The sequence below is a fragment of the Zingiber officinale genome, chromosome 3A (genome assembly GCF_018446385.1).
Source record: "Zingiber officinale cultivar Zhangliang chromosome 3A, Zo_v1.1, whole genome shotgun sequence".
In the NCBI taxonomy this organism is placed as follows: Eukaryota; Viridiplantae; Streptophyta; class Magnoliopsida; order Zingiberales; family Zingiberaceae; genus Zingiber; species Zingiber officinale.
This window is the reverse complement of record NC_055990.1, coordinates 79,031,529-79,103,617: the sequence shown is the minus strand read 5'-3', so window position 1 is coordinate 79,103,617 and position 72,089 is coordinate 79,031,529. Positions and strand designations below refer to the sequence as shown.

General features: G+C 37.8%; 2 long non-coding RNA genes across 2 annotated transcripts; both read left to right on the top strand.

The window, feature by feature from the left end:
* Positions 1-49,657: 49,657 nt before the first annotated feature.
* LOC122053858 lies at positions 49,658-51,169 on the top strand. Its single transcript, XR_006132406.1, has 4 exons — positions 49,658-50,127; positions 50,210-50,317; positions 50,384-50,477; positions 50,570-51,169. It is a non-coding gene; the product is annotated as an uncharacterized LOC122053858 (long non-coding RNA).
* Positions 51,170-56,507: 5,338 nt separating this feature from the next.
* Positions 56,508-58,289, top strand: LOC122053857. Its single transcript, XR_006132405.1, has 5 exons — positions 56,508-57,195; positions 57,278-57,385; positions 57,452-57,545; positions 57,638-57,714; positions 58,236-58,289. It is a non-coding gene; the product is annotated as an uncharacterized LOC122053857 (long non-coding RNA).
* Positions 58,290-72,089: the final 13,800 nt, after the last annotated feature.

The window sequence follows — 72,089 nt, the reverse complement described above, 5'->3', positions numbered from 1 at the left end:
ATCTACATTATAAAATTGAGAACCCCAGAAAGTTTGTTATGTAAACCAAAATACAGTATAAATATTTGACAAAGGATTAAGGTTAATCATTTTTTATATTTGACAAAGGATTAAGTTATTGGTTTGTATTTGATGTTGGTGCATCAAGTGTGCAGTTTAGTCATGCCGATTAGATTTGGTAAATGGACTCATAGACAGATATCTCCAAATCAAGTGCAATCAAGTATAAGCAGCATGTATTCAATTTAACTGAATATTATTATTGTCAAATGCAATAAGATGAACTCATGTATATACCTATTCATAGATATGATCTTGTATGCATTCGGCTATCTCAGAGCGCACTTCATCAATTTCTTCTTGAGAGTACTCCGCTTTTGTGAACTGTGAACACACATAAATTATATGATCTTAAAGAACAAAATATAATTAATTGGAAAAAAATAATAACTAAATAACTTCTAATTATTTGAGATGATAAAGATAATATTACTATCGATGGTAGTGTATCCCCCTCGATCATTGCATTTTCTTCAATAATTTGTCTCATAAATCTCATCGCGTAATAACCTCATTGTTTTGCATCTGGCTGCCTAGGAGCCTACATTAAAGGAAATTGATATTGTTAATGATAAATATACACATACCTTGATTGATTGAAATAGAAGTACTCATACCTTGATTACTTCCCATTGTACATGCTTTCTTCCTTTCCTTCCATTGTTCGAATTAAACAATCTTAACGCCCTTCATATATACATTCAACATAGTTGATATATAAGTGTTTTATGACTAAATTAAATACATAATAAAGAGTATATATAAACTCACATTTCCACAACAAATTTCCAATCTTCATCACGAATGCAATGACTTAAAGAATCCAACAAGTAAACAATCTCCTTATGAGGTTTAATGACAGTCAAATTCCAATGAAAACTACACACAAATACAAAATTAGTGCAAACAATTCACTAAAATAGTCAATTGAAAATGATATTAAAGATGTTCATTACCCATTGCAACTTGGCACCAAAACTAATTGATTAATTGATGTACCACTCATCCTATTTGCTAAAAAACTCGCCCTCTGGTTCAACCGTTCAGTTTTACCTATTTTGTCTTGTGTGGTTTTTTGAAAGTTTGGGATGCTGTGCGGATTTACAAATCTGAATTTATCAATCTTTTTTTCTTTTACCAACTTTTTATAAAGATGCCTGCCATTTGAAATAAAAAAAATCAGAACTACATTAGATATTAAATACTGATCTAATAAAGTATGTGCTTCTTATATACTAAATTTAAAAAAGACCAAACAAATTTTAAGGTAAATCGAAGACTTACCATATGTAAACAACCACACAATTTCCTGAAATTGGCTCCAAGTGATACAAAGCACTAATGTCCTCAAGATGCAAGTTCAGTTCATAATCATCTTGAAATACCTCATGATCTAAAGAAATTGACAATTTCCTTCCATTATCAAGAGCACGCTTACAATAACAATACACCATGCGCAATGATCTTGGCACACTTGATGACAAAGTCTGGTTATTTTCTACATGTGCCATTTTCTTCATTTGACGCTTCTAATAATTGTAATTGTAAACTTTTTAGATAGGTGCAATACTAAATAGTTTCACAGATATTTACTTTGAAATATTATCTTAGATGTACCTTTTGTCGTAGCATCAGCAGGTGTTTTGGCCAAGCCACATGGGTTCCAACAGCATCACCAATAGTTTCACATTCATTGGGAATCGGAACTGGCAAACATGCTGATTTCTGCATTACTTCATCGATGGATACACGCATACAATTCTTGGGTAACGGAACACCATGGAGAGAGTGATTAACTCCAATGACCTCCACAACTGTACCATATGCAACAATGTCTGTGCTAGAATCCAATGTCAAAATAACTGATTTACCCTAAAAGATAAATAGTTGTGTCATTGAATTATACTAACTCTTTATTTTAATAATAAATATAACCACAACTTATATACCTGTAAAGCAACTTCTTTATCCACAACTTGCATTTCAACATCATTGAACTCTTCATAACTAGGGAAAGTCTTATCGGTGTTCAGTTTATTGTCATTTTGTTGAGGTAACTTTACCGGGCAACTTCCTTTGTCATCAATGTCACTGCCCCATGCACCCTTTTTGTAGACAATTGCTTCAAGTTTTTGAATGCGTGTATCTTGTTCTTGAATTAATTTTCTAGCCTCCACCAACTCTCTCTTTTGCTCAATCATTAGCTCTCTATCAACATTGTCAGTCTTCCATCTACTAACATTAAAGAACAATGATGGAGTGATATGACCTCCAACAGCCCTCACACGTCCACTATGTTCTCTTGAATTGAGTGCTTTGGTAAGAATATCTTCTTTTGTCCCATTAATTTCGAGTGTACCCTCACGCTTCTGTTGTATATAATCATCCTGTCATCCAAATAAAAAAAAATTACTTTAAAAGTTTCATTGAAATACAATAATTGAATTTTACTCATAGCTTCTCACAATCTTGTCTATTGTTTGTTTCAACTCTTGGCCATCAAATTTCCCTTCTTTATTAACCCTTCCTTTCTTCCAAATAATAGCTCTATTGATTTCATCATCGTCACATAATTCATTTGCCTAAGAACAAGAATAATTGAATGATATATGTTAAATAAGAATGATTATTAAATGCTAAACAAAACCGTTATACGAATTTTATAAGAAAAATATACTTACTATTTCTTCAGCATATCGTGCATATCCTTTACGAGCAAGGCGATGGGGGTATATGTTCTTCTTTCTTTTCTCCTTCTGTTGTTCACTTAGTTTCTAGTCAAGTGAAACATTCCACATATCAAATTTACTAATTCATCATTTACCTTAATATCTACTTATTTTGAAAGAACAAAAGACTAAACTTACAATAAAGTCGTCAGACATGCGAGTCCTGACAAAAGAAATCCAATCATCTCTTGCAAGACCATAGCCACTAGGTGGTTCATCCAACTCTTCGAGTTTGTCAAGCTTCTTCGAAATGAATGTCTGAGTGAGATGGGATTTAAACTGACGCCACTTATTACTTGCTGAATTCAAACATCCCTTCTTCCAACTTGGGGGAACATCATATGTCAGCTATAAAACACAATTGGGAATACAATAAACTGATTAGTACCTATATTCATCATTGACACCATAAGCAAACACAATTTCTGGAAATTATTCTAGCATTGAAACAACACACACATTCATTAAGTTTAAGGCATTCTCATCATTGAGTGTTTTGGAGATCTGAAATTGGCAGATTTCAAGCAGTTTCTTGCTAGCCAAGGCGTCCAGGTATTCTTTTTCCAGGTTATCATCTGGTTTGATGATTATTAGTGGCCTATTCTGTTTGATTTTAGATAAGACAAACAACTCATACCGAAATCGGATATTACCAAAAAAAAAGTTGACCAGTAAAGTATACCCGCCTCATGCATCTTCTCGTCTGGCCCATTGACAGAAGAGTACTACAAGATACGCAAGTATCTTTATTCGCAGTTCTACTTGTTGTAGAGTTCAAATAAAAGAAAAAAAAAATCTTTCTGTAGAATTAATTGTTTAAGATAATTTAACAATTTCTTTGATCTTCTGTTTGGCCAGACGAGAACAGATTCTGTAACTGGATAGAAAAACATCCATCTATAAACACTCAGAGGGAATGAGCAAAATTTGCTTAGCAGTTAAGGCAATACATGAGATTTTCATTAGAAAACTATTAGGGAGAGACGAATCTCCTGGAATTATGTTACTTATCTTCTAAGCATAGAACCAAGTTTCCATTATCATCTTTCAGGTGCATTCCAACAAGCCATCCAAGACTGAATGAAAGAACCAGTTATCGAAGGAGCTAGGTATGACTGCTGGCGATGAACTTAGGTTCGAGTTCTGCCTTGGTCAAAAAGAGTTGGGGAAAAAGAACAATCTGTAGTTGTATCAATGCTAATGCAGAAACAAAGTTAGCAGAACTAAGTACAAATGAAAACCCCACTGATATAGAAAAAGAACCTACTGAGGGATCTAAAGCTGAAATAGAACAAGGAGAATCACGAACAACAAAAGGACAACCTACTGAAGCATATGAAGCTGAAAGAAAGGAAGCAGAACCTTGTGAAATTTAAGAACCTTCAACTGAACTATCTAAACCTGAAATGAATGCAGCAGAGCAACTTGAAATAGAAAACCAATCTTTAACTTGTATATATAAAAATCATACTGTTGAATGCTGGAGTAGCAAGAACAGTAGGGAATTCATACTGTTTTACTATCTTTAACTCATCTTTTCATGCATGCCATGATATGACAATTAAATTTTGCAACATGATAATTGACCAGAATTTCTTTAACTTACTTATATTAACTGATTCCCATATCAATTCTTTAACTTCATTTGGAACTTGTTTCCACGTTTTGTAAGATATCTTGACCTTTTCTCGAGCAAGCAAGCCAATGTAACTTTGCATTGCAATAGCAGCTTCTCCTACTGGCTATCCAAGTTTATTAAATCTTACCTCCTTTCAAATTCCTTGAACCCTTTGTTTAGTAAGCTTATCCAGATGGGTACGACCTCGAGATGTTCCTGTTGTTTCAGTGTCTATAGATTCCAGCATTGTCTCAACCTGTAAACCGTTGTTAGTGGATGTAGATGCAGTTTTTTCTTTGCCCTTCCCAATCGTTGCAGGTTGTCATATTTCTTGCTTGAAGCATGAATTGTGTCATCACCAGCAGATTTGATTTTAAGCTTTCCAAAGGATGCCATAGGATGCCATAGAGCTCAAATTTAATCTATTGATAAAAAAGTGAAACAACATATCAATATTTAAAAAAAATACAAAATAAGAAATTCACCTACAAAAGAAAATCAACATACATAGATAAAAATTCGAAATACCATAATGTGCACAAAATCATATTCAAAAACAAGATACATATCAATATTGTCTACAAACATATCTTCAAAAGAAAAATATAATTGGTTAAACATTTTCAACCCAAGTCCCATCACAATCTTCATGAATGCATTGGGGTTCATTGTCATCTACTCCGTAAGCATCCATTGATGGTAACTCTCTGGTAAAAGATTGATAGTGGACTATAGTGTCTTCCAATTCATCCCCATTTGCGTATTCAAATGACTCTCTAGTAGGAGTTGCAAGTACAATACTCCATACAGGATCTTCAGGATCTTCAATATAAAATACTTGCTTCGCTTGACTTCCCAAGATAAAAGAATCTGATTTGAATCCAATTCATTTCAAATTTACCAATGTGAAACCAAGATCATCTACTTTTATACCATTATTATTCTCCACCCAATTACATTTGAACATTGGAATTTGAAATTTGTGGTAATCAAGTAACCATATTTCTTCAATAACTCCATAAAAAATCATGTCCGACACAATTGGATTTTTATCCTTTGCACTGGCAACTTGCATTGTCTTTGCGACTAAGCTTACTCCAGAATTTTGAGCAACTCGTACATCATCACGTTCTTTCGTAGCATAAGTAATCCCATCAATCAAATAACTAGAATACTTTAACACTTTCTTGCTAGGTCCACGCGCTATCCACTTTAATCTTTCAGATATTTGAAGGGTCGAATGGTCAACCGCACGTTCAACCTATAGTTAACAATATAATAAAATTTAAATTTTTGCGTAAGATACCAAGAGTTGTATGTATGCTAATACATAGTAGTTTTGGAACGTACAATATCATGCAACCAGTTAATAAATGTTCGGTTATGCTCATCTTGTAGCCACTTTTTGGACTTAGCTTTTTGAGGAAATCTTGCTCTCAACTCCACCATGTGTGCCCTAATAGAATTATTTTAAATAAATAAACCAATAGAATGAATTCAAATTGCATAAAAGTATTGATAAGTTAGAGAACATACTCTATATAAGGATCAATCTCATCATCATTCGTCAATATGTAACGATGTGCTTGTTGCAACTCATCATGCCTAGCGGAGTGCACTATTGCACCCGATAAAGGCTTAGTACGTTATACTTTGTGATGACTTGATGGTATCCCAATTGAGTGGACATTAGATAGATAGTCTGAGCAAAATTCGACAGCCTCTTCAGCAATATAATATTCGGCTATACACCCTTCAGGCCGATTGTGATTGCGCACATAACCTTTCAAAATCTTCATGTATCTTTCAAATGGGTACATGTGTCTATACCAAATGGGTCCGCAAAATTTGACCTCTCGCACGAGATGAACAGTTAAATGAATAATTATATCAAAAAATGAAGGAGGGAAATACTTTTCAAGCAAACACAATATCATTACAATCTCTCTTTGCAAGTCATCCATCTTTAAAACGTCTATTACTTTACTATATAACACATTGAAGAAGAAACACAACCGAGTGATAGTATCTCTGACATGTTTTGGCAAGACACCACGAATAACCACTGGAAGCAATTGTTGTATTAAAGTGTGATAGTCATGTGACTTAAAGCCAACAAGTTTCAAATCCTTCATCGACACAAGGTTTTTAACATTAGATGAGTAACCTTCAGGGACCTTTATTCCTGACAAAGAATTGCAAATACTTCTTTTCTCAGCTTTACTTAGAGTGTAACAGGCAGCTGGCAGAAACGTTCTTTTCTCCCCAATCCATGGTGTCAGTTCAGTTCTTAAATTCATTTCCATAAGGTCTAATCTTGCTGCGACTCCATCCTTTGTTTTTCCTGGAATATCAAATAATGTACCGATGAGACTTTCACAAACATTTTTTTCAATGTGCATCACATCAAGAACATGTCGAACATGTAGCTCTTTCCAATATTCAAGTTCAAAGAATATTGATTTCTTTTTCCAACATGTTTCTCCATCATTCCTCTTTGATGTGTTGGAGTGTATACTGAAAGCCTAAGCTTTGTAAACATTCATTATGAATAAAGAATCACATTTGGTCAAATTGTCTACATTTGTTTGTAGTTGTTCAATTAATTTATATTGTAGATAACATAGCATGTGGTGTCATATGCAGAAGATAATGTTATCAGTACCTTATAAATTATAAACAGTAGCTCACGACCAAAATCGAAAGGAACAAACCATTAGAACGTCGTAGTATAATTAGGTATCAGTTTATCTTGACTGTATAATTACACTAGTACACTTAGAGTGTATTGAGTAGGACCATTTGAGGTCGTTTCTTTTATACTGATTTTATAAAGAAACAAAGACCTCGGTTATTATGGAAGTGTGTGCTCTTAATCCTAATATAATAACAAGCACATATATTTGATATTTATTTCTTTAATTTATCAATGGGTGAGATTTAGTTCGATGAATCAATAAGCCCGATAAGTTGGGAAAGGGTATCACTTATAGTGTGTGTTGTTGATTATAGAAGGAAACTGTGTCCTAGAGATACTAGGTTGAGAATGTCCCCAAGAGGAGCTCATAAGGATTGTCATGTTAAACCCTGCAGGTGGACTTAGTCCGACATGACGATAAGGTTGAGTGGTACTACTCTTGGACTTAGATATTAATTAAATGAGTTGTCAGTAACTCACTTAATTAGTGGACATTCGATATCTTAAACACAGGGAGACTAACACACTCATAATAAGAAGGAGCCCAAAAATGTAATTTGGGATTGGTGCGGTAGTTCAATGATAGTTCTCTAGTGGAATGAATTATCATTGATAAAATTAAGTTGTGTGTTCGGGGCGAACACGGGATGCTTAATTTTATCGGGAGACCAAAACCAATTCCTCCTCTCGGTCCCTATCGTAGCCTCTTATTTGTAGAGTTCTATACCCACCTTCTATTCCCACCCAATAGGGGCCGGCCAAGCTAGCTTGGGAACAAGCTAGGGCTGGCCTAGGTATGAATTTGGGTGGTCGGCCCTAGCTTGAATCCAAGCTAGTGGGGGCCGGCCAAATTAAATTAAAAAGAAATTTAATTTTAATTTTATTATGTGGAAGATATAATTTAAAGAGAATTAAAAATAAAATATCTCTCTTGTAAAAAATCTACAAAAGATTAAAGAAAGAGATTAGATCTCTTTCCTTATTTGTAGATTGGAGAGATGTTTTATTTTCTCTTTAAAAATTATTCACATGTTGATAAAATTAAAATTATAGAAATTTCCTTTTATTAACCATGAAGAGATTTTTAATGAGAAATTTTATTTTTTAAAATTTCCGGAAACAAATTAGGAAGTTTTAATTTGTTGATTGAAACTCTCCTAATTTGCTCTTTTGATTGTGGCCGGCCATCACAAGTTGATTGGGAAATTTTATTTTATTTTTCTCAATTAATTCATGTCAAGGAAAATTGAGGAAATTTTATTGTAATTAAATTTCCTAATTTGCCTAGGTCAAGGAATATAAAAGAAGGGGTGAGGGTGCCTTCATGAGATACAACCTCTATTATTTTCTCTCCCTCTTTTGTTCCTTGGTGTGGCCGGCCATCCTCTCCCTCTCTTCCTCTTGTGGTGGCCGAACCTCTCTCCCTTCCTTGGAGCTCTTGTGGTGGCCGGATACTACTTGGAGAAGAAGAAGAAGAAGGAGAGAAAGCTTGCATCTCTTGGAGCTTGGTTAGTATTTTGGTTTTCTTCTTTGGTGAAGTTCTTCCTTTGTGGCCGAACCTTGCTTGGAGGAGAAGAAGGTGGTTGGTGGTTTCTGTAACACCCCTAGAAAGCCTAGATAAAGTAAGGGCAATGAGAGTACGAATGTAATAAAAAGAATGTGTAGATAGTCTACGTTGAATGTTACGATGGGAAGGATTTAGATGATTAAAACTTTATGAAAGAAAATAAAGTTGAGAATATAAATCATCTATGCATGATTTATAATGGATGGAATTAATGTAGACAAAAGGAAGAAATATGAGATAATATATACATGTATGAAATATTTATGCATAATGCATAATATTGTAATATATGAATTATTATGTACAAAAGAAAATAAAATGTTAGAAGAGAGATTGAACCTTGGATCTCTTGTAAGGAACATGTATAGGATATCAAAGGGGATAGGAGAATTATTGATAAGAAGAGAAAGGACTAAGTAGTTAAGAATAAGAAAGGATTCTTTTTACTTAAAAGGAAAAGGAAGTAAAAAGAAGTAAAAATATACATAACCAAGTTTTGATCCTTGGTTCTCTTGTGGATGCATGCATATGTTAACCAAGTGTGATAGGAGAACATATTGTAAGAGGAGAGATAGGAATTTTAATTAAAGGAAAGAAAAGAGAGAAATTAAAGGAAAGAAAAGAGAGAACTCAAGAAGCATTTCTCTAGAATATTCTTATCATTAAAGAGGAGAAATAAATAAGGAGGATGAATCAAGTCAATTTTTCCTCCCCTCATTTTAGTATAAATAGGCATGGAGGGGTGACTTCAACTTCATCCTCAACTCATTCTCCTCCTCTCCTCCATTGGTGCTGAGAACTCACTCTCTCCCTCTTTTCTTCTTCTTGTTGCCGAGCAACACAAGAGGAAGAAACCTCTTCTTCCTCCTCACTCTCTCCCTCTTTTCTTTCTTGTTGTTGCCGAGCAACACAAGAGGAAGAAGTCTCTTCTTCCTCCCCCTCTCCACCAAAAGACCTAGCTTCCTCCATTGGTGCCGAGCAAAGCAAGCAAGAAGAAGAAAGGTCCACAAGCAAGTTCTCAACTCTAGGAAACTTAAGCAAAGAAGGTAAGCTTCCCCTCACCTGCGGTACAAGGCTTTCATGTGATTTTCGGATTCTTTTTCTATGCCTTGAAAGAAAGTTTTCCCCTATGTTTGTATACATATATGATGCATGATCAGAGGTGTATGTAACCCTAGAATTTCAATCAAAAATATTGTAAATAGGTTAGGAAAATTATTGTCTAACCAAACTAGTGCAAGTTTCCCTCTATGAAATGCTAAGGACCTTCCTATGGTTTTCTTGCTTGGAAGTTGATTGGAACCAAAAGAACCCCACTCTCATGTTTCGGCCAAGAAAGAATTTAGGGTTAGGAGGACCTTGAATTTAAAATAACTATGCTTATATGACATGATATAAAGTTCTTAAGAGTTGTATACTTGTATGTTGAAAGAAACTCATGAACCTTACTCTTAATATTTCGGCCATGGTAAGGTGATAGTTTAGAGAAGCTTAAACAAAATTCTAATATGCTCAATGACCTCTGTGATATTATGTTATGAAAGACGATTAATGCTCTCATGTTTAATTGGAATGTAGAAAATTAGTTACATGATTTATGACATGTAAGATCACAAGAGTCCTAGCTTGTTTATGATCCAACCTTGTGTATGATGTTCTTAGTAAATCTTGCTATGAAATTTACTTAGGTTTCCCATGCTTTAGGCCACTTAAAGGAAGTTTATATTCTATGAATTTCGGCCAAGTAAGGTTTAAAGGACCTAGAGGCCTTGGAAATGAAACCTAAGGGGTTAAAAGTACTTCTTATGAAAACTTGATAATGTGTGAATGTGATACATGTTTGTATGACCTAAATGAATCATTATGTGTTCGGCCATGAAGGGATAGATGCCCTAGAAACCCTAGAACAAAATTAAATATGTCTATGCCATGTTGTATGAAAATGATATGATAATAAGTTAGAATGCATGATTGCTTTAGTTACGAAATGATATGCATAATGAAGTTATATTATGAAATATGCCATGATGTGTTATAGCATAGAAAATGCTATACATAATGAAAAGAAATGAAGTTATGTTATGATATGTGATAGCATAGAAGATGCTATACATAATGAAAAGAAATGAAAAGAATAAATGCATGAAAGATTGTTAAGGACATGATATGATAGTTATGCATGATAAGTTATTTTATGGTTTGTACCAAGGGTGGGCTCCGTAAACGCCCCGGGGTCGATGGAGTAAGACTCGGGCCTCGTCAGTAATGGGCCTTTGAGTGCCCTAGGTCGATGGAGTAAGACTCGGGCCTAGTATGTATGCATGGTAGGGCTCAAGACTTGCTACCTTGGACCTACGCATTATGTATGTGGTACAAACCGAGATCCCAAATGATGATGATATTAATTTCAAGTACTATTAAGTATAAGTTACGAAATGATATGCATAATGAAGTTATATTATGAAATATGCCATGATGTGTTATAGCATAGAAAATGCTATACATAATGAAAAGAAATGAAGCTATGTTATGATATGTGATAGCATAGAAGATGTTATACATAATGAAAAGAAATGAAAAGAATAAATGCATGAAAGATTGTTAAGGACATGATATGATAGTTATGCATGATAAGTTATTTTTATGGTTTGTACCAAGGGTGGGCTCCGTAAACGCCCCGGGGTCGATGGAGTAAGACTCGGGCCTCGTCAGTAATGGGCCTTTGAGTGCCCTAGGTCGATGGAGTAAGACTCGGGCCTAGTATGTATGCATGGTAGGGCTCAAGACTTGCTTCCTTGGACCTACGCATTATGTATGTGGTACAAACCGGGATCCCAAATGATGATGATATTAATTTCAAGTACTATTAAGTATAAGTTACGAAATGATATGCATAATGAAGTTATATTATGAAATATGCCATGATGTGTTATAGCATAGAAAATGCTATACATAATGAAAAGAAATGAAGCTATGTTATGATATGTGATAGCATAGAAGATGCTATACATAATGAAAAGAAATGAAAAGAATGAATGCATGAAAGATTGTTAAGGACATGATATGATAGTTATGCATGATAAGTTATTTTTATGGTTTGTACCAAGGGTGGGCTCCGTAAACGCCCCGGGGTCGATGGAGTAAGACTCGGGCCTCGTCAGTAATGGGCCTTTGAGTGCCCTAGGTCGATGGAGTAAGACTCGGGCCTAGTATGTATGCATGGTAGGGCTCAAGACTTGCTACCTTGGACCTACGCATTATTTATGTGGTACAAACCGGGATCCCAAATGATGATGATATTAATTTCAAGTACTATTAAGTATAAGTTTTCAAATTCACGATGCATTGCCTACGTTCATATGTGCTTGAATTATATGATGATATGATATAATGTCATGTGATATTATGATATGAATACGATGCCCTTGTATGTCTCATGCTTGTGATTTATTTGTTTTATGATATGATATTCATGCTTCTATGAAATGATATGTGAATAAGAAATATGCATGATATGTTTGAATAGAATGATATGTTATGTTATGATTAGTTGAGACGATGATATGTTGATCCATTCTTGATATACGATGATTCTCGGTCTTAGTGAGTAGGAAAGGAACTTACTGAGCCATGAGTGCTCATAGCTTACTTTCCTTGCACCGCAGATAAAAGAGAAAGCTGGATGTACAACGGAGCAGCAGGAGGAGCAGATAGTGATGTGTGTGGTGATGGCTCGGCAAGAACGATTCGGACAAATTAATATTTTTAGTTATATGATCAATATATGCACATTCGAACTAATCAGAATATGTGATATCATGCTTAATAAATTAAATTCTTTAAAGTTTTTATTCTTCCGCTGTTATAACTAAAGCATGTACGTAAGTAGAATAAGAACGTAGCGCCACCTTTGGTTGGGTAAGAAGGGTGGGTTTTTACAGTTTCTCATCTCGGTAGATCGTTGCCCACACAACGTCCGAGGTTAGAAGAGGAATACGGTAGAAGATCAAGAGGTTTTTCTACAAGGTATAACTAGTAATTTTTATTTCCGCATCATGCTAGTTATTTATGGAAATAATACCAAATACAAGAGGCTTACGTTCTAGAATTTCGAATATGTTTTTCGATATTGTGTTCTTTTATTTTTTCTTTTCCTTGTGATTTGATTGTTCTCTTTTGGTAAACCTAAAGTTATTTTAGGAAATTAAATATTAGCTTTCTATAAAAGGTCTTGTCTAGTCGGTGGTGGTTGCTCCCATATCCAAGAAGGCCATGTGCCTCGCCACGTCAGTACTGGGAACCAATTATGGAAATTAATATTTAATGGAATTAATAACATAAGGAGACTTGGGTCGAACGTGTAAAGTTCCGCAGGAGATCCAAGTCAAAACCTAAAAGAACAAATAGATTAAGTTTTGGATCAAACGTGTTAAGTTCCGCAGGCGATCCAAAATTTAATTTAAAAGAACACATGGTAGCTAGGAAAAGGTTCAGACCTTTTTTTTTACAGTGGAACCTATAGGTTTTCCGAGTAGCAACCAACAATTGGTATCGAGCTAGGGTTTGCCTCTGTGTATTTGGTATTTAGTTTAATTATGCACATGTCATACATAATTTAGGCAAGTTAATAGTAGGATGTGCTAACTTTGTGGATCGGATCCAACTATTATGGCTTTTAGTTATTATGTGTGATTGGACCCTGGACATGTCAAGGGCATTTTTATGTGTGCATAATTGTATTCAAATACACAGGAGTGTATTTAGTTTTATTAGGATTTTATTTTGATCTAGATACATGTACATTCCTTTTATGGAATATAGGATCAAAATGTAAAATTCTATTTATGTCATGGATCGAATCTTGCAAAGCGTGGAACCTTCTAAGGACCAGAGGCGCAGTGGAACAAGGAGCAAGATAGACCCGGTGGCGGTGGCCAAATATGGCAGCAGCTTGGGATGACAACACACGGATGACAACTAGAGATAAAAGCCATAATAGTTGAAAATTAGTTTCTCTATTGCTTTTATATTATGCTGTGTGTGCATGTTAGTTTACAAGTAAAGTAGGCTAGCATAGTTAAATTCCTCATTTATAAATAACTAAGTGGGAGAGGGATTTTTAAATAAATCCCATGGTCTCCATTACTGGTTTGTAAGTGATGCAAACAAGCTTGCGCGTTGGCTCTGAGTGCCTTCCTCCATAACGGATGAGCTTGTTTGTGGATCACTAGAACAGACTTCCATTTTTGGATGACTATAGGAAGTTAATTAAGAGCGTGTGATCTTCCCCCAACGGAAGGGGCATAATCTTATTAATGGACTTAGTGTCAAGTAATGGTATACACTTAGACACATCTAATAGTATCCTCCCCAACGGAGTCACTGCTATTATTTGTGTGACCAAATGATACCAACTATTAATTTTATTTGTCAAAAAGTTAGGTTGACAAGATAATAAAATTAATGGGTTAAAACCCTCCTTTTACAAATGTTGATTTTGTATCCACACTAACGTGGCATACAAAATTCACGGTGTTATGAGGTGTTGGTTAATTTAAAATAGTATTGTTTGAGGAATCAATATTATTCTAAATTTAGAGTTCTGACCAAAAGTTATTTGTGATTCTTAGGATGTCTTTCAACCCACTGTCCATCATACTTCAACAGAATAGACTTACTGGACCAAACTACATAGATTGGAAAAGAAACATGGACATTGTTCTTACTGCTGAAAGCTATAAATATGTATTGACTGAGCAGTGCCCTGATGCACCTACTGGTGAATCTACCCAAGAGGAGATTGAATATCATAGGAAATGGGTAAAAACAGATGAGATGGCGCGGTGTTACATTTTGGCTTCAATGTCAAATGTATTGCAACATCAGCATCAAGATTTACCAACAGCCTATGATATTATGAACAATCTCAAAGAACTCTTTGGTCATCAGGATAGGGCTTCTAGGCAAGAAGCCATGAGAAAGATAATGACAGCCACCATGCAAGAGGGTACTCCTGTAAGGGATCATATCCTAAAGATGATGGCTTATCTGAACGAGATACAGATCCTTGGAGGAGAAATTGATGGGGAAACCCAGATCGATATGATCCTCCAAACGCTACCTAGAAGTTTTGAGCGGTTCCGCTATGAATAAGAGGGTTTATTCATTAGCGGAACTACTGACAGAACTTCAAGCAACAGAAGGATTATTTCGTCACAATGCTCAAATTCACTATGCTGAAAATGGTTCTACTTCTAAACCAAAAGGAAAGAAGAAGAAGAAACAAGCTGGTTCAGCAAAGAAAGTGAATAAATCTCAGAGTACGGGATTTAAAGCTGGAATGAAGAAGCCGAAGGGCAAGTGCTTCATCTGTAAGCAGGCAGGACATTGGAAGGCGGACTGTCCTCGTAGGAACCAAAACAAAGGTATATCTCATACTCTAGTTGTTGAAACATATTTAGCGTTGTTATCTACCAGCACCTGGTGTGTAGATAAGGGAGCCACTGATCATGTCTGCAATTCCTTGCAGGGGTTCCAGGAAACCCGACGACTATCTGAAGGAGAAATTACCGTCTACATGGGCAATGCTACTAAGGTGGCAGCTGTTGCAGTGGGAGACGTCTACTTATCTTTTAGTAGAAATAGAAATTTGATTTTATGAAATTGTCTTTATGTACCCAGTTTTAGAAAGAATTTAATTTCAGTTTCAAAACTGTTTTTAGATGGATATTCAGTTTCTTTCAGTAACGATGTAGTTATTAAAAGAAATAAAGTGATTATCTGTTCTGGTGCATTAGTTGGCAATTTGTATACTTTAAATCCAATTTCTTCCACAAAGCAAAACATTGAAATTTATAACTCATCTTCTAACTCTAATAAGAGAAAAGAACCTTCGGAAATGAACCAAGCATATCTTTGGCATCTAAGGCTTGGTCATATTAACTTAAGTAGGATTCAGAGGCTTATAGCCGATGGACTTTTGAGTTCATTTGAGTTGGAAAATTTTCCAACTTGTGAATCTTGCTTGGAAGGTAAAATGACCAAGAGGCCATTCAAGGCCAAGGGGTATAGAGCCAAAGAAGTGTTAGAATTGGTTCACTCTGATTTGTGTGGTCCTATGTCTGTCCAGGCAAGAGGTGGTTTTGAATATTTTGTCTCTTTCATAGACGATTATTCAAGATATGGATACATTTACCTAATGCGCCGCAAGTCCGAGTGCTTTGATAAGTTCAAAGAATACAAGGCTGAGGTGGAACTAGGTAAAAGTATCAAGACACTACGGTCAGATCGTGGTGGCGAATACCTCTTAGGAGAGTTTAGGAATTACTTATCAGAGGCCGGGATTCAATCCCAATTGTCTGCACCTGGAACACCCCAACAGAATGGTGTAGCAGAACGAAGGAATAGGACTCTTATGGAGATGGTTAGATCAATGATGAGTTATTCAGAATTACCAAATTCGTTTTGGGGATATGCCCTGGAAACAGCAGTATACGTTATGAACTTAGTACCTTCTAAATCAGTTTCTTCTACTCCCATAGAATTGTGGAATGGGCGAAAGCCCAGTCTAAGACATTCAGATTTGGGGTAGTCCAGCACATGTGCTGAAACCAGATGCTGATAAGTTAGAATCCCGTACAGAAGTTCGCGTGTTTGTAGGATATCCCAAAGGAACGAAAGGTGGTTTATTTTATAGTCCTAAAGACCAGAATGTCATTGTTAGCACTAATGCCCAGTTTTTAGAAGAAGACTATATAATGGATCACAAGCCCAGTAGCAAAGTTGTTTTAGAAGAACTTAGAGAGGACACGTCTACTTCAGTACCAACAGTACAAGATGAAGTACCACAAGAGACTGCAACACGTGTCACACATGATACACAACCACAGACAGTGCCTCGTCGTAGTGGGAGGGTTGTAAGGCAACCGGAAGATTCATGTTTTGGGAGAGTCTTGGATTTGATCCCGGGTAAACATGAACCTGATCCCTGACATATATGATCCAAGACACAGATGCAGCATCTTGGCAAAAGGCGATGAATTCAAATAGAGTCAATGTACTCTAATAAGGTCTGGGAGCTTGTAGAACCACCGATGGTGTAAAAGCCGTTGGATGTAAGTGGATCTACAAAAGGAAAAGAGGGACAGGAAGGTAGAAACCTTCAAAGCTAGGCTTGTTGCGAAAGGGTACACTCGGAAAGAGGGAATCAATTATGAGGAAACCTTTTCACGGTAGCCATGCTTAAGTCTATCCGGATACTCTTATCCATTGCTGCTCATATGGATTATGAGATTTGGCAAATGGATGTCAAGACAACTTTCCTTAATGGAAGTCTTGAAGAGAACATCCATATGAAGCAACCGAAGGGTTCATTGAAAAGGCAAAGAGCATCTAGTGTGCAAGCTCAATCGGTCCATTTATGGACTGAAGCAAGCTTCAAGATCTTGGAACATCCGGTTTAATGAAGTAATCCAGTCATATGGATTTATTCAAAGTCCGGATGAGTCTTGTGTATATAAGAAGTGTAACGGAAACGTGGTGGTATTTCTTGTACTATACGTAGATGATATTTTGTTAATTGGCAACAATGTCAAGGTATTATCAGACGTAAGGGTATGGTTGTCCAAACAATTTGATATGAAGGACTTAGGAGATTGTGCACACATTCTTGGGATCAAAGTTATAAGGGATCGTAAGAAAAGAATGTTGTGTCTGTCCCAAGCTTCATATATAGATACAATCCTTGTTCGTTTTAGCATGCAAGATTCCAAGAAAGGTTTCTTACCTTTTAGACATGGGGTAGCTCTATCTAAAGAGATGTCTCCAAAGACGTCGAAAGAGATAGAGGACATGAAAGCAGTTCCTTTTGCTTCGACTGTAGGAAGCCTAATGTATGCAATGCTATGTACGAGACCTGATATTTGTTTTGCCGTGGGCATGGTCAGCAGATATCAGAGTAACCCTGGACAAGGACATTGGATTGGTAAAGCATATATTGAAGTACCGAGAAGGACTAGAGATTATATGCTAGTTTACCAAGCAGACGATCTGCTCCCTGTGGGTTACACGGATTCAGATGATAACAATAAGTCTACATCGGGCTATGTGTTTACTTTAGGAGGTGGAGCCATTTCATGGAGGAGTGTTAGCAGAAATGCGTTTCGGACTCAACCATGGAAGCTGGGCAGCTAAAGAAGCAGTATGGCTCAGGAACTTTCTAATGGACTTAGATGTGATTCTGGTTTGCCCAAAATCATCACAATTTATTGTGATAATAGCGGTGCAGTTGCAAACTCGAAGGAACCACGAGCTCATAAGGCAAGTAAACATATAGAGCGCAAGTACCACCTGATACGAGATATCGTGAAGCGAGGAGAAGTTGTCATCGCCAAGATTGCATCAGCGGATAACCTGGCAGATCCTTTCACTAAGGCCCTTCCGGCGAAAGCTTTCGATCGGCATGTGGAGGGAATGGGAATCAGATGTATGGTAGAAGATATGGCAGCTTAGTCATTAGTATAAGTGGGAGATTGTTGGAGTGTATACTGAAAGCCTAAGCTTTGTAAACATTCATTATGAATAAAGAATCACATTTGGTCAAATTGTCTACATTTGTTTGTAGTTGTTCAATTAATTTATATTGTAGATAACATAGCATGTGGTGTCATATGCAGAAGATAATGTTATCAGTACCTTATAAATTATAAACAGTAGCTCACGACCAAAATGGAAAGGAACAAACCATTAGAAGGTCGTAGTGTAATTAGGTATTAGTTTATCTTGACTGTATAATTACACTAGTACACTTAGAGTGTATTGAGTAGGACCAGTTGAGGTCGATTCTTTTATACTGATTTTATAAAGACTTCGGTTATTATGGAAGTGTGTGCTCTTAATCCTAATATAATAACAAGCACATATATTTGATATTTATTTCTTTAATTTATCAATGGGTGAGATTTAGTTCGATGAATCAATAAGCTCGATAAGTTGGGAAATGGTATCACTTATAGTGTGTGTTGTTGATTATAGAAGAAAACTGTGTCCTAGAGATACTAGGTTGAGAATGTTCCCAAGAGGAGCTCATAAAGATTGTCATGTTAAACCCTGCAGGTGGACTTAGTCCGACATGACGATAAAGTTGAGTGGTACTACTCTTGGACTAAGATATTAATTAAATGAGTTGTCAGTAACTCACTTAATTAGTGGACATTCGATATCTTAAACACAGGGAGACTAACACACTCATAATAAGAAGGAGCCCAAAAATGTAATTTGGGATTGGTGCGGTAGTTCAATGATAGTTCTCTAGTGGAATGAATTATCATTGATAAAATTAAGTTGTGTGTTCGGGGCGAACACGGGATGCTTAATTTTATCGGGAGACCAAAACCAATTCCTCCTCTCGGTCCCTATCGTAGCCTCTTATTTGTAGAGTTCTATACTCACCTATACCCACTTTCTATTCCCACCCAATTGGGGCCGGCCAAGCTAGCTTGGGAACAAGCTAGGGCCGGCCTAGGTATGAATTTGGGTGGCCGGCCCTAGCTTGAACCCAAGCTAGTGGGGGCCGGCCAAATTAAATTAAAAAAGAAATTTAATTTTAATTTTTATTATGTGGAAGATATAATTTAAAGAGAATTAAAATTAAAATATCTCTCTTGTAAAAGATCTACAAAAGATTAAAGAAAGAGATTAGATCTCTTTCCTTATTTGTAGATTGGAGAGATGTTTTATTTTCTCTTTAAAAATTATTCACATGTTGATAAAATTAAAATTATATAAATTTCCTTTTATTAACCATGAAGAGATTTTTATAGAGAAATTTTATTTTTTAAAATTTCCGGAAACAAATTAGGAAGTTTTAATTTGTTGATTGAAACTCTCCTAATTTGCTCTTTTGATTGTGGCCGGCCATCACAAGTTGATTGGGAAATTTTATTTTTTTTTCTCAATTAATTCATGTCAAGGAAAATTGAGGAAATTTTATTGTAATTAAATTTCCTAATTTGCTTAGGTCAAGGAATATAAAAGAAGGGGTGAGGTGCCTTCATGAGATACAACCTCTATTATTTTCTCTCCCTCTTTTGTTCCTTGGTGTGGCCGGCCATCCTCTCCCTCTCTTCCTCTTGTGGTGGCCGAACCTCTCTCCCTTCCTTGGAGCTCTTGTGGTGGCCGGATACTACTTGGAGAAGAAGAAGAAGAAGGAGAGAAAGCTAGCATCTCTTGGAGCTTGGTTAGTATTTTGGTTTTCTTCTTTGGTGAAGTTCTTCCTTTGTGGCCGAACCTTGCTTGGAGGAGAAGAAGGTGGTTGGTGGTTTCTCATCTCGGTAGATCGTTGCCCACACAACGTCCGAGGTTAGAAGAGGAATACGGTAGAAGATCAAGAGGTTTTTCTACAAGGTATAACTAGTAATTTTTATTTCCGCATCATGCTAGTTATTTATGGAAATAATACCAAATACAAGAGGCTTACGTTCTAGAATTTCGAATATGTTTTTCGATATTGTGTTCTTTTATTTTTTCTTTTCCTTGTGATTTGATTGTTCTCTTTTGGTTAACCTAAAGTTATTTTAGGAAATTAAATATTAGCTTTCTATAAAAGGTTTTGTCTAGTCGGTGGTGGTTGCTCCCATATCCAAGAAGGCCATGTGCCTCGCCACGTCAGTACTGGGAACCAATTATGGAAATTAATATTTAATGGAATTAATAACTTAAGGAGACTTAGGTCGAACGTGTAAAGTTCCGCAGGAGATCCAAGTCAAAACCTAAAAGAACAAATAGATTAAGTTTTGGATCAAACGTGTTAAGTTCCGCAGGCGATCCAAAATTTAATTTAAAAGAACACATGGTAGCTAGGAAAAGGTTCAGACCTTTGTACAAAATTTTTTGTACAGTGGAACCTATAGGTTTTCCGAGTAGCAACCAACATGATGATAGCTTTCCGCTAATTTTTCCCAACTGATAATTAATTCTTTCAACTCTTTCCAAAACTTCATGGCCACTCAATGGCTTTGGTGCAAGGTTAAATTCTTGATTCCCATTAAATGCCTTCTTTTGCCTTCAATAAGGATGACATAAAGGTAGAAACCTTCTATGGCCTGTATATGACATTTTTCTACAATGCTTCAACCTTGTTGAATAAGTTTTTTCTACACAATTAGGGCATGCATGATATCCCTTCACAACACATCCTGACATGTTCCCATATGCAGGAAAATCATTGATTGTCCATAGCAGAACAACTTTAAGAGAGAAACTTTCTTCTCGATATGCATCATATGTTTCGACACCTTTATCCCATAAACATTTTAAATCATCAATCAGAGGTGCTAAGTAAACATCAATATCATTTCCTGGTTGTCTAGGACCAGATATCAACAAAGTGAGCATAATAAATTTTCTCTTCATACACAACCATGGTGGAAGGTTGTATGTGATCATTAAAACTGGCCAACAACTATATGTAGAACTTAACAAACTGTGGGGATTAATCATGTATGCTGATATAGCCAATCTCAGATTTCTGGGCTTAGAAGCAAAATCAGGCCACATGCGATCAACTAATTTCCAAGAAGGTGCGTCAGCTGGATGACATAAGTATCCATCATGAATTCTTTTATCAGTATGCCCGGTTAACTCCTTGGATATCGCCTTATTCCGAAACATTCTTTGAAATCTTGGCATGGGTGGGAAATACCACAAGACCTTTGCAGGAACTCCTTTTTTTATCTTGGATTTGTTGCTCAACTTCCACCTTGATGTCCCGCAAGTAGGGCAATTGGCAAAATCTTCGTACTCCTTCCGGTATAAGATACAATCATTAGGACAAGCATGAATTTTCACGTAATCCATCCCTAATGCACGTAAGCTTTTCTTTGCGTCATACAAAGATAAAGGTAATTTATTGTCATTTGGAAGCATCTCTCCTAACAAAATAAGTAAATCGGTAAAACTTTTATCACTCCAACTATATTTTTCCTTCAAGTTAAATAATTTCGCAACTGCAGATAACTTTGTGAATTTTGTGCATCCAGGATATAAACATTTCTCGGCATCTTCAAGTAGCTTATTGAACTCGCTTGGATTCTCAGCATAACTATCATATACAGCTTGCACCATATCTACAGGCTCCTCGGCAAAATATTTGTATTCATCTTGTCCCACGCGATCATTACTGTTCATTGAGTTTTCTATCATAGTTCTTTCCCCATGCCATATCCATGTATGATATGTCAAATCTATACCATTACAATACAAATGTGCCCTTATAGTTTCAACATTTTTCTTCTTTATGTTACCACATCTTGCACATGGGCAAGGTATTGCATTAGGATCGTTAGCATTTTCCAGTGCAAATTGCAAGAAAGACTCTACTCCAATATCATATTCACTAGATAGTCTATCCTTTGACATCCATTCTTTGTCCATTCTTGTTATAAGTACTAATCAGCTAGAAATGAGATAACACCTACCTTCAAAACAATTGTATAGTATACAACAAGATCTTAACACAATGAACAAGAAACATAAGATATTCTTAGCATACAATCTATACAATCAAGTAACTAAATTATTAAAATAAGTGAATCTGCTAATAAGAGAAAAACTATCTATGGATGTGAAGAAAGGGAAGGGTTTAGTGCAAAAACGTGAAGGGTTCAAAACCACCTTAGATGAAAAAATATTTGAAATAAACTATAACGTGAACTCTAGCTCAAAGATAGGACTATTAATGAATACCAAAAGCAGATTAAAAATTTGTCAAGCAAGCAAGCATATTGAAAAACTTGAGGCAACTATTGTTTCATTGAAGAATAAAGAAACAGGAAGCTAGTCTGCAGGCAACTATGAGAAACTTGAGGTAACAATTTGTCAATTAACATTCAATATATGGTGAAATCCTCTAATATTCAGCATATTGAGAAACTACAAGAGGAAGCTATTCTACAAGCTAGGAGGTTGTCTAGTGCCACTGAAACTATTACATAGATTGCTTGACACTTTTAATTTTCCAATATCATACTGATCTTATTTTACATTCATAGATGACCAAAATCTTGTGCCTATCATATTTGAATAACATCTAGTGTAGGTATATAAGAGCAAATCATTGACAAGAAAAACAAGCTCATGACACATCTTGAAATAAAAGAAGATAATGGAAATTCAGTGGAAACCTTGAAGGAAGCTAGGCAGGAACCATGCTCAAATAAAGAGTCATCCATGTCTCAGAAATTTGTATATGGGCTGGTAGTTGATAAAGATGTAACGCCCACGAATTTTTATAAATACATGAGTATTATTCTCATTAAGAGCATGGAAATAAATAAAAAGAATAAGAGAAAAAGAAGAGTAAGAAACAAAATAAAAATAAGAGGTAAGCGGTGGAGGCCAAGGATTGAACCTTGAACCTCCCACCAATAATGGAGAAAGATTAATGGCATGATCACCACTAGGATAGAGAGTAACATATGCATAGGAAGGAATAAAAATGTTAGTTAAAGGAGAGAAGAAAAAAAATAAAGCAAAGAGCAAGAGAAAACCAAATTGCTCACCTCTTCTTCCTCTTGGTTAAGAGAAGGAACAAGAAGAAGGCAAGTTGTCTTCCTCACCCTTCCCTCTCCTCATTTTCATGGGAATCAAGAGAGGAGTAATGGATGAATTAAGGGAAAGATTAATGAAGGCATAAATTCCTCTCATGATGAATAAATAGAAAAATGAGAAGTAAATCTCTCATTTTCCTCATTCTTCCCCCTCCTTCCTCCTTTTCTTTTCTTCACCGAGACTAGGAGATCCTCCCACTCTTTGATCCGAGCACTAAGTCAAGTTCTTCTCCAAGGAAGCTAATTTCCAAGAAGAAATCTTCAAGTTCTAGCCCTCCCAAGCAAAGGAAATCAAAGGAGGCACAAGAAGAAGAACCTTCTTCCTTCCTTAACAACTAGAACACTTTCCTCCTTAAGAAAAACCACAAGCGAAAGGATGTAAGTTCCCCTCACCTGTGGTACAATAGCTATGTGATTGTTATGTAAAAATATTGCTTAAAAACCTAGGGTTGTTTCATGAGGGTTTCGGCCAAACAAAAAGAAAGAGTTTAAAGAACCTTGAAAACCAACTAAGATATGTTCATGATGTTGCTTATGTTATGTACCTTATGGTAGGAGGGTTAAACTAATATTTTCATGCTAGAATGTTTGGTTAGAACATAAATTTATGAACTTAGATTTTCGGCATAGAAGGAACAAAAGAACTAGAAGAGCTCTAAACCTAAACCAAGCATGTTCCCTTGTTCTTATGATGTGTACCTCATGATAAATGGTGTTGTTAATGTTTTTCCCCCTTGTATGTCAACTTAAACTTGATTCCATATTCATGTACATTCGGCCATGATAGAGTTGAGGGCCTAGAAGGGCTTTAACCTAAAAATTTAAGCATGCTATGATTCTCATAGGACAAGATATGAAGCTAATATGACATGCCATGATCTTAGGTTAAGTTGAACAATATTTCTTATGTTATGATGATTCGGCCATTTTAAGACTTGAACCCTAGGAAAGTTTAAAGCAAGTCTAAGATACTTATGATCTACTTGATGAAGAGATATGAAATAAATTAATGTTCACATGTTGCTTGAAACTTGAATCCTTTTTCTTTAGCATTCGGCCACAATTATTTTTAAGACCTAGGATGCTTAAATTTCTAAACTAAGTGGTCCATGTTATTCTTTGAAATGAATGCTAGGAAAGTTCTTATGGTCTTCATGCTAATATGCCACTAGAAACTTAATTCCCATGCTTACAAGATTCGGCCACATTAGGTTAAAAGGCTTGAGAAGCTTGAAACTTAGACTAAAAGTACTTATGGTGATTCTCATGATATGTATTGATATGTTAGTATGAAGATCAACCTTTTCATGTTGCTTGTAACCTAGAAACATGTTGCTAGGGTTTCGGCCATGTTAGGGTTAAAGGCTTAGAGAACTTAGAACATAAATCAAATATGCTCAAGTGGTTGCTTATGGAATATGATATGAAAATTGTTAGGGTTGTTCATGCTTGTATGTTGTTAATAACCCAAAAGGAGGCTTAATGAGTTTCGGCCAGGTTATGAAAAGAGACCTAGAAATCTTGGAACCTATACCTAACATGCTTAAGATGCCTCTTATGTCATAAGAAATGATAGATGTTTAGGGTTCACATGTTCTTTTGTTGCTTGATAACCTAAACCATCTCTACATGTTTCGGCCACCACTTGTTACTAGGGTTAGAGACCTAATTGTGTTCTTCCATGAACTTCACATGCAATGCTTTATGATATGTGGAGAGTATGACATGCTGTGATGTTCATTTATATGTGTTAGGTCCTATTCATGACATGCTGTGTGTTTGATTTCATGATATGTTATGTGCTCATTTTCATGATATGCTGTGTGCTAAATTTCATAATATGCTATGTGCTTATTTTATGATATGCTGTGTACTTGATTTCATGATATATGCTGTATGCTCAATCTCATGATATGCTATGTGCTCAAATTCATGATATGCTATGTGCCTAAACTCATGATATGTTATGTGCTCAAATTCATGATATGCTGTGTGCTTAAACTCATGATAGGTTGTATTCTTAATTATGCATGTGTTCATGATATGTTGTGTGCTCAAAATCATGATATGTTGTGTGCTCAAATATACATGCTTTAAGCTATGCCTAAAAGAGTTGCTTCCCTATAAGTGGGATCAAGAGCACTCTTCATGATATGAATATGGCATGAGTCATATGGACTATGTAAATATGACATGCTATTTTACTTTTAAGGCTTATACCAAGGGTGGGCTCCATAAGCGCCTCGGGTCGATGGACTAAGAAACGGGCCTCGTTAGGGATGGGCTCCTAAGTGCCCCTAGGTCGATGGACTAAGAAACGGGCCTAGTATATGCCTTGTAGGGTTCAAGACTTGCTACCTTGGACCTACTAGGACGCGCGTATTTATGTATGTGGTACAAGCCGGGATCCCCTCTTATGTTGAGATTATGTTTAAGTATCTATACTATATGTTTTAACAAGACATGATGCATGTTTTAAAAGTTCACCTTGCATATACTTTTTGAATATGCTATGATGAGTATGATGTTCATGATATGATATGCCATGCTACCTTGTGTTTATGCCATGATTATGCCATGATATCTATGATTGTGCTCATGATACGTATGATGATCATGTATGATATGCTATGATACTTTATGCTTTGATATATGCTTTGTGATGCATGTTTTAAAAGTTCACCTTGCATATACTTTTTGAATATGCCATGATGAGTATGATGTTCATGTTATGATATGCCATGCTACCTTGTGTTTATGCCATGATTATGCCATGATATCTATGATTGTGCTCATGATACTTATGATGATCATGTATGATATGCTATGATACTTTATGCTTTGATATATGCTTTGTTATTGTTGACATGCTATACGGATTTTGTGAGTAGGAAAGGAAACTTACTAAGCCATGAGTGCTCACAGCTTACTTTCTTGTACCACAGATAAGGGCAAAGGTTGGATGAACTAGGGGAGCAGCAGGAGGGGCTAGCAGGATGTGTGTGGTAGTGACTGCCTAAAGAAGAAAAGACCTGCTTTCATTAAATATGAATTGTGCTTAGTTGATATTTTTTTATGATTGTAACTCCATGACATTTTATCATGTTAACTCCTATATGTCTTGAAATAATGTAAAGCATGACATATGGATTCTATGTTTTAAAAATTTACAAGTAAGACTTCTGCTGTAATAAGTTGTTAAGTAGGGTAAAGTAACCCCCGTGGCCTTAGCAGGAGGGGCGGGGCGTTACAGAAGATACAGATGAAATTGGAGGAAACTCAATGAACCGAAAAGAAACTGGAGTTATGCTATATGAAGAACACAATAATGCAAAAGCAGGCGGTGCTTTCTCACAAGATTGCAATGAATTCAGGGCAAATCAACTACCAGGTGAAGACCATAAGTATGATGAGATGCCATAGGCAGTTCATGATCCTTGTTTGCTGGAAAAATCTATGAAGCAAACAATGCTGCAAGGAGACAAGGAAGTTAGCAGAAATGAAAAGATTGAAAGGATCCTTGCAAACCCAGCAAATCCAGATGTTTCAGCTAGAAGTGACATTTTAAACATAGATTCAGATGCCAGGGGAAGCCTTATGTTCAAAGATTTGGATGCCCACCCAGAAAATGATGATGATTTAGAATTACAATTGGCTAAAGATACTGCACACATTGATAATGTTCGGCCCTCAAAGTTTACTTCAAACTTTAAGAAGACAGAAGATAATGAAAGTGGAAGAATGGAAAAAGATATATGTAATACATGGCAGGTAGGTTGTAGGAAAGATATGTGGTTCATGATGCTTCTGATGGTGTGTTCTTTGGCAGTGTGGTTTCAAGGAAATGATATACAATTGACTAAAAGAGAACAAGACACTTTTATGCCTCCAAGAAAAGCGCAAAGAAGAGAGAAAAGCGTTCGGGAGCTATGATTCTTCACCTGATTAGAAGAAGAAAAACATACCTCGGGACAAAATGAGCCACGACGATCGCGAACTTGTGACCGGCGTGGACTGGAAGGAGAGAAGATGGTGGTCATCGTCGGGGAGAAGATCGCGATTAGGGTTAGTGCGGGTTTTTGGTGGCGGTGCGCGCGATGTGGTAAAAAGAAAACGAAATTAATGAAGAATAGTTGTTGCAACATATATTTTGTACAAAATTACAATTTTATCCTTACTATTTGAATAAATCCATCCATCTTAAATTAGACCACAAATTTTATCTTAGAGATAAACATTAAGGGATATAAATTTCACTTCATCAATGAAAATAGGCAAATAACTATGTTTGACTATTTTTTTATAAAATAATTTTTAAAGACAACATAGTTTTAGACACCAAATTAAAACTGTTGATTAAAACTAATAACAACATAGTTTCAACATAGTTTTAAGTAACACTAATAGACAACGGTTGATTAAAACTGTTGTCGTATGCCAAATAAAGATATCTCATAGACAACAATGTTTAAAAAATCGTTGTCTTATGTATGTCAAAGACAACGATTTTTTAAACACTGTTGTCTTTTTTAAAAAAAAACATGACTAACAACAACAGTTTTCAATAAAACCGTTGTTAAATGACAAAAAGACAACAGTTTCTCAAAAACCTGTTGTCTATTAGGTGTGGTTAAATCTATAATTTCTTGTAGTGTCCTTTTACAAATGTTGAATTTGTATATGTCCATACTATCATGGCATACAAAATTCACAGTGTTTTGAGGTGTTGGTTAATTTAAAATAGTATTGTTTGAGGAATCAATATTATTCTAAATTTAGAGTTCTGACCAAAAGTTATTTGTGATTCTTAGGATGACTTTCAACCCACTGGATATCATACTAAAAGAGAACAGACTTACTGGTCCTAATTACATAGATTGGAAAAGGAACCTTGACATTGTTCTTACTGCTGAAAGCTATAAGTTTGTACTGACTGAACCTTGCCCTGATATATCCAATGGTGAATCTACCCAAGAGGAGATTGAGTATCATAGAAAATGGGTAAAAGCGGATGAGATGGCGTGGTTTTACATTTTGGCTTCAATGTCAAATGTATTGCAACATCAGCATCAAGATTTACCAACAGCCTATGATATTATCAACAATCTCAAGGAACTCTTTGGTCACCAAGATCGGGCCTCTAGGCAAGAAGCCATGAGATAGATAATGACGGCCACCATGTAAGAGGGTACTCCCGTGAGGGATCATATCCTAAAGATGATGGCTTATCTAAATGAAATACAAATCCTTGGAGGAGAAATTGATGGGGAAACCCAGATCGATATGATCCTCCAAACACTACCTAGAAGTTTTGAGCAATTCCGCCTGAATTACAATATGAACAAAAGGGTATATTCATTGGCAGAACTACTGACGGAACTTCAGGCAGCAGAAGGTTTTTTTCGTCATAATTCTCATATTATGCTGAAAATGGTTCTACTTCTAAATCGAAAGGAAAGAAGAAGAAGAAACAAGTTGGTTCTGTAAGATACCGTAAAATAAAATAATAAATGTTATTGGACAAAAAATCTTATTGGATTTTTCAAGAATTTTTAGAAATTTTTCGGGATTTAAACGGAGTCCGTATGACCCGTTTTGAGGGGATGGATTCGGGATATAGTAGAGGCCTATTTGGAAATACCATTTAAGAGGAAGTTGATCGAGGAATTAACTTTAGGTTTAATTAAATTAACCTAAAGTTGAATTTAATATTTTATTTCTCTCTCTAATTCCTCTCCCGACCCCTACTTCCACCCGATTCCCTCATCTTCCCCGACTTCCATTCCTCCTTCCCTGCCCCGATTCTTTGCTTCTCTGCTTCTTCTCGTGCGATCGGAGCAAATGACACCACAAGGGAATCGATCGCTGAAGCTTGATGCACCGTCGGTCGAGCCTCCATGCTCCCTCTTCCTCTCGAGGAGTGGAATCTTTCCCCTATCTCGCGATTGATCCACCGCCGGCCTTCGAATCTGAGCGGGGCAGCGGCGATTTCGTCAAGGAAGTTCATCATTTCTTCCTATCCACCAGATCTCGGTTCTTTGTCTTCGTCGGCATGGATCTGTCGCCGATCCTCCTCTTGATTTCCTCCGCCCGAGCCCTAGCTGCCTCCTCACCACCGAATCTTGGATCAAGGATATCCATTTGCCTATCCTGGGTTAACACAGTGTTGCTCTATATGGCCGGTGTCACCCTACCTTCTGCCTTTGCTCATGAGCACAGCAACAGCCTTCATCCGAGAGAAGTTTATGGAATTGGATTGATTCTTGAAGGTAATTGGTTATCCCTAACATTAATTTGGGCATTTGATCGTGATGTAGTGTTGATTTAGGGTTGTTGTTCAGTAGGCAGTGGCTTTGCTTGGTTCCAGCCTCCACATTTCTGATTGTTTGTAGCCATGGCCATCAGATCATCTTTCTCTGGATTTCAGTGGCTACAACCGAAGGTTGGTGAACCCTGTGATGGTGAAGGGCAGCTCGACAAAACAATGTTTTGTGCCCTGGTGTGGAGGTAACAAACAGTAATCATTTTTCCCATTGTTGTATTAGTATTTGATTAAGGGAGATCTTACTTCTTGGATGTAATCGATGGATCATTTTCTGAATTAGAGTAGTGTCCGTCTTGGAGTTTGTATTATGTTGTGGTTTGATTAATCAGGGGTTGGTTGCATTTGATGAGTGCATGATTGTTATTAAGGATCATTGGATTGATTGTAATATGGTAATGATTGTGAATGTGAATTGGCAGAGGAAGGGGAGGTGAATAGTAGTATTGTGGTAATGGAGATTTGATTTTATGATAGGTTATTGTGGTCGATATCATTATGTGGTGGATTAGTAGAGATGAATTGTAGAAATTAATGGTGGTGGATCATGTTTGGTTTTAGAAGGAGTTGGATTAAGAATGGATTTATTATCGTATTGGATTTGGATCATTAGGTGGATTTAAACATGATCGTTATTGGTATGTATTGGATTGATTGAGGTTTGTATTAGGTTGAAATTTATGGATATGGTGATTGGTTAATATAGATTGTTATATGATCATTCTTTGGATTATTGGATTGATTGTTGATTGGGCTATCAAATGTAGTGGTTTGGTTAGTTGTTGATGATGATGTTAGGTTGTTGTAGATTTATGATAGAGATTTATTATTGGATTAGAATATATGTGGGGATTTGATTAATGAGATGTTATGGATGTTTGGATTTGATCAGTGTGTATTGATTTTAGATGATGACCATGATTAAATTGATTAGCCCATGAATAGGATTGAAGTGAAAGATTGTGGATTTAGTTAAACCTAATTGGATTAAGGAATTAGGTTAATAATTTCGATTAGGATTTTCCCTAATTAGATTGGGGAGTTTATTTAGCTATCTGCTATCTATGTAATTAGCTAAATATATCATGTGATCGCAGGACTCTATTTCGAGGCGGGCATCTCGATGCAGGATTACTTGACACGATCTACCTTTTAAGGCGGGTATTTCTTCCTTGACCTCTATGTAGATTTTCTTATACTTAATGCATGGTTATTATTGGATGAATTAAGCTGCTTTATCTTATATCATGATCGGTTACTGTTTTTCCTGCATAATACTTATGCTTGACCTTTGTTATGATCTATTTTAATTCATATACAGTCTCCACTCTTGATATCTACTCTGTTGTGATTACACGTGTAGAGTATGACTTGTAGGGATTGTCGGGTTGTTGGCATTCCCATGCTAATTGGGTATATGATGTGGACTGTACATAGATAGGTATGTGTTATAGGAGTCATCTAGTTGACCGTGCATTTACATATGGTGTGTACATGCGTATTTGTCATGTACTTTTGGAGGAGTTGTGTTGATTGTATGTTTAGAGTATATACACATGTCTGTTGTATTGTTATTGGAGGATACATGTTGATTGTACTTATCTTTTGTGTACATGTGTCTGGTGGGATTATTGGAGATTTTTGGTTGATTATACATGTGTAGTGTGTACATATGTTTGGTGGGATACGTGGAGGTATCATGATGATTATACTCATGTTGGAGGTATTTATGAGGTTTGGAGTTATTGCATGGATGATGATTTTATATATATATATCATGTTCATTATTCATTGCATCTGATGACCATTGTCTCCCTTGTGGTGAGAGAGTCGTCAGTTGGTTTGTTTTAGCGCCGCACACTCGGCCACTCATGGGTAGTGGTAGCTGGAGCAGTTGCCGCTCGTCCTGTCGTGCCACCCGGTCACGAGGTTTAGTGAGATCCGGCAATGTGAGTAGTCAGGGACCCTGATGCTATTTAGCTAGATAGCTATTAGCGGACTGTCCGCCTCGACCACTATATAGTGGGCTGGAGGGTAGTACAGTCGTCACAGACCCAAGCCTCTCGGCCATACAGGGGTCGTGGTATTCGGAGAGGTGGCGGGGGTGACCATGGAGCATGCATGCACTTTTGCATATGATGCACGGTGCATCTGGGGGTTATATTTGCATACATGCCTACTAGATACTAGTTGCATGTGTTTGTGGTATGTTGCATTTGTTTGCGATATGATTGTTGTATATGGTTGTCATACTGCATACATGTCATTTATTTTACATATGTATGCAGTCGTATTTATATTGCACAGGTGTCAGGGGTATGTCTGTTGCAGATCCGGTGAGTTTACTGACCATTGTACCATGTGTCGATTCCAGATTGGGTATGTATCTGTCATTATGTTAGTTGTGGTTTGTACAGTTTATATGTCAGGTTATTATGTCAGTTATGTTTAGGTGCATTGATTATGGTAGTATGATCATGTTCTTTATCCCCTACTGAGACTGTATACTTGTGATCTCCATGTTGTTTATGGACCATGCACTATCTTTTCTATTACCCGCTGAGTTACCTATACTCACCACCGCATGTACACATTTATGTTTTCAGGTAGCCTGTAGATGGTTGGTGTCGCTCAGAGTATCCTGTCTGTCGGGTCCTACGTCACATCCGAAGGTCGTTTTTGGTTTTGTATATTCTTTTCTTATTTTTGGTATTGTATTTATGTATAGCCATGTGGCTATCTTATGGTTTTGGTGTTGTATTTGTGTTTAAGCTGTGCCGGCATGCATTGTATTTATTTGTGTTGTGTGGTTGTTGGCATGCATTGTATTTATTTGCGTTGTATTGGGCTTTCCGTTTTCATTTTTCCGCTGTGTTGGTTTGTTTTGTACAGCCGTGTGGTTGTTTTATATATAACTGCGTGGTTGTGATTGTTTCATTCCAGCCGTGTGGGCTGTTATTATAACTGCGTGGTTGTGTATATAAATATTCCAGCCGCATGTGGTTGATGTATATTTTGTTTGTAGAGATGCTTCATATTGTCACCGGTACAGGGGAGATGTTGTCGGATTTATGTCTAACAGGGACTCCTTTGGGGGCGTGACAGGTTCAGCAAAGAAAGTGAATAAATCTCAGAGTATAGGATCTAAAGCTGGAATGAAGAAGCCGAAGGGCAAGTGCTTCATCTGCAAGCAGTCAGGGCATTGGAAGGCGGACTGTCCTCGTAGGAATCAGAACAACAAAGGTATATCTCATGCTCTAGTTGTTGAAACATGTTTAGCGGTGTTATCTACCAGCACCTGGTGTAGATACGGGAGCCACTGGTCATGTCTGCAATTCCTTGCAGGGGTTCCAGGAAACCCGACGACTATCTGAAGGAGAGATTACCGTCTACATGGGCAATGCTACTAAGGTGGCGGCTGTTGCAGTGGGAGATGTCTACTTATCTTTTAATAGGAATAGAAATTTGGTTTTAAGAAATTGTCTTTATGTACCCAGTTTTAGAAAGAATTTAATTTCAGTTTCTAAACTATTTTTGGATGGATATTCAGTTTCCTTTAGTAACGATGTAATTATTAAGAGAAATAAAGTGATTATTTGTTCTGGTGCATTGGTTGGCAATTTATATACTTTAAATCCAATTTCTCCCATAAAGCAAAATATGGAAATCAATAACACATCTTCTAACTCAAATAAGAGAAAAAAACCTTCGGAAATGAACCAAGCATATCTTTGGCATCTAAGGCTTGGTCATATTAACTTAAGTAGAATTCAAAGGCTTATAGACGATGGACTTTTGGGTTCATTAGAGTTGGAAAATTTTCCATCTTGTGAATCTTGCTTGGAAGGTAAATGACCAAGAGGCCTTTTAAGGCCAAGGGGTATAGAGCAAAAGAAGTGTTAGAATTGATTCATTCTAATTTGCGTGGTCCTATGTCTGTCCAGGCAAGAGGTGGTTTTGAATATTTTGTCTCTTTTATAGACGATTATTTAAGATACGGATACATTTACCTAATGCGCCGCAAGTCCGAGTGCTTTGATAAGTTCAAAGAGTACAAGGCTGATGTGGAGAAACGACTAGGTAAAAGTATCAAGACACTACGGTCTGATCGTGGTGGCGAATATCTCTTAGGAGAGTTTAGGAATTACTTATCAGAGGCCGGGATCCAATCCCAACTGTCTGCACCTGGTATACCCCAACAGAATGGTGTGGCAGAACGAAGGAATAGGACTCTTATGGAGATGGTTAGATCAATGATGAGTTATTCAGAATTACCAAATTCGTTTTGGGGATATGCTCTGGAAATAGCAATGTACATTATGAACTTAGTACCTTCTAAATCAGTTTCTTCTACTCCCACAGAATTATGGAATGGGCGAAAACCCAATCTAAGACATATTCGGATTAGGGGTAGTCCAACACATGTGGTGAAACCAGATGCTGATAAGTTAGAATCTCGTACAGAAGTTCACGTGTTTGTGGGTTATCCCAGAGGAACGAAAGGTGGTTTATTTTATAGTCCTAAAGACCAGAAGGTCATTGTTAGAACCAATGCCCAGTTTTTAGAAGAAGACTATATAATGGATCACAAGCCCAGTAGCAAAGTTGTTCTAGAAGAACTTAGAGAGGACACGTCTACTTTAGTACCAACAGTACAAGATGAAGTACCACAAGAGACTGCAACACGTGTCACACATGATACACAACCACAAACGGTGCCTCATCGTAGTGGGAGAGTGGTGAGGGAACCTGAGAGATTCATATTTTTGGGAGAGTTTTCGGATTTGATCCCGGGAAAACATGAACCTAATCCCCGTACATATGACGAAGCACTCCAAGATATAGATGCAGTATTTTGGCAAAAAGCAATGAATTCTGAAATAGAGTCTATGTACTCTAATAAGGTCTGGGAGCTTGTAGAACCACATGATGGTGTAAAAGCCGTTAGATGCAAGTGGATTCACAAAAGGAAAAGAGGGACAAACGGGAAGGTAGAAACCTTCAAAGCTAGGCTTGTTGCGAAAGAGTACACTTAGAAAGAGGGAATCGATTATGAGGAGACCTTTTCACCGGTAGTCATGCTTAAGTCTATCCAGATACTCTTATTCATTGCCGCTCATATGGATTATGAGATTTGGCAAATGGATGTCAAGACAGCTTTCCTTAATGGAAGTCTTGAAGAGAACATCCATATGAAGCAACCAGAAGGGTTTATTGAAAAAGGCAAAGAGCATCTTGTGTGCAAGCTCAATCGGTCCATTTATGGACTGAAACAAGCTTCAAGGTCTTGGAACATCCGGTTTAATGAAGTAATCCAGTCATATGGATTTATTCAGTGTCCGGATGAGTCTTGTGTATACAAGAAGTGTAACGGAAACGTGGTGGTATTTCTTGTACTATACGTAGATGATATTTTATTAATTGGCAACAATGTCAAGGTATTATCGGACGTAAGGGTATGATTGTCCAAACAATTTGATATGAAGGACTTAGGAGATTGTGCACACATTCTTGGGATCAAAGATATAAGGGATCGCAAGAAAAGAATGTTGTGTCTGTCCCAAGCTTCATAAATAGATACTATCCTTGCTCGTTTTAGCATGCAAGATTCCAGGAAAGGTTTCTTACCTTTTAGGCATGGAGTAGCTCTATCTAAAGAGATGTCTCCAAAGACGTCAAAAGAAATAGAGGACATGAAAGTAGTTCCTTATGCTTCGGCTGTAGGAAGCCTAATGTATGTAATGCTATGTACGAGACCTGATATTTGTTTTGCCGTGGGCATGGTCAGCAGATATCAGAGTAACCCTGGACAAGGACATTGGACTGCGGTAAAGCATATATTGAAGTACCTAAGAAGGACTAGAGATTATATGCTAGTATACCAAGCAGACGATTTGCTCCCTGTGGGTTACACAGATTCAGATTTCTAATCAGATAGGGACAACAGTAAGTCTACATTAGGCTATATGTTTAGTTTAGGAGGTGGAGCCATTGCATGGAGGAGTGTTAAGCAGAAATGCGTTTCGGACTCAACCATGGAAGTTGAGTATGTAGCAGCCTCTGAGGCAGCTAAAGAAGCAGTATGGCTCAGGAACTTTCTAATGGACTTAGATGTGATTCCTGGTTTTCCCAAAATCATCACAATTTATTGTGATAATAGCGGTGCAGTTGCAAACTTGAAGGAACCATGAGCCCATAAGGCAAGTAAACATATAGAGCGCAAGTACCACCTGATACGAGATATCGTGAAGCGAGGAGAAGTTGTCATCGCCAAGATTGCATCAGCAGATAACCTGGCACTCCGGCAAAAGCTTTTGATCGGCATGTGGAGGGAATGGGAATCAGATGTATGGCAGAAGATATGGCAGCTTAGTCATTAGTATAAGTGCGAGATTGTTAGAGTGTATACTAAAAGCCTAAGCTTTTGTAAACATTTATTATGAATAAAGAATCACATTTGGTCAAATTATCTACAATTGTTTGTAGTTGTTCAATTAATTTATATTGTAGATAACATAATATGTGGTGTCACATACAGAAGATGATGTTATTAGTACCTTATAAATTATAAACAGTAGCTCACGACCAAAATGGAAAGGAACAAACCATTGGAAGGTCGTAGTGTAATTAGGAATTAGTTTATCTTAACTATATAATTACACTAGTACACTTAGAGTGTATTGAGTAGGACCATTAGAGGTCATTTCTTTTATACTGAATTTATAAAGGAATAAAGACCTCAGTTATTATGGAAGTGTGTGCTCTTAATCCTAATATACTAACAAGCATATATATTTGATATTTATTTCTTTAATTTATCAATGGGTGAGATTTAGTTCGATAAATCAATAAGCCCAATAAGTTGGAAAATGATATCACTTATAGTGTGTGTTGTTGATTATAGAAGGAAACTGTGTCCTAGTGATTTAGGTTAATAATGTCCCCAAGAAGAGCTCATAAGAATTGTCATGTTAAACCCTGCAGGTGGACTTAGTCCGACATGACGATAAGGTTGAGTGGTACTATTCTTGGACTAAGATATTAATTAAATGAGTTGTCAGTAACTCACTTAATTAGTGGACATTCGACATCTTAAACACAGGGAGACTAGCACACTTATAATAAGAAGGAGCCCAAAAATGTAATTTGGGATTGGTATGGTAGTTAAATAATAGTTCTCTAGTGGAATGAATTATTATTTGTAACACCCCACCCTCCTCACTACTGGACTGTGAGGGCGGAGAGCTACTTGACTACTAATCTTATCTTAACTATCCTTTCTCACATGTTGATAGAAATTCCTAAAACTCTCAGAGAACTCAAAACATACAATTAACTAGCAGCGGAAGACTAAATGACTCATCTAATACATTCTTAATAAATGACAATCTTAATCATTTCTTATGCTAGGTCCCAAGGCTTCTATATTCCAGGCATCACACATCCATCCGCACCTCCTTGTCGCCTTCCTTTGCTATAACTTTTCCTTTCCTTTATCTGTAGTAAGAGGAAATGCAACTATAAGCAAAACTGCTTAGTAAGCGCTATCTAACTCACAAAACTCGAATATGCATGTGAATAAAATAAATCTAAAACTGATTTGTGAAGTTTTGAAAACTATTTTCATAATAGATAAAAATAATAATCAAACTGCTGATGGGCCGGACAACTGTACTTGCTATGCGCGCATCCCTAACTAGACCCGAGATAGCTGGTCCCGAATCTAGTAGGGTTTACTAGGTTATTTAAACCTAGGGATGACTATGGGAGCCCAACCTAAGGACAACTAAGAGTCCAGCACAGTGCCACTGATAAAAGTAAAATACTGATTTATAAGCTGATTTATCTTAATTACTTCTTTTTTAAATGCTTTGGCATTTTAACGAGCACCTTGTGTGCCAAAATCCCTAAAGTCTTGACTTTGGGATCTACTTAAGGCCTTGGCCTTTTTTTTTCTTTTCTTTATCTTTCTTATACTTGTTAATACCTCTAATAAAAGAATGCTTCTGAAATGTTTAAACAAATTCTAACTTTGAAATGCATAAGCAAAAATCTGCATACTATGCTAATCAAAATTCTGCATACTATACTAATCAAGATTCTGCATTCTTTGCTACACTATTTCTGCATACTATGCAAACATAAATTCTGCACTATAATACTTAACCAAACTACACTATAATCTATTTCTTTAAAAACTACACTATAAGTTCCACCAAAAATCTGCACTACAAGTTCCACCAAAAATCTGCACTATAAATTCCACCAAAAATCTACACTACAAGTTCCACAAAAAATCTGCACTACAAACTTTAAAGAAATCTGCACAATAAGCTCTTAAGAAATCTGCACCACAAACTCTAAAAAAATATGCTCTATAGAAATCTGCATTTTAAGCTCTAAGAAATCTACACTACAAGCTTAATTAAAATCTGCACTATAAACTTACATAAAAATCTGCACTATAAGCTTAATTAAAATCTGCACTATAGGCTTAATTAAAATCTGCACTATAAGCTTAAATAAAAATCTGCACTATATGCTTAATTAAAAATCTGCACTATATGCTTAATTAAAAATCTGCACTATAAGCTTAATTAAAATCTGCACTATAGGCTTAATTAAAATCTACACTATAAGCTTAATTAAAAATCTGCACTATAAGCTTAATTAAAATATGCACTATAAGCTTAATTAAAATCTGCACTATAAGCTTAATTAAAATCTGCACTATAAACCTACATAAAAATCTGCACTAGAAACTTAATTAAAATCTGCACTATAGGCTTAATTAAAAATCTGCACTACAAGCTTAATTAAAATCTGCACTATAAACCTTTATAAAAATCTGCACTATAAGCTTAATTAAAAATCTGCACTATAGGCTTAATTAAAATCTGCACTATAAGCCTACATAAAAATCTGCACTATAAGCTTAATTAAAATCTGCACTATAGGTTTAATTAAAAATCTGCACTATAAGCTTAATTAAAAATCTGCACTATAAGCGCTTCTCATGCTTCAAATTCGAGAAGAACAAAGGTCCGAAACTACTCCTACTGCAGGTGAGAAGCACTTACCTTGCTTCTTGGACTCACAACCGAACAAAAAGGGCTTCTAGGACCTTGGCCGGCCGCCGGAGATGATGCCCTAACTCCCTTTCGTTTTCTGCCCAAGCTCCGCCATCGTACGCAGAAGAGAAGGAGACAATGGTTTAAGTCACGGGAAAACAGAGCATCAACTTATCCCTTTTTATAACTTAATATTTCTGTTAACTCAAATAAATTCGCTATCTTTTCTAAACAGACAAATCCAACATCAACTTATCCCTTTTATAATCCAATATTCTGTTAATTATCTTAAATAAATTCGCTACTTTTTCTAAACAAACAAATCCAACATCAACTTATCCCTTTTATAATATTTTGTTAACTATCTTAAATAAATTCGCTACCTTTTCTAAACAAACAAATCCAAGATCAACTTATCCCTTTTATAATCCAATATTCTGTTAACTATCTTAAATAAATTTGCTACCTTTTCTAAATAGAAAAATCCGTTTGCACACCTGGTCAGCCGGGTTTTGACCGAGTCAAAGGTCATGGGTTCAATTCTCAGCTTGGACATTTTTTTGTCGAAACTTCCTTCGTTTTGTAAAAATACCAAATGACATCCAAAAATTACATAAAAGTACTCTAAAAATTTCTAAAAATCCCTAGAATATTTCTATAGTATTTTTAAATGTTTTTAAATTACTTTTAGGACTCTAATTGAGGAAATTTGGGGTGTTACATTATTGATAAAATTAAGTTGTGTGTTCGTGGTGAACACGGGATGCTTAATTTTATCGGGAGACCAAAACCAATTCCTCCTCTCGATCCCTATCGTAGCCTCTTATTTATAAAGTACTATACCCACCTTCATACCCATGATGTAGGGGTCGGCCAAGCTAGCTTGTGGATCAAGCTAGGGCCGGCCAAGCCTTGGTTCATGGGTGGCCGGCCCTTGCTTGAACCCAAGCTTAGGTGGCCGGCCCCCATTAAATTAAAATGAATTTTAATTTTAAATTTTTCTTATGTGAAAGATATAATTTATTTGAGAGATTAAAAATCAAAATATCTCTTTTAAAAGGATCTACAAAAGATTAAAGAAAGAGATTATATCTCTTTCCTTATTTGTAGATTGGTAAGATATTTTATTTTTCTTCTTTGTAAATTATTCACATGTTGAAAAATTAAAATTATAGAAATTTCTTTTTATCAACCATGCTGGGATTTTAAAGGGAAATTTTATTTTTTAAAATTTCCGAAGACAAATAAGGAATTTTAATTGTTGATTGAAATTGCTTTGTTTGCTCTTAATGATGTGGCCGACCATGACAAGAAGGTTTAGGAAATTTTGTTTAATTTTTCTTAATTAATTCACGTCAAGGAAAGTTAAGGAAATTTTATTATAATTAAATTTCCTTATTAGCCAAAGCTAAGGATTATAAAATAGGGGGTTTTGGGAGCCTTCAAGGAGAACAACCTCTATTATCTTCTCCCTCTTTTTCTTCCTTCTTGTGGCCGACCCTTCTCTTTTCTCTTCTCTTCATCCTTGTGGCCGAACCTCACATCTTCTTGGAGATCAAGTGGTGGCCGGATTCTAGCTTGGAGAAGAAGGAGAGAAAGCTTGTATCCCTTGGAGCATTGGTGGTGTTTTCTCTTCATCCTTGGAGAAGCTCTTGTTGTGGCCGAACCTTGCAAGGAGGAGAAGAAGGTGCTTTGGTGGTTTCTCATCTCGGAAGATCGTTGCCCACACAACGTCCGAGGTTAGAAGAGGAATACGGTAGAAGACCTAGAGGTTTTTGCTTGCAAAAGAAAAGGTATACTAGTATTTTATTTCCGCATCATACTAGTTTTATCTTCATGTAAAAATACCAAATACAAGAGGCATGCGATCCTAGTATTTCGAATTTATTTTCGATGTTGTGTTCTTTTGTTTTTCTTTTCCTTGTGATTTGATTGTTCTTTTCGGTTGACCTAAAGTTATTTAAGGAAATTAAATATTAGCTTTCCTTAAAAGGCTTTGTCTAGGCGGTGGTGGTTGTTCCCATATCTAAGAAGGCTATGTGCCTCGCCATGCAGTCCTGGAAGCTAATTTAAGAAATTAATATTTAATGGAATTAATAACGTAGGTGATTTGGATCGAACGTGTTAAGTTCCGCAGGAGATCCAAGTCTAAACCTAAAAGAACAAATAGATTAAACTTTGGATCAAACGTGTTAAGTTCCGCAGGCGATTCAAGTTTAATTTAAAAGAACACATGGTAGCTAGGAAAAGGTTCAGATCTTTGTAAAAAAATTTTGTATAGTGCAACCATTAGGTTTTTCGAGTAGCAACCTACACCCGGCTGGTCCAGTCTTTTACCTGGTTCGTGACACTAGGACTTTTCACCTAGGGTTTCCCCCCCCCCCCCCCACTATGACTTTTTCCTGAAGCTCTCGACCCACCAAGACTTTCCGCATAGGGTTACCACCCCCTATGACCTAGGGTTACCACCCCCTAGGGTTTTCACCTTGCCTAATCACAGTTAGGGCTTTTTGCCTAAGTACACTTAGGACTTTCCTGCAATCTCATTCAGACTGTTAGATCACCACACACCTTAACTTTGAATCCTTTGCCATTATCAAAACTTAGGTTCGATCGTCGGATGCTTCCCGCACCAACAATCTTTCCCTTTTTGATTATGGCAATCCAAATTCAAAGTTAAGTAAAACAAATGCATAAATATATTTAATAGGTTTTAAGTGAGCAAGCTTAAGTATATAAATACAAATTCAAGCATAACTTAAGCTAACACTTAAACTTTGTGAAGCTCCCCCATAATACAGGGCTTTCTTTTTGAATCAGATTTTTACTTTTGAATTTCCCTACTCTCCCCCTTTGCCATTTATCAAAAAATAAGCCAGTTGAAAGCAAGTTTTAAGTTTTAGAAAAAAAAAGATTTAGGCTTTAAAAAAAGGTAAAAATGCTTGTGTAACACTTAGCTTATAATTAAATTTTACTGAAAAAAAATTGTTAGTTAAGGGAGAAAGAGGACTTAAAAAGGAAAGTTTTTTACCAAAGTTTAAAAGGCTAATATATGGATGACTTCGAAGGATGATTTTAGCCACTTTTGAAACTTAGTTGTTTTTAGAAAAAAATACTTAGCAGATAAATTTATCAAAAAAATAATTGAAGTCTCTTAGTAGAAATCTTTTGAAGGCAATGAGTTAAATTTTGTAAGTAAACAAATATGCTTTTTAATACTTTTAGCTAAGTATAGAATGAATCTAAGAGGTAACTTAGAAAAGTATTTTAACAAAAATTATAAAGGTGCCTAAGTTTGAGAAAGTTAGAAAGTTGATATATGAATCACTTAGCTAAGCCTTTTGCAAACATTGAATTTTGAAAATGTAGTTTCAGTTTAAAAAGGTACTTAGCTTAAAAACTTAATTTTGAAAAAATATGAGTAAGAATTTATTAAATTTTAGGACGAAGAGGGAGGAATTAAATATTTAATTTAGGTTATTTAATCAAATTTAGTTGGTCCTTAAGTCCAAGCATGAGTCAAGTTAAATAGTTGTAAACTTATCCAAATTGTTTTGATCAGGTATCAGAGCCCTAAAGTACAAGCATGCTCAATCTTAAAATCTCCATTTCCTTCACCAACTGTCTAACCTTTAGCTACTTGCTGATTGCCTAGAGGGCAGCAGTTTCACTTGGTTAGTCAAGTTAAGTCAATAGATCCAGTTAGATTTGACTAGTGCTGGAAGACTTGACTTGATTAATGTTGAGTAGGTATTTAACGCCCAGACTCATAATGATGCACAAATATAAGCATACTAGAGTCCAGGTTGTACCCTATGCATCTCACGTCGTTCTATGTATTTCAAACACAAGCAAGGTATGCCTAGGTGTTTGTGAGATGCTCTTGTTTAAATCTAGGGGTACATGATATCAAGGGTAGAGCCTAAACTAAGTCCAATTTTTGAAAATTCTAAGAAAATGGGATTTTAAAATCATTATTTTTCCTAGAATTTTTGAAAAGTTGCAGGATGATTAAGTAAGACAATGACTTTGAAAATCAACATTTATTCTACCCAGCACATTCCTATTTGTCTTCTAAGTGCACTGAACTCAAGTTCAGGTAAGGGTTTTGTGAAAATGTCAACTAGGTTTGATTTGGACTCAACATATTTGAGTGCAAGTTCACCTTTAGCTACGTGATCCCTTACAAAGTGGTGCTTTACCTCTATGTGTTTAGTCCTAGAGTGGTGAATTGGATTTTTTTTTTGATTAATTGAGCTTATATTATCAATTAAGATTTTTGTATTTTTGTATTCTAATTGATAGTCTTTTAAGGTATGCATCATCCACAAAAGTTGAGTTGCACACTCTCATAGGGCTATGTATTCAGTTTCAGTGGTGGATAGAGCAACACAATGTAGCTTTCTGCTTGACCAACTTACTAAGCACTGACCTTTCTGTCTAATTTGCCCTTAAAAGATAACACTTATTTTACTTTTATCAGTGGCACTGTGTTGGACTCTCAGTTGTCCTTGGGTTGGGCTCCCATAGTCGTCCCTAGGTTTAGATAACCTAGTAGTAACGGCACGGCCGACGGTCGACGGTCGACGACCCGAGGGTCGCCAAATGGGCCGCCAAATGGGTCGGGTCGTTACAAAAGTAAAAGCACAGTTGTCGGGCCCAAGAGAAGTTGATTATTATTTTGAAGTATTATAAGTATAAGTTTTTGAACAAGTAAAGCAATTTTTACATAAGTATAAAGTATTAAAGAATAAGTTTTAAACAAGTGAATTAAAGAATAAGTTTAGAACAGATGAATTAAGTTTCACTTTGTTTTAAAATCAGCAAGCTGAGTTTTCTTTTATGCTAGCATGTTATTTAGATTAGCTTACTGTTCCTTGCTATTTTCTGAGCATGAGTAGCTTTACATGTTTAGCATTTCAGTATGTCTTGTTCTTTTATTAATAGATGAGTATGAGTAGTATTTCTTTCTGAGCATTCAGTTTTAGACTTCTTCCAGTTACATGCATATTCGAGTTTTGTGAGTTAGATAGCGCTTACTAAGCAATTTTTCTTATAGTTGCATTTTTCTCTTACTGCAGATAAAGGAAAGGAAAAGTTATAGCAAAGTAAGGCGACAAGGAGGTGCGGATGGATGTGTGATGCCTGGACTATAGAAGCCTTGGGATTTAGCATAAGAATTTATTAACAAAGAGTTGAGTAGAATGTATTAGATGAGTCATTTAGTCTTCTGCTGCTAGTTAATTGTATGTTTTGAATTTTTTAGAGTTTATGTATTGATCTTTACATGTGAACACCTCTAATTAAGTAAAGTTAGTAGTCCAGTAGCGCTCCGCCCTTACAGTCCAGTAGTGAGGAGGGTGGGGTGTTACAGTAATCATGCCTTCAAGGTTTTCCAAATAGTCCTACCCATTGAACTTAGTACAAAACCTTAGTCTAACTGGTTAGAATCCATAAATGGTAGCTTCGGTCAGTTCCACTTAGCCAAAAGCACCAGGTCAAAGCCATATCTTCCTAGACATGCGATAACTAAGTTTCCCCAACGTACTATCATCCAATACTTCACCAGTACCATGGGTCAAGTTAAACCTAGCCCATTTTAATCTAACCCTATTTATCCTGCCAGGTAGGTAAAGTTTTGTTACCCAGTCGGGTAGATTGAGTTCGGTTACCCAATCGGGTAGTTTAGTTGGGGATGCCAGCTATTCTGGATCCTCCTTCTATTTTTATTTGATTTAAGTTGAATTTTATTTTTAATTTTAAATTTTGAATTTTTAATTGAATTTTTAATTTTTTTAATTGAATTTTGAATTTTGAATTTTGAATTTTGAATTTTGAATTTAATTTTGAATTTTGAATTTTTAATTGAATTTTTTATTTTTAATTTAATTTTGAATTTTTAATTTTTAATTTAATTTTGAATTTTTAATTGAATTTCAAAATTTTAATTTAATTTTGAATTTTGAATTTATTTTGGTTTTATTGATATCGTTTTTCTTTTTGCTCCCCCTGGATCATAGTCTCGATGTGGTCTATCGAGGTAGTGTATTTGATCCTTCGGGATCCAATATTTGCCAGGTCTAACTTGATTAATCAATTTGGACTTGGAGACCTATGCTTGGACTGTGTTTTCTATTTGCTCTTTGTACAAGAGATAAATAAGATTTATATTCTTTCTTTGGTTTAAATCTTAGACCAGTTCTATTATAAACGGCTCTTTGTGTCCCAAGAATTAGGTCAAGATTCTTGGAACCTAAAGAAAACCGTTCTAGTGTTTTCTCCAGATCCTTGAATTGAATTTTCAGGCTGGAATTCTCTTCTTCAAGTTTTTGGACTTGAGTTGAGTTTCCAGTCTGAACTGGTTCAGTAAAAGATTCGGAGTTAGTCACTTCTTTAAGGATTTCTACTTCTTTTAGAAGTGACTTGACTCTAAGGTTTGATTTAGATAATTTTCATATCAAATAATTAACTAAATTATTGAGTCGAGAGATACTTACAGAGGTATCGAGCCCTTCGGAAACGGATACGGATCCGTGGCTTCGCTCGGACTCGGCCTCCGACTCGCTCTCGCTCTCGGATTGGTTGATCTGGTCCTGAGCCATCAGCATAAGTAAACTCATCTGATTGAGTTCATCGTCGTCGTCTTCTGAAGAAGATTCATACCATGTCGCTTTCAGGGCCTTCTTCCTTCTCTGCTTCCTTTTGGTTAGGGCAGTTGGCCTTGATATGCCCCTTCTGGTTGCATCCGTAGCAGATCACCTCAAATTTTACCTTAGACTTTGGTTGAGCCTCCTTGGGTTGGACCACCTTCTTTAGGTCTCTCTTGTTGAAGCCTTTCTTCTTGTTGTAGAGTCTCTTCACAAGGTTCATGAGTTCAATGGTTAGTTCATTGTCTTCTTCATCTGAGTCGGTTTCTGCTTCCGGCTCCTGTTCGGTTCTTCGTCGTGATCTTGATTCGCGAGCTCCACCGGTACCTGCAAGCAAAGCAATTCCTTTCTCGGAAGGCTGTGTATTAGTCTGCTCATGAAGTTCGAATTCTGAAAATAGCTCGTCTAATCTAATTAATGATAAATCTTTGGAGACTTTGTAGGCATCTACCATTGATGCCCACAATGTACTCCTAAGAAAAGAGTTGAGTGCATACCTTATGATGTCCCTATTCTCTACCTTTTGACCGATTGCGTGGAGGAGTTGAGAATGTCTTGTATACGTGCGTGGAGTTGACAGGCCGTCTCATCTTCCTGCATTTTTAGATTATACAATTTATTAAGCAACAAGTCACGTTTACTTACTTTTGTGTCGGAGGTTCCCTCGTGGAGTTCGATCAGCTTCTCCCAGAGCTCTTTTACTGATGTGAACGGACCAACTCTATTGAGCTCCTCTTTGGTCAATCCACACTGGAGGTGCAGGTCGCTTTAGCATCAACTTCCACCTTCTTGATTATGGTTGGTTCCCATTTTTCGCAGTGTGTTGGCTTGCCGTCTTCGTCTGATGGGAGTTGTAGTCCTGTCTTGACGATTATCTATGTCTCGAACTGGGTTTTGAGGAATGTTTTCATTCACCCCTTCCAATATCCGAAGTGTTCTCCGGTGAAGAGCGGGGGACGAACGGTGCTATAACCCTCTTGATGGGCCATTTGAAATCTTGCACGACAAAAAGAATGAAAATCTGTTCCAAGACTAAGTCTTGGATTAGTAGTGTGGGAATAATTAAAAAAAATGGACTTAAGTGGTGTTGCACCAACTTCGAGTAAAAACCGAATCGAGAAAAGAATTAGAATCTAGCTACAAAGATAAATTCAAATTGACTCCGAAAGAATCTGAAAATATCACGTAAAATTGTTTTGAATGGTGGTTGCACCGATTCAAAATGACCCCGCTCTGATACCAATTGTTGGATCGAGAAGCGCTAGAGGGGGGGTGAACAGCGCTCGTGGCTTTCACTTTTAGAATTCGTAAATCGTACGAAAAACTAACAGAGTAATAAGCAGCGGAAAATTAGAAGAAGCACACAGACACGAAGGAATTTACTTCGTTCGGAGCCCGTGATGACTCCTACTCGAAGGCCCGCGATCCTTGATCGCTTTACGTGAGCAACAACTATAAGCTCGAATAGAGTACAAATATTACAATTAAGTACAATTGAAAAAAATAGTTATACGGACAACAATATAGTAATATGAAGATTCGGAGCTACGGGTCGTCGGTGTCAAGTCGCAGCACTTCCGGGTCGTCTTGTTAGCAGCTAGTTGCAAAGGGATCGCCTGGAAATCGTTGATTGAAGGTGCTACTCGAAACCCCCTTTTAAATAGTGCTCAAGGTGCCCTAAATCCCATCCAAGGCGCCTTGAACGAGTCGTGTCAGCCGCATGGATTACATCGAGCCAGGTCACAATTATCTGCTTCAAGGCGCCTTATGCCTCATTCAAGGCGTCTTAAGCAACTGGTTCAAGGCGCCTTATGACTAATTCAAGGCGCCTCCAGAGTGCTTCGCAGCCAGCTCCAGCTTTGCACCCAAGGCGCCTCCAAGCCCCATGGAGCCGCCTCGGACACTGTTCATCCGAGGTGTACTTTGTGTTTTTGGTACCTACAAAAATGTTAGTCCCAAAATACCTACAACACAAAGTTAGTACACAATAATAGTATGAATATGAAAGTTTGACAGTCTCCGGACTGTCCAGGTCTGACTTCGGATTTCCAACCCGACGCCTACTGTTCCCTCCACGGGGAATGCGTCCTCACCTACTCCACTCAGGAGATTTACCTGTTGCTAGTGCGATTCTCCAGATCGACTGGACTTTTGCTCGGCGCTCGATGCTTCGGGCCTTTCTACTAGACTTCCGCTTCCCGGCTGGTCCAGTCTTTCACCTGGTTCACGACACCAGGACTTTCCACCTAGGGTTCCCCCCTAGGACTTTTGCCTGAAGCACTCGACCCACCAAGACTTTCCGCATAGGGTTACCACCCCCTATGACCTAGGGTTACCACCCCCTAGGGTTTTCACCTTGCCTAACCACAGTTAGGGCTTTTTGCCTAAGTACACTTAGGACTTTTCTGCAATCTCATTCAGACTGTTAGATCACCACACACCTTAACTTTGAATGCTTTGCCATTATCAAAACTTAGGTTCGATCGTTGGATGCTTCCCGCACCAACAAATATTGGGTCCCCAAGGATCAAGTTCATTACCTTGATAGACTATATCGAGGCTATGATCCAGGGGAAGTCAATAGAAAAACTATCTTAATTAATAGATATAATTGTTTGATGATTGTTTATTTAATTCCTTGTATTATGCATGTTTAGATTAGATTAGACTAAGGACCTAGGCATAATTTACACTTGTTTAGTTAAACCTAGGAGTCTCAAAAAGAAAATTAAATATATATTTTCTTTGAAATGTCTGACTAGAAGTGGTGGATGATCCCATACCCAAGAAGGCCTAGTGCCTCGCCACAGTCTGGGAGCCTATCTTCGAAATGTATATTTAATTAACCAATTGGGAAACCTAAGTTTAACTCAAATGTAAATTAATCCTTAGAAATAATTTAAATTGAAGATAACCATCTCACAATACTAATTAGGATTCCCAGATTGATAACGTAGAATCAGGTGAGATGGATCTAGGTTGAACTTAGTCTAAAAATAATATTATTTCAATTCAATCAAATTAATTTCAATTTAATATAATTAATTTCAATTTAATATTTTTCAATTTAATCAGATTATTTCAATTTAATATAATTAATTTCAATTTAATCAGATTATTTCAATTTAATCAAATTAATTTCAATTTAGTCAAATTATTCCAATTTAATTTAATTATGTAATCAAATTAATTCAATTTAAATAAATTAATTCAATTTAACATTAATTAACTCAATTTAATCAAATTAAGTTAATCAATAAATCAACTTAATCAATTCAACTTAATTAAGTTAACCTTGATTAAATTAATATACCATCTCACAATCACCCATAGGGATACCATGTTTTGATCATTTAGATTAGGTGAGACGGAAAATTTAATTGATTTCAATCAAAACTATATTCTAAATCCATTAGATTGACCCAAATCAAATACTTTATGTAGGAGCATAAAGATTTGGATCACTGGATGCTAGATAGTGGATGCTCCTGACATATGACTGGAGATAGATTGAAATTCAGTAAGATGAAACTCAAAAACCTAGGATCTGTTGCGTTCGGCAATGACGGGACCCTTAAGGTAATCAGAATAGATAATATTCAATTAAATTCCGACTTTTACATTCAAAAAGTATTATTGGTAGATCGGTTTAGCTTCAATTTATTTATTATTAGCCAGTTATGTGACTCAGGATATTTAGTCACATTTTCAAAAACTGATATGTATAATTAAGAATATCAATAATCCTGAAATTACACTTAACGGTTTTAAGAAAAAGAATATTTATACTATAGACCTACCAACTTCCTCACTAGAGTGTTTATTAACACAATAAGAGGAAATTGAGTTACGGCACAAGAAACTAGGTCACACTCATACTAGACTCATTTCAAAAATGAGTCAAAATGGTCTAGTTAGAGGTCTGCCCAAATTAAAATTTATTGAAAATTCAACTTGTGATGCTTGTCAACAAGGTAAACAAACCAAGTCAAACCATAAGTTAACCAACCTAAACAAAACAACTTCAATACTTGAGCTCCTTCACCAAGACTTGTTTGATTTACATGGAGTCAAGTCACTAAGAAAAAAATGTAAGATATCACAAAATTAAATAATAAATGTTATTGGACGAAAAATCTTATTGGATTTTTCAGGAATTTTTAGAAATTTTCTGAGAATTTTTCGGAGCTTGTACGTCGAGTTTTGAGGGGACGAACTGACGGGTTCAAATAAAGCCTGTTTGGGAAACCCATTTAATTAAGTGAGGAAATGATTTATTTATAAAATCAATTTTCTTTTCTCCCCCAAATTCGTTGATTCCCGACCCCCATCTTCCCGATCTCCTCTTCCTCGACCTCACGCCGAAACCCGAAACTCCCTTCCCTCTCCGGCGATTTCTCGCCTCACCGACGCCAAGCTCACGATCGCCGACCATCTTCCTTCGGGTAGGGCTAGGGCAAAGACTCCATTGGCTCCTCTTGCGATCCTTTTCCTTTCTCTCTTTCTCACGAACGCCCGATGCCAACGAAGAACGACTTCTTCCACGGCGATCGCGTCCTCGTCGAGTCACCGGAGAGAATGGCGTTGGTTTTCGGGGGTTACCGATCATCTCCCACTGAGAGGTTGTCTTCTCGGCGGTTTCTTGCTCGCGGTCGGCAGCAGCCTAGCGTCTAGGGCACAGCCGGGGGAGTTTGATTCGCATCACCAGCCGATCAATCGTCTCCTCCTCAATTTGTTCCTTAGGATTGATCTGTAGCTCCACACCCGCTGGATTGGATCGGGCGACATCATCAGAGGCGACCTATCAAGGTATGCTTCGTCCAAAATTTATGGATTCAAGGATCCGGTACTATAGGTCTCAATTCTTGATATTCCTCTTGTTTTGAACTAGGGGAAAGTACCGAATCATCTTAGTGACAGATCTTCCTTGAGTGGATTTTGATCTTCTTCTCTGTTCGTGGGCAAGAACAGATCATTTGCCCTAGCCTTGATCTTGGAGGTAAGTGTTTAGTTTTGGTTGTGGATTCGAGCTTGTGATCTTCTTGGTTTGATTTGGGGTTGGTAGGTGATGAAAGTGTGGGCAGCAGTAAGCATCATACCCATGATTTCTAGCAGTGGTTGCTTCAGTTTTGGTTCTTTGGTAACTCTCGGGTGAAGAGGTAAGGTGCATAGTTGTGCTGGAAATTAGTTAGTGATGTGTTGTTTTGTGGAATTCTAATCCCTTCTTCTTGATCCGGGTGATGAACAACAGCTTGATTTGGGATCAATTGAGCTGTTAGGAGGATTATGGTGGGAGCTGTGAGTGTTGATCAGCTACAACCTTCCAAGGTAAGTGATGTATCAATGAGGTATTTCTGATTGGTTTAATAGAATATTGCTAAATTAGGGTTGTAATTTTATGTAAGGGTTACTTCTTTTGGGCATGTGAAATGTGAAGGAGGGTTTTAAATATGATGAGATTGATTATCAGATTTGATGGTTAGAGGTGGGTCATGAGGATGATTATGCATGTTTGTTGTATGATGTGTGGTGGATAATAATGGGATGTAATGGATGGATAATTTTCTGAATTAGAGTAGTGTCCATCTTGGAGTTTGTATTATGTTATGGTTTGATTAATTAGGGGTTGGTTGCATTTGATGAGTTCATGATTGTTATTAAGGATCATTGGATTATGTTTGGATTTAGGAAGAGTTAAATTTAAGGATGTGCCTATGATTTACTTTGGGTTGGATCATTAGGTGGAAACTAAACAGGGTTACCTAATCGACGTAGGATTAGGTATTGGGTTTAGTTTGTTGTTGATTATGTGATTAGCTAAACATTATATATATACCGTGTGATCGCAGGACTTGGGTCTGGACGAGCAGTCTGACGCGGGATGGTTCTGTTGGATACGACACTTTTAAAGGCGGGTATTTCTTCCTTTACTCTATGTAGATTTTCATTGTACTTAGTGCATGGTTTTATCCGATGGATTAGGCTGCTTTACCTTATATCATGTCTGTTTGTTGACTTCCGCTAGAGACTTATGCTTGATCTTTGAGGTGTTCCATTTAATTCATATACAGTCTCAACTCTTGATATCTACTCTATGGTGATTACACGTGTAGAGTACGTCCTGTAGGGATTGTCGGGTGGCTGGTATTATCATGCTGATTGGGTATATGATGTGGACTGTATATAGGTGGGTATGTGTAGAGGAGTCATCTGGTTGACCGTGCATTTACATGTGGTGTGTATATCCGTATTTGTTATGTACTTTTGGAGGAGTGTGTTGATTGCACGTCTGTGGTTTATACACGTGTCCGATGTGTTTTTATTGGAGGATACATGTTGATTGTATATGTGGGGTTGTCCATGTATGTCTGATATGTTCATTGGGGATTATTGGTTGATTATACATGTGTAGTTGTATACATATGTTTGGTGGGATATGTGGAGGTATCATGACGATTATACTCATGTTGGAGGTATTTATGAGGTTTGGGGTTGTTGCATGGATGATGATTATATATATATATCATGTTCATCATTCATTGCATCTGATGACCATTGTCTCCCTTGTGGTGAGAGAGTCGCCAGTTGGTTTGGTTTAGCACCGCACACTCGGCCACTCATGGGTAGTGGTAGTTGGAGCAGTTGCTGCTAGTCCTGTCGTGCCACCCGGTCACGAGGTTTAGTGAGATCCGGCGTTGTGAGCAGTCAGGGACCCTGATGCTATTTAGCTAGATAGCTATTAGCGGACTGTCCGCCTCGACCACTATATAGTGGGCTGGAGGGTAGTACAGTCGTCACAGACCCAAGCCTCTCGGCCATACAGGGGTCGTGGTGTTCGGAGAGGTGGCGGGGGTGACCATGGAGCATGCATGCACTTTTGCATATGATGCACGGTGCATCTGGGGGTTATATTTGCATACATGCCTAGTAGATACTAGTTGCATGTGATTGTCGTTGTTGCACTTGATTGAGATATGGTTGTTGCATTTGGTTGTCATGCTGCATACATGTCATTTATTTTACATGTATATGCAGTTGTGTTTATATTGCACAGGTGTCATGGGTATATATGTTGCAGATCCGGTGAGTTTACTGATCATTGTACCATGTGTCGATTCCAGATTGGGTAGGTATCTGTCATTATGCTAGTGGTAGTTTGTACAGTTTATGTCAGGTATGTTTAGCTGCATTGATTATGATAGTATGATCATGTTCTTATTCCCTACTGAGACTGTATACTTGTGATCTCCATGTTTTGTTTATGGACCATGCACTATCTTTTCTATTACCCGCTGAGTTACCTATACTCACCACCGCATGTATATCTTTATGTTTTCAGGTAGATGGTTGGAGTGTCGCTTGGAGTATCCTGTCTGCCGGGTCCTACGTCACATCCGACGATCGTTTCGGGTTTTGGTATATCTTTATTTGCATTCGATATTTGTTGTATTTGGTGTGTTGATGTATGTGTTGTTGTGGTTGTTGTATAAAGCCTAGCCGGCTAGCAGTGTGTTGATTGTGTTGTATTGGGCTTTCCGTTTTCTTCGTTTTCCGCTGTGTTGGTTTGTTTTGTACAGCCCTGTGGGCTGTCTTATATATAACTGCGTGGTTGTGATTGTTTCATTCCAGCCGTATGAGCTGTTATTATAACTGCGTGGTTGTGTATATAAATATTCCAGCCGCATGTGGCTGATGTATATTTGGTTTGTAGTGATACTTCATATTGTCACCGGTACAGGGGAGATGCTGTCGGATTTTTGTCTGACAGGGACTCCTTTGGGGGCGTGACAATTTTTGGTATCAGAGCGGGTTTACGATTCCTATTATTCGTGTTTTGGATTTCGTGATTCGGTTTTCTTGATGTGACTTTTCGGATTTTTGGACCAGGCAGCAGCAGGACATCTCCAGGCCATAGGAGGTATGTTTGCATATTGTTATCATGCATTTCTGTTGGTGTATGTATTGTTGCTCATATAGTTATGACATGTATTAGTACTTTTGTTAGTACTTGCCTATTTGTTTGTACCATACATTTCATGTGTAGGGTCAGTCACTGATCACGGTTGACCTACTGGAGATCAAGGATTTACAGTCTCAGGGGATTTCCTCATATCATACTACTAGTTGGTTGAGAGTTAGAGTCTCATACTAGTCTTGGTTACTATTAGCTAGATGGTGGATGATATCTGTATACCCATGTTGACTCAGTTAGTAGAGTACCGGTTTACTCCTGTTGATGATTGATTTACTTGGTTGACTTGAGTAGTTATGGTTGACTGATTTACCCTTGTTGACTTGGGTAGTGGTGTATCGATTTACCTTAGTTAGTTTCATCAGTGGATGATTAATTTACTCTTATTGGATCGGTTAGGAGATGATCGATTTATTTTGTTGGTCCGACCAGTAGGGGATCGACTTACTCTATTTTTAGAGATTCCTATCGGTGGGATGTTTCATACTCGGTTAGATATTCTGACTTGTACCAGGGTAGAAAGGACTGAATTGGCCGTATACCAATATCGGCTTAGTCAGTCTGTAGAGGATTATCGTATCCGATTCCATGGGGACTTTGACTATGGACTGTTTGTACCTGATAGAATGACTTAGAAGGTACATTCGGATAGGATACCTCCACTGATGTGGAACAGTGTAAAGCGACTTGCTTAACACTTATGAGATATAACCGTTATTAGGGTATACGAGTTGGAGAGTACATTTGGATATATGATTTGTATTGACATGAGAGAGTTGAAGTTGGCTGCTTAACATTTACGTGACCCGGTACCACGTGAAGGAAGAAGGAGAGAATGTTTTTGGAGATCAGGTCGTCACTTAGTGATTTCCTTGAGATGTTTTGGAGAGAGAGTAGTTCTTTACCTCTTTCGGTAGCGTGGTGATTTGTAAGGCGATGACTAGTAGACTCGCCTATCGTTGTTCTATGGGAGATCCTGACTCATGGAACTATTGAATATGATTAGATATCCATGATGTACTTAGTGATATATACCCCGCAATGGTGCGGAGGAAGTGATATTAGTTGAGTACTACCTAGGAGGTTTGATCGTAACTAGGTATAATTTCAGATGATGATCTTCGAAGGGTAGAGCGTTGATTGACGGATATTTTGATCAGCTAGTTAGTTATAGTGCTCCTCTATTTTTGTGTTCATTGCTTGATACTGGAGGTTACTGAACCTCAGATGGAGCAATCACAGTATGATGGGGTATGAGACAATGGTTAGACGACTCAACTAACATTGTCTTCATCAGGTGGCTCAAGACCTTGACCACGTGATCATTTTACCAGATATTGTAGTCTATATCTCAGATTGGAGGATGCGACCCTTTTATCAGCATTTGTCGAGGGACATATATAGGAGGATTATGAGGGTCGTGTAGATACTCTCTTGATGGGTAGACTCTTAGTAAGGAGATTGGGTGACCCTTGGACTTCGGATTGACGTTCCTTTACGAGGGATATTTGATTATTAAAAAGGATGAGATAATGAGATTTGACAGACTTTATGGATACATTTAGTTTGTAGATAGTGAGTGTTGAAGGTTGGATGATTTCCTTTTACTCTATCTTTGTTTAGGGGATTGTCTGGTATGATTGATTGATGTTGAGGATGATTTGGAATTGATAGATATTAGGAGATCAGGTGTGGTGATAGGTTGTCGTTTTATGATTTATTAGTGGATATTTGACTTGATAATATACTATTTGGTGTTTGATGTTGATAGTGACATGGAGTGTAGTGTGTTTGTGATATATATGGATTTATGGATTTATAGTTGGTGATCGGATCACAGATTTGTTGGGGATCTTACGGTTGAGTGTGCTTATTGTATGGATAATATGAGTCTTTGGTGTTACCATTTAGGCATATCGTGCCCTAGATGTTTTTATGGACTCGATGTACTTGGTATCATTAGGGTGTTTGGATCAGTTTTCATTATCTTTATTGGCGATGTTGTGATCTATTCCCGATCCGAGGAGGATCACGTGCCCTATCTTCGCATAGTTCTAGAGATGTTTCGACGGGAACATCTATATGTGAAGTTAGTAGTACGTATTGTGATTGTCTTCTGTGGAAATTGCTGGGACATATGGTCACCAGTAGAGATATTAGTAGATCCACAAGAGTTAGAGGCTATCACCAGTTGGAAGTGGTCGAAGTCTATACCGGAGATTGATGGAGGATTTCTCTAGCATTGATATGTCGTTGACTGAACTGTATAGGAAGGGTAGGGAACCTTCCTGGTTAGATGCTGGTGAGATCAGTTTAGTACCCTCTAGTGTAGACGGATTTGCACTCTATACAGAGGTATCGTATTTGGAGTTTGGTGCAGTTTCGATATAGCATGAGCGAAGCAGTCACATGCCAGTAGTTAGAATTCTCGTGTAATGAGAATTGGATTCTTTGTTTCGTGGGAGATCTAGTGTGTTTCCGGGCCACTTCTTATCCGGGAGGAGTGACCGCAAGAAACACATCGTTCTAGATTTGTGATACATGTTGTTTGTAGCTTGAGGATTTTCATGAAGGAAGACATCGTGGATTTTGTAGCTTGAGGTTTAGTATGTCAGCAAGAGAATGCTGAACATCAGATGTTAGTAGGATTGCCTTCGTTGTTTTGGATATTAGAACGGAGTTGGGAGCATGTTTTGATGGACTTCGTTGTGGGATTACCCAGGACATGGAGAGGATATAATGATTTGGGTAATCATTGTTGGGCGACGACTTACTCCCTAGCTATTGATTTGTAGGATAGATTCTTTGGGATTGAGTAGTAGGATTATACTCTAGAGGGATTTCCAGACTGGATGATGTATCTCTGAGTATTGTGTTGGATGGAGATCAGTGATTTCATGTCTTGGTTTTGATTATGGTTACAGCAGACTTTGGATGAGGGGCTTCGCTATTATATAGATTTCACCTCAGATGATCGATAGTTTGAGCACCCTATACAGATAGTGAAGGATATGCTGATAGTGGATTATGGATTTCAGGGGTAGTTGGATCATCACAGTTGGTGATTTGTTCATGATACTTAGATGGAGTGGTATATGAGTATATTATTTGGTTATTACCCTTGGATGAGGATCCCTGAGTTGAGGAGTAAATTTGGGGACCAAATTTTTATTAGTAGGGGAGAATGTAAGATATCACAAAATTAAATAATAAATGTTATTGGACGAAAAATCTTATTGGATTTTTCAGGAATTTTTAGAAATTTTCTGGGAATTTTTCGGAGCTTGTACGTCGAGTTTTGAGGGGACGAACTGACGGGTTCAAATAAAGCCTGTTTGGGAAACCCATTTAATTAAGTGAGGAAATGATTTATTTATAAAATCAATTTTCTTTTCTCCCCCAAATTCGTTGATTCCCGACCCCCATCTTCCCCGATCTCCTCTTCCTCGACCTCACGCCGAAACCCGAAACTCCCTTCCCTCTCCGGCGATTTCTCGCCTCACCGACGCCAAGCTCACGATCGCCGACCATCTTCCTTCGGGTAGGGCTAGGGCAAAGACTCCATTGGCTCCTCTTGCGATCCTTTTCCTTTCTCTCTTTCTCACGAACGCCCGATGCCAACGAAGAACGACTTCTTCCACGGCGATCGCGTCCTCGTCGAGTCACCGGAGAGAATGGCGTTGGTTTTCGGGGGTTACCGATCATCTCCCACTGAGAGGTTGTCTTCTCGGCGGTTTCTTGCTCGCGGTCGGCAGCAGCCTAGCGTCTAGGGCACAGCCGGGGGAGTTTGATTCGCATCACCAGCCGATCAATCGTCTCCTCCTCAATTTGTTCCTTAGGATTGATCTGTAGCTCCACACCCGCTGGATTGGATCGGGCGACATCATCAGAGGCGACCTATCAAGGTATGCTTCGTCCAAAATTTATGGATTCAAGGATCCGGTACTATAGGTCTCAATTCTTGATATTCCTCTTGTTTTGAACTAGGGGAAAGTACCGAATCATCTTAGTGACAGATCTTCCTTGAGTGGATTTTGATCTTCTTCTCTGTTCGTGGGCAAGAACAGATCATTTGCCCTAGCCTTGATCTTGGAGGTAAGTGTTTAGTTTTGGTTGTGGATTCGAGCTTGTGATCTTCTTGGTTTGATTTGGGGTTGGTAGGTGATGAAAGTGTGGGCAGCAGTAAGCATCATACCCATGATTTCTAGCAGTGGTTGCTTCAGTTTTGGTTCTTTGGTAACTCTCGGGTGAAGAGGTAAGGTGCATAGTTGTGCTGGAAATTAGTTAGTGATGTGTTGTTTTGTGGAATTCTAATCCCTTCTTCTTGATCCGGGTGGTGAACAACAGCTTGATTTGGGATCAATTGAGCTGTTAGGAGGATTATGGTGGGAGCTGTGAGTGTTGATCAGCTACAACCTTCCAAGGTAAGTGATGTATCAATGAGGTATTTCTGATTGGTTTAATAGAATATTGCTAAATTAGGGTTGTAATTTTATGTAAGGGTTACTTCTTTTGGGCATGTGAAATGTGAAGGAGGGTTTTAAATATGATGAGATTGATTATCAGATTTGATGGTTAGAGGTGGGTCATGAGGATGATTATGCATGTTTGTTGTATGATGTGTGGTGGATAATAATGGGATGTAATGGATGGATAATTTTCTGAATTAGAGTAGTGTCCATCTTGGAGTTTGTATTATGTTATGGTTTGATTAATTAGGGGTTGGTTGCATTTGATGAGTTCATGATTGTTATTAAGGATCATTGGATTATGTTTGGATTTAGGAAGAGTTAAATTTAAGGATGTGCCTATGATTTACTTTGGGTTGGATCATTAGGTGGAAACTAAACAGGGTTACCTAATCGACGTAGGATTAGGTATTGGGTTTAGTTTGTTGTTGATTATGTGATTAGCTAAACATTATATATATACCGTGTGATCGCAGGACTTGGGTTCGGGACGAGCGTCTCGACGCGGGATTACTTGGCACGATCTACATTTTAAGGCGGGTATTTCTTCCTTTACCTCTATGTAGATTTTCTTGTACTTAGTGCATGGTTGTTATCCGATGGATTAGACTGCTTTACCTTATATCATGTCTGTTTGTTGACTTCCTGCTAGAGACTTATGCTTGATCTTTGAGGTGTTCCATTTAATTCATATACAGTCTCAACTCTTGATATCTACTCTATGGTGATTACACGTGTAGAGTACGTCCTGTAGGGATTGTCGGGTGGCTGGTATTATCATGCTGATTGGGTATATGATGTGGACTGTATATAGGTGGGTATGTGTAGAGGAGTCATCTGGTTGACCGTGCATTTACATGTGGTGTGTATATCCGTATTTGTTATGTACTTTTGGAGGAGTGTGTTGATTGCACGTCTGTGGTTTATACACGTGTCCGATGTGTTTTTATTGGAGGATACATGTTGATTGTATATGTGGGGTTGTCCATGTATGTCTGATATGTTCATTGGGGATTATTGGTTGATTATACATGTGTAGTTGTATACATATGTTTGGTGGGATATGTGGAGGTATCATGACGATTATACTCATGTTGGAGGTATTTATGAGGTTTGGGGTTGTTGCATGGATGATGATTATATATATATATCATGTTCATCATTCATTGCATCTGATGACCATTGTCTCCCTTGTGGTGAGAGAGTCGTCAGTTGGTTTGGTTTAGCATCGCCCACTCGGCCACTCATGGGTAGTGGTAGTTGGAGCAGTTGCTGCTAGTCCTGTCGTGCCACCCGGTCACGAGGTTTAGTGAGATCCGGCGTTGTGAGCAGTCAGGGACCCTGATGCTATTTAGCTAGATAGCTATTAGCGGACTGTCCGCCTCGACCACTATATAGTGGGCTGGAGGGTAGTGCAGTCGTCACAGACCCAAGCCTCTCGGCCATACAGGGGTCGTGGTGTTCGGAGAGGTGGCGGGGGTGACCATGGAGCATGCATGCACTTTTGCATATGATGCACGGTGCATCTGGGGGTTATATTTGCATACATGCCTAGTAGATACTAGTTGCATGTGATTGTCGTTGTTGCACTTGATTGAGATATGGTTGTTGCATTTGGTTGTCATGCTGCATACATGTCATTTATTTTACATGTATATGCAGTTGTGTTTATATTGCACAGGTGTCATGGGTATATATGTTGCAGATCCGGTGAGTTTACTGATCATTGTACCATGTGTCGATTCCAGATTGGGTAGGTATCTGTCATTATGCTAGTGGTAGTTTGTACAGTTTATGTCAGGTATGTTTAGCTGCATTGATTATGATAGTATGATCATGTTCTTATTCCCTACTGAGACTGTATACTTGTGATCTCCATGTTTTGTTTATGGACCATGCACTATCTTTTCTATTACCCGCTGAGTTACCTATACTCACCACCGCATGTATATCTTTATGTTTTCAGGTAGATGGTTGGAGTGTCGCTTGGAGTATCCTGTCTGCCGGGTCCTACGTCACATCCGACGATCGTTTCGGGTTTTGGTATATCTTTATTTGCATTCGATATTTGTTGTATTTGGTGTGTTGATGTATGTGTTGTTGTGGTTGTTGTATAAAGCCTAGCCGGCTAGCAGTGTGTTGATTGTGTTGTATTGGGCTTTCCGTTTTCTTCGTTTTCCGCTGTGTTGGTTTGTTTTGTACAGCCCTGTGGGCTGTCTTATATATAACTGCGTGGTTGTGATTGTTTCATTCCAGCCGTATGAGCTGTTATTATAACTGCGTGGTTGTGTATATAAATATTCCAGCCGCATGTGGCTGATGTATATTTGGTTTGTAGTGATACTTCATATTGTCACCGGTACAGGGGAGATGCTGTCGGATTTTTGTCTGACAGGGACTCCTTTGGGGGCGTGACACAAGTCACTAAGAAAAAATAAATATTGCTTAGTAATAATCAATGACTACTCAAGATTTACTTGGGTAAAATTTTTAAAAACTAAAGATGAAACTTTTAAAGTATTTAAAATTTTTTGCAAATTAATTGAAAATGAAAAAGACACTCAGATAAAAAAATTAGAAGTGACCATGGGGGGATTTGAAAATCATAACTTTATTAAATTTTATGAAATTAATGGGTATAAGCATGAATATTCTTGCACTAGGACCCCCAACAAAATTGTCAAGTAGAACATAAAAATAGAACCCTACAAGAAGCCGTTAGGACCATGTTAAACGAATATAAATTATCTAATCAATTCTGGGTTAAAGCAATAAATACAGCCTGTTATATACAAAATAGAATTTTAATTAATAAAAATCAAAATAAAACACCGTATGAAATATATTATAATAAAATTCCTAACTTAAACTACTTAAAAGTATTTGGATGTAAAGTATTCATCCTAAACACCAAAGATTACTTAGGGAAATTTTCATTAAAAACAACTCCAAGAATATTTTTAGGGTACTCAACGATCAGTATGGCATACAGAGTTTATAACAAAAAATACCCTAAAAGTTGAAGAAACTATAAATGTAATATTTGATGAAGAAAATAAAATACCCAATTTAATAAATGAAAATAATGATACAGAAAATGTTAACTCAAGAAATATAGAAGATGATGAAGAAATTATACTTAAACCTAGTGACTCACAAGAACCAATTACTGTAACGCCCGCCCTCCCACTGCTTAAGGATGGACGAGGTTACTTACTTACATACGTGCATACATATAAAATCATGGCAGCGGAAACAGTTATTTAATTTTTTTTTCTACACTAATCATCATGCTTATCATACTGAACATGTAGACTTACTAGTATTCATGCATACAACTTAATTAATACCAACTACTTGAAACATAATTCATGATATCATAAGCATACTAGCATGAAACATGAAGAACATAATTGCATAACTATCCATACTAGTTAAAGTACTATCAAAGCATAACGACAACACATGGTTCATATGCAAACTTAGAACTTAAAAACATATAGTAGTTTTCTTCCACCGTGCCACTGCCACACACACTCTTGCCCTTCTTGTTGCTCCTCTTAGTTTAGCCATTCTTTTCCTTTTTCTGCAGTACAAGGTAACATACAAACTATAAATCCAAAGGCTTAGTAAGTCCCTTTCCTACTCACAAAAACCATGATTCATGCATGAACATAAAGTGATAACATGTTCATTTGGTAAATCATAACATAACATGTGAGAGCATAACATAAAGTCATATCATATCATGTGAGAGCATAAACATAAAATCATATCATATCATGTGAGAGCATAAACATAAAGTTATATCATATCATGCGAAAGCAAAAACATAAAGTCATATCATATCATGTGAGAGCATAAACATAAAGCAGTAACATGATCATATAAACATCATAGACATATTTCAAGAGCATCTTTAAGAAGCATAAAGAAAAACATATAATATGAACTTGTAGATGCAAGATGTTCTTTTGAAAACATGTATCATGAAATGAGTATATGCAAGATGTCCTTTTGAAAACATATATCATATACATACTTAAACATAATCTCAACATGAGGGCCCGGCTTGTATGTAACGACCCGTCTTCTACTGGCTATGCTGTAAGGCTGGACCGTTACAATATGTTGTGCTAAGCTATATCCATGACCATTACTAGTCTAGGTGCGGAAAACTGTACCAATTAAAACTTTACTAAGCAAACACAAGTTCTTGGTCCTACATGTGCTAAGGGATGCAATCTAAGGTATACATGGCATATCTTACATCCCCTATGGTCAAGGAGCTGAATTACAGGGTCTCTTGGTCGAAACCCAGCTTCCCAATCGATCCAGATTAAACTCAATCGATTGCAAGCTGTTGAATCGATCCATGGATCGATTCCGATGGCTACAGTGCTCGGGTTAATATACTGGATCGATCGGCTGATCGATCTCGACTGGCCAATCGATCCAATGATCGATTCCAGAGCTCTCTGTTTGCTGGAGCGATTTCCTGATCGATCGAACGATCGATCCCCAAACTCTCTGTTCGCAACAGAATGCGACTGGATCGATCGGCTGATCGATCCAGAAGCTTACTGTATGAGACAGAATGCGACTGGATCGATCGGCTGATCGATCCAGAAGCTTACTGTTCGCGGAACCAGACTCCCAATCGATCCACTGATCGATTGAGGGCTCCCAATCGATCCACTGATCGATTGGGGTTTCTGATTTCGCAGCAAGGCTCTGATTTCAGCACTGTTTCATGCCAAACTCACCTACATAAGTTCTAAAATAACTGGAGAACATTCTAATATCAAAAAACTAACATTCTAAACGTGGTTACTAACAATCTAAGCAGATTTTCTATAATTCCATGCATTTAGATACTGAATAAGCAAAGAGTAACATGATAAGAAACACTAAGTTCTTAAATGTTCTAGTTCTTCCAAGGTCTTTATTCCAGGTTCCATCCACACACATCTTCATCATTGCATTGACCTCCAGCCTCCGCTAGTCCATCTTCCCTTTACCTTTATCTGCAGTATAAGGAAAAATAGTATCTGTAAGCTTGAGAGCTTAGTAAGAAACCATCTACCTCACTAAAACATGCATACGATGCAATTTATATTTTTAAAACATGTTGTTTGAAACATATGAATATTGAACATGTAAGAGCATAACATGGCATGCAAACAAGCTAGTCATGGCAACAAGTACTAATCTAAGCTATCATATTGTATCAATAGAAAACTAAACTGAGCTGAGCTAATTCTAAACTAATGCTAAAGCTATACTGAATTCACGTAACTATTTGTGAGAGTTCGAAAACCATATACATAATAGTTGAAAATACTAATCATGCTGCTGATGGGCCCGGCAACTGTACTTGCTGTGCGCGCATCCCTAACTAAACTCGGGGTTGCAAATTCCGAATCTAGTAGGGTTTACTAGGTTAGCTGAACCTAGGGACGACTATGGCAGCCCAACCCAATGGATATCTAATCCAGTACAGTGCCACTGATAAAATAAAATACTGGTTATAGCTGAGTTCTTCTTATATTGCTATTTCTAGGTTATCTGAACCTAGTGCTAGGTTATCTGAACCTAGAGGCGACTATGGGAGCCCACCCTTTGGACCGTAGTCCCATATAAGCTGTACTAAAGTTAAACATACTGAATGAATGCTTCTATCGCATTTAGCTAAGCGTGTAAAATGCTTAAGTTGCATTTTAACCGTGCTAATAATTTAATTGAACACTTGGTATACGCAAATTCGCATCCTTGGTGCCGAAAATCTGCATACTACTAAACTGAAACATAAAATTCACACGGAAGCTACTTATACTGCAGGTGAGGGGTTTCTTACCTCCTGCTCTAATTTTCTTACGATTCTAATCGCTAGATTTCCGGAGAAGATGATCCTTTCGACGGTCTTCTCGCGTCTATGTGTTCCTCTCGCGCAGGGGAGCGTCCTCGGGTCGGAGTTGTTGCAGGAAGGAGCCCTTATGACCCTAGGGATGAAACCCTAGCCTTTCCTTGGCTTTGGCGTGAAGAGAGGGTGCGGGAGAGAGAGAGGTTCGGCGGTGAGGGTTTGAGGGAGAAAGAAATCCCGATCAAAATAAAACCTCACTTAATCCCTTCCCTATTTATATTAAGTGGGTAATTCGGCTCAACTCTAACATAAATATAATTGACTCTCTCTTCTCTCAGCACGGCCCTGCTGGGTTCACTTGGTTACTAGAGATCACCTTAAGTACGTAGGTCCCAATAGGTCTCGGGTTCAATTCCCGCTTAGGCTATTCACGATTCTATTTATTTTTGCTACTTCCGCTACTCTAAAAATTCTGTAAAAATATCCTAAAATCCTAGAAAAATACTAGGATATTTCTAATAATTATTTTGAGAATTTTCGAGTGTTACAATCCCCCATACCTTATAAAAAGTTCATCCTCGAACTTAGAATAACTCTGGGTACTTCTGCCTCATACTAGCTTCTGTCTCCCAAGTTGCCTCTTCTGCTGTGTGATTTTGCCAAATGAATTTTACTAATGGTACCTCCTTGTTCCGCAATTTCTTAACTGCTCGGTCTAGTATCTGAATAGGCTGACTATCATAGCTGAGGTATTCGTGGACTGGTACCGACTGGGGCTCAATCACCTGGGTGGCATCTGGGATATGCTTCTTCAGCATAGAGACATGAAATACATTATGGATGGCTGACATCTCCTGTGGCAGCTCTAGCTCATATGCTACCTTGCCAACTCTTCTAGTGATAAGGTATGGTCCCACATATTTGTTGGTTGCTACTCGGAAAGCCTAGAGGTTCTACTGTACAAAAATTTTGTACAAAGGTCTGAACCTTTTCCTAGCTACCATGTATTCTTTTAAATTAAATTTTGGATCGCCTGCGGAACTTAACACGTTTGATCCAAAACTTAATCTATTTGTTCTTTTAGGTTTTGACTTGGATCTCCTGCGGAACTTAACACGTTCGACCCAAATCACCTTAAGTTATTAATTCCATTAAATATTAATTTCCATAATTGGTTTCCAGTACTGACGTGGCGAGACACATGACCTTCTTGGATATGGGAGCAACCACCACAGACTAGACAAAACCTTTTATAGAAATCTAATATTTAATTTCCTAAAATAACTTTAGGTTAACCGAAAAGAACAATCAAATCACAAGGAAAAATAAAACAAAAGAACACAACTTCGAAAAACATATTCGAAACATTAGAAACGTAAGCCTCTTGTATTTGGTATTATTTCCATAAATAACTAGCATGATGCGGAAAGAAAAATTACTAGTTATACCTTCTAGAAAGACCTCTTGATCTTCTACCGTATTCCTCTTCTAACCTCGGACGTTGTGTGGGCAACGATCTTCCGAGATGAGAAACCACCAAGCACCTTCTTCTCCTCCTAGCTTGGTTCGGCCAACACAAAGAAGCTTCACCAAGGACGAAGAACAAAACACCAACCAAGCTCCAAGGGATACAAGTTTTCTCTCCTTCTTCTTCTTTTTCTTCTCCGAGTAGTATCCGGCCACCATTAGAGCTCCAAGCCAATAGAGAAGGTTCGGCCACCACCAAGAGGAAGAAAAGAAGAGAGGTTGGCCGGCCACAACACCAAGGAAAAGAGGGAGAGAAATAGAATAGAGTCCTTAGCCTTGAAGCCTCCTCTACCCCCTTTTTTATAATCCTTGGTCTTGGCAAATAAGGAAAATTTAATAAAAACTTCCTTAATTCTTTTTCCATGAAAAGGAAAATTTTATTTAATTAAAAAAAAAATTTCTTCTCCAATTTATTTGGCCGGCTACACCATAAAATTTCCATGCAAATAAAATTTTAAACACAAATTAAAACTTCCTTATTTGCTTCCGAAAATTTATAAAATTTCTCCAATAATTTTTATCCCTTCATGATTGGTTTATAAAAAGGAAATTTAATAAATTAAAATATTTCTTTTAACCATGTGGATAAAAAGAAATTTATCTCTAAAAAATTAAAATCTCTTTTAATCTACAAATAAGTAAAGATATCAAATCTTTTCTTAATCTTTTATATAAACTTATAAACGAGAATATTTAATTTTAAACTCTCTTTTAAATCATGAACATGGTTAAAAAGGAAAGCTTTCTTAAAATTTAAAATCCTCCTTTAATCAACAAATAAGGAAAGATTTCAAATTTTAAACTCTCTTTTAAACATGTAGATGATTTACAAATAAGGAAAGTTTTTACCAAAAATTAAAACCATCCTTTTAAACTACAAATAAGGAAAGAGATTAATCTCTTCTCTTAATTTTTTGTAGAAAGTTATAAAAGGAAATTTTTAATTGTTAAACTCTCTTTTAAAATTATGATATCCACATAAGAAATAATTTTAATAAAAATCTCTTTTAATATTCTAGTGGCCGGTCACCTAAGCTTGGGACCCAAGCTTTGGTCGGCCACCTACATGACTCATCCACTTGATCTTGGCCGGCCCTAGCTTGGGTTCCAAGCTAGCTTGGCCGGCCCCATTGGATGGGTAAGAAGGTGGGTATGCGGTGGGTATAAATCAATATATACTAGAGGCTACGATAGGGACCGAGAGGAGGAATTGGTTTTGGTCTCCCGATGAAATTAAGCATCCCGTGTTCGCCCCGAACACACAACTTAATTTCATCAATAATAATTCATTCCACTAAAGAACTATTATTGAACTACCGCACCAATCCCAAATTACATTTTGGGCTCCTTCTTATTATGAGTGTGTTAGTCTCCCTGTGTTTAAGATAACAAATGTCCACTAATTAAGTAAGTTCGACAACTCACTTAATTAATATCTAGCTCAAGAGTAGTACCACTCAACTTCATCATGTCGGACTAAGTCCACCTGCAGGGTTTAACATGACAATCCTTATGAGCTCCTCCTGGGGACATTCTCAACCTAGATCACTAGGACACAGTTTCCTTCTATAATCAACAACACACACTATAAGTGATATCATTTCTCAACTTATCGGGCTTATTGATTTATCGAACTAAATCTCACCCATTGATAAATTAAAGAAATAAATATCAAATATATGTGCTTGTTATTATATTAGGATTAAGAGCACACACTTCCATAATAACTGAGGTCTTTGTTCCTTTATAAAGTCAGTATAAAAGGAACGACCTCAAATGGTCCTACTCAATACACTCTAAGTGTACTAGTGTAATTATATAGTTAAGATAAACTAATGTCTAATTACACTACGACCTTCCAATGGTTTGTTCCTTTCCATCTTGGTCGTGAGCTACTGTTTATAATTTATAAGGTACTGATAACATGATCTTCTGTGTGTGACACCACACACCATGTTATCTACAATATAAATTAATTGAACAACTACATTTATCACAAATGTAGACATTCGACCAATGTGATTCTTATTTCTAGATAAATGTTTTATACCAAAAGCTAGGCTTTTAGTATACATTCTAACAATATTTGGGACTTAGTTTGCCCTTTTTCCCAAAACGCATTACTCCCTTCATGGGAGCTACTCTGAGGAACACTGAATCCCCAACTGAAAACTCTAAGGGTCTGCGCCGTATATCAGCATAGGTTTTCTGGCGGCTCTGAGTTGTCTCTATCCTCTAGCGGATCTGCTATATAGCTGTTGTGGTGTCTGCTACTAGATCTGTCTAGAGTTCTAGTTCCTTCTGTTCACCACTCTCATACCAGCAGATTGGAGATCTACACCTCCGCCCATAGAGAGCCTCGTAAGGTGCCATGCCGATGGTGGCCTGATAGCTGTTGTTGTATGCAAATTCTGCTAAACTCAGATATTTGCACCAACTTCCCTTGAAGTCTAGGGCACATGCTCAGAGCATATCTTCGAGTACCTGATTTACTCGCTCCGTCTGACCATCTGTCTGAGGATGGAAAGCTGTGCTAAATTTTAACTTAGTGCCCAATGTTGACTGTATACACTCCCAGAAGTGTGATGTGAATCTACTATCTCTGTCTGAAATGATGGTTCATGGGACCCCATGCAGTCTGACGATCTCCTTGAGATACAACTGAGCTAGTTGTTCCATGGAGTAGGATATCCTGATAGCTAAGAAGTGGGCTGATTTAGTTAACCTGACAACTATTATCCAGATGGCATCAAAACCATTCGTGGTTCTGGGTAGTTCCACTATGAAATCCATAGAAATGTCTTCCCACTTCCATTCTGGAATCTGGATAGGCTGTAGAACTCCTCCTAGTCTCTGATGTTCTGCCTTGACCCTCTGACAGGTCAGACAGGTGCTAACATATCGAGCGATGTCTCTTTTCATCGCAGGCCACCAAAATCGTTTCTTTAGATCTTGGTACATCTTGGTGGAACCTGGATGCATCGCATAAGGAGTCCTGTGAGCCTCATCTAAAATCTTCCTCTTTAGTTCCTCCTGATCTGGAACACAAAGTCTATCACCGAAGTATAATACCCCACTATCGGACACTCTGAATTCTCTACTTTCTGATTCTGCTAACCCTTGCTTGATTTTCTGAATTTCAGGATCCTGTTCCTGAGCTGTCTGGAGGTCACCAAGCAGGGTAGATGCTAACGTCATAGTAGAGAGCTGTCCCACTATGAGTTCGAGACCAAAATCTGTGATCTCTTTCTGTAGGGGCGGTGACATGGCTGCTAGTGATAATAAGGTAGCACTGGACTCCTGCTAAGCGCATCTGCTACCTTATTGGCTTTTCCTGGGTGGTAGAGGATATCAATATCGTAATCTTTGACCAGCTCAAGCCATCTACGCTGTCGCATATTCAGATCCTTCTGAATGAAGAAGTACTTCAAACTCTGATGATCTGTATACACTCTACACTGAGCTCCATACAAGTAGTGTCTCCAAATTTTGAGAGCGAACACTACTGCTGCAAGCTCAAGGTCATGAGTAGGGTAATTCTTCTCATATTCCTTGAGTTGTCTGGAGGCATAGGCGATCACCTTACCATCTTGCATCAGTACTGCTCCTAGTCCCAATTTAGAGGTGTCACTATAAATATCAAAGCTGTCTGTGTTTTCAGGTAGAGCCAGAATAGGTGCACTGGTCAATCTCCTCTTTAGCTCGCTAAAGCTGTTCTCGTAGTCCTCTGTCCACTGAAATTTTCTGTTCTTCCTGGTGAGAGCTGTCAGTGGGGAGGCTATCCTGGAGAAATCCTCTACAAACTTTTTGTAATAACCTGCTAGTCCCAAAAAGCTTCTGATCTCACTGGCGTTCTTGGGTCTTTTCCAGTTACTCACAGCTTCTATTTTACTAGGGTCTACCATGATACCATCCTTTGAGATAATGTGACCAAGGAAGGACACCTGATCTAACCAAAATTCACATTTCGTGAACTTGGAGTACAGCTGGTTCTGCTGAAGGGTCTGCAATACTATTCTCAGGTGCTCTGCGTGTTCTTCCTGAGTTCCTGAATATATAAGAATGTCATCGATAAATACAATAACAAATCTATCTAGGTAGTCCTTGAATACTCTGTTCATGAGGTCCATGAAAGTAGCTGGAGCATTTGTCACGCTAAAGGGCATGACTACGAACTCATAATGTCTGTATCTAGTCCTGAACGCTGTCTTGGGTATATCCCCATCTTTAACTTTCACCTGATGATAACCTGACCTGAGGTCTATCTTACAGAACACTGCTGCTCCCTTTAGCTGATCGAACAGGTCATCTATTATGGGAAGAGGATACCTGTTCTTAATCGTGACTTGGCTCAGTGCTCTGTAATCTATACACAGGCGCATGCTCCCGTCCTTCTTCTTCACGAACAATACAGGCGCTCCCCATGGTGAGTGACTAGGACGTATGAAGCCCTTGTCAAGCAGCTCCTGTAGTTGCTCATGAAGTTCTTTCAGTTCTGCTGGGGCCATGCGGTAGGGTGCTTTAGAGATAGGATTTGTACCGGGAATGAGTTCTATCTCAAATTCAATCTCCCTGTCTGGTGCTAGACCTGGTAACTCCTCAGGGAAGACTGTTGGGTAGTCACATATGACTCGGACCTCTGCTAGCTGTTGGTCCTTGCCCTGACTGGTATTGACTACATGTGCTAGGAATCCCGTACATCCTGAATCCATTAATTTCTGTGCTCTTAGAGCTGAGAGAAACTTCTTGGCCTTTCTCTTTGGTTCTCCGATGTACTCGAACTGTACTTCTGCTTTCGGTTGGAATACAACTTTCTGTTTACGGCACTATATAGAGGCACCGTATCTGATCAGGAAGTCCATTCCGAAGATGACATCATAATCAGTCATTTCTAGCACTATCAGATCACAAAGAGTTCTCTGTCTGCTATAATAACTGACACTGCTCGGAGCCAGTGCGTGGATGCCATAATTTCTCCTGAAGGTAGCGTCGTCAAAAATTGGCTACTGAGTACCTCTGGAGGTACTGCCAACTCTTCGGTGAATGCCCTGGATATATATGAATGGGTTGCCCCAGTATCGAATAAGACAGTTGTACTTTGCTGTAAAATACTGATCTGACCTGTAACAATTGTCGAGGCATTGCCTACGTCCTCTCTGGTGAGTGAGTAGATCCTCGCATTGGTCGTAGCTGGAGGGGCCTCTAATCTGCCCTGGCTGATGTGTGGACCATCTAGAACGGCCTGCATCTGATGTAGCTGTGTTGGCTGGCCTCCGTACTGAATCGGCTATGGTTGAGGAAGAGTTGTCTTGTTTGAGCACTTCTTAGCCATATGCCCTTCCTGTCCACATTCAAAGCATCCTCGTGTGCCCTTACGACAAATTCCAGGGTGGAATTTCTCACAAGTAGCACATTTAGGATAACTAGGTTGTTTACTAGTTGGTCCTCCTTTCGGGTCACTCCCTGGTTTGCGCTTGCTGCTGGAGTTCCCTTTCCAGTTAGAGTTGTGGCCCTGTTGTTTCTGAGTACCTGAACCTCCTTGTCCTTTAGACTCTGAGAGGTCTTGCTTCTGCTGCTTGATATTGTTCTGGTAGTGCTCGGTGGCCAGAGCACTGCTGACTAGTTCTTCGGTGGTTTGCGGCCTATGAACGCCGCCAGCCACGTTCATCGCTATTTCCAGCCTCAGCATCTTGAGCATCAACCAAACTCGTTCTTTTTCTGTGCTGACTAGTTCAGGGCATAGAAAAGCCAATCTGTTGAATTTCTTCACGGCTTGCTCCACTGAAAGGTTGCCCTGGCGAAACTCAGTGAACTCGTCGTTGTGGCGGTTTGTGACCCGCATGTGAAAGCACTCCTCGAAGAATTCTTTCTCAAAGTCAGCCCATGTCATTTGGTTTACTGGGCGCTTCGCTCTAATTCTCTCCCACCACATACGTGCATCTCCTGTTAGGCAGAATGAGGCGCACTTCACCTTCTCGTGTTCTGGCCAGTCCAGAAGCTCCATCGTGCTCTCTAGTGTTTTGAACCAGGCTTGAGCATCCCATGGTTCACTGGTGCCTGAGAAGTTCTCGAGCTTGACTCTCTGCCACTGGATCAGATAGGCTTCTCTCTTTGCCTCTGTTGCTGGGGCTACTGGTGCTGTAGGCTGGACTGGTGGAACCTCTATAACTACTGGGGTTGCTATGTTTGGTTCCGGGGTGACAGTGGGAGTATTCTGCTGATTAGCCTTTAAGGTGGCTATCTCCTGTTGTTGTTCTGCTAGCTGCTTTTGTAACTGAGCCACTACTGCTGTAAGGTCTGGGGGAGGCACTGAACTGCCAGCCTCATGCTGGGGCTCAGTAGCTGGCGCCCTTCTAGCTAGGCGTCCTCTTGCCATTTCTAAAGGAAGAGAGGACATACATAACCAATACTATCACATTTAACTAATTACTATAATCAACCATGTTAAACACTATCATATATCAACATGCTTTAGCTATCTACGAACATGACAGTAAGAAAAACATAAGTAAGAGGAGAGGTGTTCTTACATGGAAGCTGCAGGTTCAATGCTGATGTGTGTGTAGGAAGTATGGAACTTTTGCTCTAATACCACTCTGTAACGACCCGCCTTCTACTGGCTATGCTGTAAGGCTAGACCGTTACAATATGTTGTGCTAAGCTATATCCATGACCATTACTAGTCTAGGCGTGGAAAGCTGTACCAATTAAAACTTTACTAAGCTAACACAAGTTCTTGGTCCTACATGTGCTAAGGGATGCAATCTAAGGTATACATGGCATATCTTACATCCCCTATGGTCAAGGATCTGAATTACAGGGTCTCTTGGTCGAAACCCAGCTTCCCAATCGATCCAGATTGAACTCAATCGATTGCAAGCTATTGAATCGATCCATGGATCGATTCCGATGGCTACTGTGCTCAGGTTAATATTCTGGA